Source organism: Drosophila hydei, unplaced genomic scaffold (genome assembly GCF_003285905.1).
Source record: "Drosophila hydei strain 15085-1641.00,03,60 unplaced genomic scaffold, DhydRS2 tig00008119-arrow-pilon, whole genome shotgun sequence".
Taxonomy (NCBI): Eukaryota; Metazoa; Arthropoda; class Insecta; order Diptera; family Drosophilidae; genus Drosophila; species Drosophila hydei.
The window spans coordinates 2,882,395-2,953,952 of NW_022045830.1; the positions used below are offsets into that span (position 1 = coordinate 2,882,395).

Sequence of the window (71,558 nt, forward strand, 5' to 3'; positions counted from 1 at the left end):
GGTGCCAATTACTTCGAAAACCCCAAGCACGCGTCACAGTTAAAAGCTGCTCAGCTGCCTAATCCTTGACTCGGCTTTGGGGGTGGAGCTGGTGGATATTGCTCTGAGACTGGTTTGGCATCCAGCATGGCAGGAGGCATTCAATCAAATCTAACTGTAACGCCATAGCAGTGTCTTCTGCTGCTGCTGCTACTGCTGCTGTTGTTACTCTGTGCTTCGAATACAAATTAGGCAAAGTGATGGCCACCCACGACATGCTTGAGCCAAGCAAATAGACACGCCTCCAATCAATGAGCAGTACAACGACATTCTTGTCGACGCTGCCATTGATGAAATCGACTTAATTTAAATTCAAACTAATTAATTAAATGCAACTGCATCTGCTTGACTGATTCAAATGCCTGCTTGCAGCCGTCTAATGCACTCCATAAAGCCATTTGTCTGCCTTCACCTGAATAAATATATGTATATGCTGTGCTGTGTAGTATGTGGATTGGTATACATAACAACTACCGCTGCTTAAGCTAATTAAACGCACAATTTGTGTGTCCGGGCCAGTCCTCTAACGGTCGTAACATGGGCCAAGTGCTCACATACAACATATGTGTCAATATCTCACTCCAGACAGCATCAACTTTAACCCCTCTCTCTCTCTCTCTCTCTCTCTCTCTCTCGCCCTGTGCTATGGCGGGCGGGCTGGCGGGCTGTCGGGCAGGCATTCTGGGAGCACAGGCAATGGCAGTTTCAATGATTTTGTTTAGCTCAGTGAATCGGAGAATTGAGTTCAACACACATATGCCACGTGTGTCTGTGAGCTCTGCAATGCCACACACGAACGCAACGAGACATTTGAATGTCTGTCATGAATTGATACCAATTTGCAATTGTTAATGAAACGCTTTGTGCTGTGCCGATTGCATTGCAGCAACGCCACGCCTCCAAGGCAAAAGCCCAGCTCACACCCGATAATATGAAACTGAAACGATATCCCATATACATATACATATACAAGCACACACACACACATTTACCCGCCTCCGGGTGCACTTCAATCTTCGGCGTTCATTTCACTTTCCAAGCTTTCTTTGACATTCGAGTTACAATTTGGCCAAGTTTGCGAATGTGTGTATTTCGATGTGTTAATGTGTGTGTTTGTGTGGGTGGCAACATTGAAAGTCTCCCAGGATAGCCACACCTCCTGCTCTCGGCATGTGTGTGTGCGTGTGTGTGTGTGTGTCGAAATGGCCAGCTTGCTCGTGTGCTTTTGCTCATTTCAATTTTGTAATTGAGAATAGCTCTTGGGAATAATGGAGATCAGATCATTTAATTAACTTTGTTTTCGAGCACATCGAATCCTGCAGCTGCTGCTCATCTTCTTCTTCTGCCATAGTGTCAAGTGCCTGCAATTGTCCGTGCGGGCGCCTTTTGTGCTGTCTGTGCGCAACTGATTGAAGCTGCCAGCGTCCAAACGCAATAATTTTACGACTGCTCCTTGGCTGCTGCTTCAGTTTGGCTATTTCGTTGTTGTTGGCGGTGATGGTGGGATTGTTGTTGCCTCGTCCATCTACTTGAGAGATGCCAGTTAATTTTCTGTGGGCCAATTTCATTTGTTAATTTGCATTACGAATATTGCAAGCATTTTGTGGTCAATTTTCAGTATAATTTGCTCAAAGTGCTGCTATTTCAAATACCCTGTAGATGGTCAAGATCATTAGTGATATGATTTCATTGCATAATGGTATGCTATACAGAATGTTAAGAGTATATAAATATAAATTAATATATTGATATAAATTTACTTCTTAAAGATCTATGAAAGAAGTGAGAGCTTCGAGTGCTTTGTCTCCGATGTAGTCCAAGATCTATTTTTTACAGAGATGAAGCTTAGCTTCTCTTATCTCCATCACCTTCATGACCTCTTACAGGGCATTTTGTAGCCACGCTCCTCAAAAGAGCTTCATTGTTCACTTCTTGGGCTTCTTTGAAGCTGGTATGTTAAAAATGTGGTTGCTCGTTGCAGTTGCTAGTTTCAATTTGCTGTTGAAGTGCACGTCAAGCAGCCGTAGAGATATTTCGGGTCCATGCATCTCATTTACATCAGCTAAGTATTGTGTTTTCTCTGGCTCTTTGTTGGCTGCTGTCTCAGTTTTCTCAGCCCTGTCAGCCGCTTTTATTTTGCACAATTCATTTTCTCATTTTCAAATTGCATTCAGCTGTTTGTGCTTAAGCGCTGTCATGGGTATTCAAACTTACTGTTTTTTTGAATAATTTTATTTATATTTTCACTCCAGAGAAGTTTTACAGGCAACCAGTGTTTATGCAGCCATGGAGCTGCCTCGACTTTTGTCATTCATTTGTTTATTTAGATTTTTCCTTCTTTCACTTCAAACGCTTGTCGAAAGTACAGTAAAGCGTCCCTTATACCCTCCGGCCAGACAATTGATGCCTCTGTCTGAGTCTTCTGCATAGTACGACTTGTGTTTTAATTAAAAATATCTGCACACTGCAAGCAGGCGTCTCTGCAACACATGACGGCCCAAAGGTGCGGATATTTGTTTGCTTTCGGGCACAACTTATGCAGCTCTAGACTTTTTCTGCATTGCTCATTAAAAAAGCGGGTCATATGGAATAAAATTAAAGAAAAGAAAGCTCAACATTGTTAACGATAGTTGCGAACAGCATGGATACTATCAAAAAATCCTATATACCTTTAATCTCCGATTTATTTATATCACAGCCAGGCCAAGAGCCATTGACAAGCCAATACATGATGCAGAGTCTATCGAAAAAAACCAATAAATAATCTAAAAATTAGTCAACATTTAGATCGCCTGTCCAACAACAGCGCGTTTTTATTACCATTGAAGGACTCTTGCAGCAAATGCCACAGATTCAATGGCCTTTGTTAAACAGGCTATTTATCTGCAGGCAATTGGTTAGGCCCTGGTGGAGCACAGAGTAGGGGCGCTGGGTGGTTGCGCATGGGTGTGGCGTTTACAGTTGAGTTGTGCAGTCGAATGCATTTGGCAGATCAAACGAAATGCGATTACGCATACGCAGCGTGCGCCGCCTGGCGCTTAGTGGGCATTGGGAGAAGGTTGGTGGGTGGGCTGCAACGGCTGTGACATCTGTGCGGTTAATTAGGCTCTGGAAAATCGTTGCACGCCATTTTGTTGTCAGAATTTGCGTACCTGCAGCGCTGGTTTTTGACAGTTGGCCATTTGGTTGCTCTCAAATTGCACGGCTCATTAAATTTCAATGGAGCGCTAGGCGCTATCTGTGGGCCGCATATGATGTGCGCTACGATTTACCGCTGCATACTTCCAGGCGTCGAGTTGTGTCGGCAACTCGCCCGCCATGCCTACTTTTAGGAGGCAGCGACGCCAGGCCACACCCAGTCCCAAGCGCGACATGCCACTGCTAGAAGGCGCCAAAAAGTTGTCGCAACTTTTTGAATGCCTTTTGCGTTAACTTCTTGGCGCGAAAAGTTTGCTGTAAAATACTTTGCGCAAATATTGTTTTCGCATGCTTTTGTTGCGCTAAGCGCTCTACGAAACTGTGTAGCCCAGTGTAGCTGGCGCCCCCCTCTTGGCCCCCAACTCCAGATGCTGCACAGTAATTCAACTCTCTTGCAACGTAAATTGTATCAATGTGCGCTGTCTTTTCAAGAGTTTGCTGCTACTTTTTGCTGTGTCTTCTCAGCGTTGAGCCTCCCCTCCACGCACTCTTCCTGCTTTTCTTCTCTTTCTCTCTCGTTGAGCTTTTGTTTCCGCCCTACGCTTTGCCATGTATTGGCATTTTCAACGCTTATTTGTATCGTTTTCGCTCACTTTGTTGTTGCTTTTGTCATGGCTCGAGCTGTTGTTGCGGTTGCCAGTGCAACGTGCAACGTGCAACTTGCAACCCTTCTTGTTTGCCTCAGATTTTTGCCATTTTGCCTGCTGCTCTTTTCGACAATTTCCTTAAAACGCAAACTTGAAAAACTTGCACGAAATATTTGCGGTGCTTGTTTTCTTTATTTTCCTTTGCTTTCCTATTCTTGGGTTTTATTTTCACTATTTCTATTTTTTGCCTGAAAGTTTTCAAATCAATTGTGCCATCGAGTTTGTAACAATGACAAAAACCTTTCAAAGCGGATGCCATATGCTATGTGCTTCATATTTAATACAACAATTCGAACAATATAAATTGAACACTGTATTATTAGAGGAGTTTTACTGTACAGCGAGCCCTGGCACTAACGACGACGTGCCACGGGCTGTAGTATGCCCTGAGTAATCGACAGTAGATGTTACCTTAAAAGAATTCTAAATATTTCACTTCTTAAGACATAACTCACACGCGCTCGCTTCAATATGGAATCCTTGTGGACATCGTATGCCTGCTGCTTCGAGGGTATCTCCAGCACAGTGGGCACTGGCAGCAGATGCTTGTCTATGGTGTCACGTATCATATCCGCATATATCTGATTGATCATTATAATGGCAATATCCTCGCGTGCCACAAAGCGCTTGAAGCACTTGTCAATGGCCGCAGCGCTGGTGTCTGCAAATCAACAAGAACAACACAAAGTTTTAAGCTACTTTCAAACTATGAAAGTGGATAATTATGCAGCTGCTGACAGACTACCTTTCTCGACGACCATAAAGTTGGGTTGACGCTCTTCGTTTATTTCGCCAATGCCGCCAAGCAGAAATCCCACGCAGGTGTCCTGCAAGAAGACGAATGAGAGCGAATGTAGAAGGAAAGAGAACGAGAACAGTTAGCCCCCACCTCGTCGCCTATGACAGCCATGAGTTTACCATCTTCGAAGGAACTATTTGACATTTTGATTGTATAGAGAATGCTGCACTTACAACGAGAACTAGCACAAGTAAACGTAATTTATAAATCAAAGAAAATTCAATGATATACTGATGGTTTTTATTAACAGAATTTCGATATATATCAACCAAGAAATTTTGTTTGATAAAGAAACCTCAGCTCAAGAATTTGTCGAAGGTTCGGTTAAAATTCTAAGCCACAATGAAATAAGCATTGTAAATAGTCAATCATTTATAACTCTATAAATAAAAATAAAATTCATTTGAAGTTATGTCATATTTATGTCAACCAATGAGTCGAAATAACTTTGCTTCAAGCGAACATAAAGTTGATATAATTGACATTCAAAAAAAAATATATTTAATAGCTAACAGCCTTCAAAATGCAATAAATCAATTCAATTTAAGCCAGATTATGGAATGAGTTTTATTGAAATTGAATATTTAAATAGGCAAATAATTAAAGCTATTTTTTAATTATATATGGCGGAAATTTGAATTAGAATTTAAGCAAAATTCTTTTTTCCTATACAAAAAAGTTTTTAAGTAGATTAAAAAAGTATTTAACCCTACTTTCTGATACCTTTAAATTTATACGATTTTAATTAGATGTGTTTAAAAGTTAAGCTAATAAGTCCAAATCATTTGATTACCTATCAAAACCGGCTTAAAGTCTAAAAAAATCCGCAAGGCAAATATATAAATTGAAGAATCGTCGAAATTTCGCAGTCATCAAAAATGCTGAAAAATGAGCAGCAGCGATTCAGTGTTGATTTGTGAAATAATTTTCACTGAAATGCGCTATTTCAAAAATAAAATAAAAAAAAAAAGAAAAATAAAAAATAATAAAAAATAAATAAATAGAGAAGAAAAGGCGGGCGTTGCTGCACTTGACAGCTGTGGCGCATTTGATGGCAAATCGTTGGTTGCACTTAGCTGTTGCTGTTGCAGTTTCAGTTGTAGCTGCTTTTTATTTTCGTTTTGTTTTGTTTTGGTAGCTATGTGAAGCGTAAAACAAGTTTTATAATTGTTTAAAATGTTTGCTGCCAACGTCCATTGCAATGCAATTTTATAACGAATTTTGTCAGTTGCTGCTCGAAACTTAATCGAGAGCAACAACAGCAACAAACATCAGCTACAAATTTTGTGCCAAAACATTTGCAGCTGCCCCCCGAGTGGCCCCAACGCCTTGACTTGCTGCCACGCCCATTGTGCTTTTTACGCAATGTTGCGCTCGAAAACTTTAATGCTGCGACAGCTCCTAATTGGATTAGATAACTTCTCAAAAGGGTTTAACACACACGCACACGCACACACACACACACATGCAGCCGTACGCACACGCAGATAGCCGAAAGCGCACATTACGCATACGCCGCATTGTCTCTCTGGCAAAGTGAATCGTTTCAAATCCAAAGCCGGTTATGTGCACCATTATACCTTTACTTTTCCCTGCCGTTGCTGCTGCTGCTGCTGCTGCTGTTGTTATTGTTGTTATCTCATTTGCGTTACGTAGATCCAAAGCAACAACAAGCCCTAAAAACCTTTGCGCTACATTTTGCTAATCGTTGAACAAACTTTCAACAATGGCACTTTGCCCTCTGCTCTGCTCCCGAAAACAAAACGTTTTCGAACTCCAATCGATTTTTCAAATCAGCTCTAATTGTTTACATATCATTGGTTACCTCAGTGTTGTTGTTGTTGTTGTCGTGTGGCATAACTAATTATGATTAATGTATCGCCGTTAGCCCGCGACATTTACAGTTAATTAATAATTGACAGCTGGCTGGCCAAACACACATGTGCTTCATATGCGTGCACAGAGCTGCGAATAGTTATTGCAGCGCCCAGAGGTGCATTGAACCTTTGCACTCTCTAACCAATTCGCGTTGCTGACGCACCAATTGCCATCAATTGGCAAATTCAATACGCCGAACGAGAACCAATTCAAAACTTCCACTTCGTAGCCCCAATCCAAATTCACGCTTGCCGCCTGACCTTTTTTCACTGCTCTCTATAGACAGCAACTCACGTTGGCTTTGCTGTTTGCTGTTAGCCAGTCGTTCAGCTAACTAACCAGCCGTTGCTGCTGTACAAGCAAGGGGGCAGGCGGCATTTTATGCTACCGGTTTTTTTCTTTTTAGTTTATTAACTGGCAACAGCAGACAACAACAACAACAACAACAACAACACAAACAAACTGTGACTTCAGTGGCTTTTGGTTTTTTAAATATGGTCATGGTGGCATCTAATATGGTGCTGCCTAGAAAATTTTCACTTATGCCCGGCACGTTTTGCCTATTTTCCTCTTAAGCACTAAATGCTTTGGGTCAAGCTCTCGAAATTGTTGAAAATTGTGCTTGCATATGCCAGGCGAGACGAGGATTAACCAGAGAAGGCGGGGCGACAACATGTTGTTGCTGCTAACTAGGTGTTTCGATGTTTCGGTGTTTTCTCTTTTTGATTAGAATAAATATGTGCCAAAGGCCCATGTAGAATCTCAACTTGCCTACCACAGCTCACAATGTGGCTTAGAAATGGGTTTATCGATAAACAAGAGCTGCATTTACAGGTTTATAGCTCGGCAAATGGGAGCTACGTTAAAGAGCATGTGTAATGCGTGTAAGACCACAACAGAAGCATTCCAGTTGATAGCCATGAAATTCGAATCGAATTGTAGCTTAGCTACTCAAACAGCTCGCCTCCAAGTGTCAGTGAGTCTCTGATTTCTGATAACAATTCAGCGTGCTTTTGTGCACTTTAAACTGAATCGTCTTTGCTGACTTCCCAATGACCTGTGGCACTATGTGAAATGCTGATGGTAAATGCTTAAGACCCCATCCCAAAACTAAAGACACATAATAAGCATTTGGATGACTCAGATGCTGAATACGTTTTGAATCAGGTGCAGACATTTCAACACTTCAATCAGCCACCTGTCACCCCCACATATAATGCACTGAGTTGCGGGTTCACATTCCGGCACATTGTGGCCATTGCTCTTGTTTATCTATGCCTTTCGCCCTTTCATTTTTCACGTTTTTTTTGTTTTTCGAACTTTAAAGGCACACACGCTTGATATTTATATAGTGCTTGAAAATAGCATAACATTTGCGGGCTTATATAATAGGAGTACGAGTGCGAGTACGATTACAGCTGCCATGCCAACTGGGTTCGTCGTCGGCGTCGTCATCGTAGTAGTCCGTGTTGTTGTCGTATGCACATCACGCAAATCAAGTCACACAAAATTCGCCTTACGCTTTCTTCTTGAACCTTTCAATGCGCGTATCACGCTGTTGCTGATGGTTGCTGCTGCTGCTGCTGCTGCTGCTGATTATTCAACAATTTTTATTGAAAGCTAAAGAGGCGTGCAAAAACATCAACTACAACAACATTAGCAAGAAAGCAATGAGCGAAATGTCAAATGCAGGCAGCAAGCAGAGAATACATAACAGCAAAGCGACATTAGCGACAACAGCAACAACAACAACAACAGCAACAGCCTCATCAATATGAACAGAGATGCCAGCCTGCCATTCACTTGGCAGCCCAGCAAAAGTCTATAAGCGATATACATTTATGTGTATATGTTAGTATGTGGCATTCACAATAGTTCGATTCAATCGAACTGTAAAATTAGCATAATGACATTATAATAAACCAGCGGCGATAAATGCAACATTTGACGGTTTGGGAAAGGTTTGGCAGGCGTCGAGGGCAAAGACCATTTTAAAGCCAATTCTACAACAAAATCTGTTGGTTGGCTGTGCGTGCGTCTGCATTTGCCTGTGTATGTGTGGGTGCGTAGAGTTAACTGTATAAATACTGCATTTGGTAAGGTAGAGTTGTAGCCAGTGGAAATGTGAAAGTCGACTGTAATTGACTAGATAATACTCTGTACTCAGAGAAGTCTATAAGCGTTGCCTGTCTTGCCTGCTACTCTTAAGAGTGAATGACGAGAGTCGGCTCATGCTATATGAATGTGTGTAATTAGCAAAAGAACCTTCTTGATATTGTTCAAACTGACTTTTAAGCTGTGCACTGAGCGCAGTCTTAAATTTATGATAAGTGATTCGAAACATTCGCAACAAACTCTACTTAATTATAAATAAACTGCTCTCAAACTGTCAATCAAACGCATTGACTGTCCAGCTGAGCTTGTAACTGTGGCTCAAGTATGGCAAATAAATTTGTATTTATTTTCACAGGCGTTGGTGTGCTTAAAGATAATATTTTTCACAAATTTTATTTATATTTATTTAGAGTTTTCAACATTTGCAATTAATTTCAATGGAATCATGAAATGGTCAAACTTTGGGCAAAAACCAATAAACTCATTTGCACTTGGCGAACAGTGTATAGAAATTCTGCATACGGCTGGCTGACAGCCAAAAATTGTGTCAAAATGCATTGAACGCAGTTTTATTTTGTTGGGTTGATAACCTCAGCCATGTCCAGCGAGTAGAGCCCCGTCCGCCCATTCATCCGTTTGGTCGCGCATGGCGCGTATTTGTCGATTCCATTGACGAACTGGGTCAGCATGTGGCCAACGGGGCGACAACCGTTAATAGAAAATGCATTAAAGCTAAATCGAGTGAAATATATGCTGAAGCGTTTGTTCCAATTCTGAGAGCATGCCACACATTAGTCTTAAGTAATGGCTCTCTGCCCATCACGTGGCGAATCAAAATTTATCAAAAACGTCACGTAATTACGAAGCAGCCGTCACCAATTGACAAACCCAAACACACACTTGCAGATACACATACACATACACATACACATACACAGCGGCACATAGAGAGTGATACAAAGAGACACATGCTAGAACCAAGCTGTGACTTCTTTTCAAATTCCCAGCCAGCTGCCTGACGAATTCACCAACAGATGCGTTTGATTTGTGTTGCTGCCCCGTGTTGCCGCCTGCCACAGCGTCTTCCACAGACTCAACGCCATTGTTGTCGTCTTGTATTGTATCTTATTTTATATTCCAATCACAAAAGGCGTTGTCAAGCCAGCGACAGCAGCGCCAAAACTTGTTGTTGTTGTTGCTGCCAGCCGAACCCGTCTCTGCCACTGAGCATGTGTGGGAGCAGGAGATTCTCAAGAAGTGATCGCCACGTCAGCTGCTCTTGGGTTTGGCAGCCTGCGGGGGCACGCACTTGGCACTAAGTGTTCCGCTGGAGCGTTGACATCATTTGAGATATTCAATACTTGACGCATTTCACGAAACGAAAAAAAGTTTTTATTTCGCCAGAAGATTTCAGTAAAAAAACAATTAAAACTAATCGATAGATGAGTTCAGTTTACAAACGATAAAAAGTGGGTATTTTTAAGTTATATAATCCATGGCTTCCCTAGCGTTTTTGCACAAAGTTCTTTATGAAAACACACTTTGCCAGCAGGCAATTGTGGGTATGGCTGCTAATTCCAAGCCTCGTCTTGAAAGCTCTTTAATAATAATTAAAAATATATATTATTGTTTACAAGCAATAAGAAACCAGTTTCCCATATCTTAGCTTAAAATTGATTTATCTAAAAATATCATCAATATTTGCAACGCTCTTGGCGATTGGCTTCGCCTGCTAGCCAAGCCCTGCAGACTTATAATATATATGTTTTTGTTCAATGCCTCAATTGGTTTGACTTTCGATTGGATGACACAGCAGAGTCAGCTCTGTGGTTAACATTTTATAGCCCATCACATGGCTGCTGTTGTTGTTGTTGCTGCTGCTGCTGGCTGGCTGAGGCGCAGCTTACGCTAAACATTTTTCAAATGGCTGCCGCTTAATTGCCCATTTAAATTAATATAAATTTCAATTTGTGTGCACGCACATACAGACACCCACACACGCGCAGTGTTTTTGTCGAATGGCTGGCTGGATTGGCAATATGCTAAGCACAATGTGCATACCACATGTTGCCAGCACCGCCTGTCACCTCAACGCCTCAGCGCCACTCCAGCCTCCTTTCATCCGCGCGACACGCGAGCTGTAAAAGAAATGTGAATATCAGCGCTTATAATACGCATGAAAATGAAATAAAATCGCATTTTTGTGATTGATTGAAGCATGAGTAATGAAAAATTGAACGCGCAGCAGGCGAAAGGTGCTGCTTGGCGGGCAGCTGTGGGTGGGGAGGTACGTGTTATGTATATGTCTGCATGACTCTGATTTTATGCACTACATTACCTTTGGATTTCAATTTGAAGCAAATCAGGCAGCAATTTACCTAAATAAAAAGAAAATATGATGAAAAACTGCAAGCACATGGGATCAACAGCAAGAAGAAGAAAAAAAGAGAAAGAGCTTTTCTTTAATATTTTTTTCTTCTCTTAATAAAATTGTATACAATTGAATTGAATTGAATTGAATCGAATTAACTGTGTGTGTGCAGCTGCAGGACATATCCTTATCTGTTATCTATATATAAATATCTCAATCTAAATACAAATCGCTGGCTGCTGCCTGATGACACGCACGTAAGCTGACGCTGAAGACAACAAAACTTCCCACTAGGCAAACAGCAATGACAACATCAATACAAAAGGCGCTGCCGGGGCTGAGGGGGAGGAAGTACAGCTGGGCGAGGGCTAGTGGAGGGGGGCGATGCGTCTAAGCTAAACAAAAGTTACGAGCCATATTAAAATGTCATCGTGTCAATGGTGCAGACGCTTGACCAGCACAACAGAGAGCTCTCGGAGCGACCAGCAACTAACGACGACATGATGAAGCGTAAACAAACATGTTCAACTAGCAGACAGACGGCGGACTCCATAGGGGTGTCTGTATGTGTGTGGTGCGGTGTGTGTGTGTGTGTAAAGTAAAACAAAATGAAATTTTACTTTGCATTTGAAATGATTTCCAGCAGCTGCAGCAGTAGCTACGTCTCTCGTTCACACACATGCTGCAGATTTTTATTTGTATTTCAAATGTTTTGTGAAAGTGCCAGCAGCATTTGAGGCCAGAGTCCATTTGCTAAACGTACTACGAATCCGCCTCTCCATCTCCATACCCCTAGCAGTATTTTTTATTTGTGTGATTTTTGCAGGCTCGTAACTTCGACTCCGAAACTCAGCTTGTGCAGAGGCTGAGAAGTTGGCGACTCCCCAAACAAAAAAAAAAAAACAAAAAATATTTAGAAAAAAAAAGCTCCACAAACTAACGTTTCGGCAGGGTACGGGCAGAGGACATGGGCGGCACATGACTTTCAAATGCTGCAAGTTGTAGCAGGAACTGTAGCTGGAACTGTAGCTGGGAGTAGATGACCCGCATGAAAATGCTGGCCCTGGCATATTTTTATGCCGCAAGCATCCAGGACAAATGGCTGAAATTTTTGCTGCTGCGTCGCTGTTGATGATGATGATGATGATGCCAACGACCAGCAGCAGAGGAGCAACAATGCCACTGGGCAATGGGCAATGGGCAACGTGGCTGCCTGCAGTTAGTTCCCGACATGTGTACGTGGCTGGCCTGCATCAGTTCAGCTTGACGCCAGAAGAGAGAGAGAGAGAGCAAAAAAATCTAGTGACTGCTCCTTAGCTAGCTCGGACATATTTTCTTGCAGCAACCTTGATGTGGGCTGGGGCACAGTTTAGGCAGTGCCCGGCAAAAATATAGAGAAATTGAACAAGTCGTTTGTCGGTGGCCCTAGAATTTATGTGAGTGCAGCGCGCTGCCGCTCGAGTTGAAAATTAAACATTGCGTATACGCCTAGGTGCATAATAATTCATGCCTGGTCCAGGCAGGCACGCTGGCTGGCAGGCCGGCAGGCAGGCAACTGCAACGAAATTGTGTGTAAAATGTTTTAATATGAGCTCATAATATACGAGCCAAAGACAAAGAGCAAGAGACAGGCGGCCGCAGCACAGGGCAGGCGAGGCTCAATTTCTGATTTATTGGCAGCCGAAGAAAACAAAAATCAAAAAAACATATATATATGTACACCACATGCTGCTCGTTGGGCAGAAAGTGCTGTAAGTGTGTGTTTGTTGTCGGCTCGAAAAAATGTTATTGTTTAGTTTTTGGCTGTTTTGCTGCTGCCACTGCTGCTGGTCAAGGCCTTCGATATATATGCCTAAAATGGCTGCCATCCGGATATCCTGTGCCACACAGCCTGCATGCATACGATGTCCAATTGAATTTGCATTTGGTTTCTACTACCAAACGCAAACAACAAAAATACCAGCAAAAAAAAAGATGAGTCTATGCATTGCATGCAAACAAACGCAAAGCATCGTGTAGTATTCCATGTAGCTTTTGGCATTTACTTCTTTTTTGTTTTAAATTGCCATAAGACTTTTCAGTTGCTTTTTTTTGTAAAGTTTTATTCGAGGGAACAACAATGAAATTCTATGATGTTGACTTTATGCTTTTGCCCATTTTACAAAAGTTAAACAAGGTTAACAAGCTGTAACTCTAAGCAAGTTAAAGTTCGATTTTTTAATTGTGATTTTAAAGCGTTTCAAAATTTTCCCGCTAATCTAGATTTTTAATTGCTTAAGACTTATTATACATTTATTTTAAATTAGTATAAAAAATTCAAATTTTTCTCAAAAACATTTTTATTTGAATTTAAATCTCAGTGCTGTGCCTTGCTGCGCTTTGCATGCGAGTTTCTTTTTTCATTTTAAACAATAAAATTGAATATTTTCAATATATGTTTGAGAAAAAATGCATTTGTGAAGCGTATTGCAAATATGTTTCAACCGTTAAATAAATACTAGACCAGGTAGTGGCAGGTGGGTGGTGTCTATGCCCCACAGCAGTTTGTTCAATTTATGGCATCAAAGTTTGAAACGATAACTGAAAATGTTGACCCTTGAAAAGAGTCGCAGGCTGATGGCCGCCCCATAAAATGCTCTGTGCCCAACGAGGAGACATTTTACATATTCATATATTTTCCAAACATTTTTATGTGGATTTCTTTTTGTTTTTGGGTTTTATTGTTAGTTGCGTGGCTAAAAGCAGTGGCTGCCAACTGCTTCGTGGCACAAGGGGCTCAAACTGAGCATGCAAAATGTAATTGTTGCTGAAATAGAGAAAGATCCGACGAAGCAGACATTGCAACAATCAAAATAAATTGAATACATTTATTTAATACAATTAAATAAATTCATAAAACACTTAAACCACACACACGCTTATGTTATTGAACATTAAAATAGATTAGATCAAAAGCCATAAATTTTATTTGCCTGGCTGGCTCATTTATAAACCTTTCACCGACTACGTCTCTGAGCTTGGGTTTAAGAACCGCGAGACACCAATGTCAGCTGCAACGTGAATTCCCTCAGGAGTTGCGCCGTTTTAGCTGCTGTTGTTGGAGCTGGCAATTTGTGGATTTTGTGCACCGCCTGCCGTTAATTACACAAATACAAAAGTCCGCTGGGCTGAGCCAAATTGGTTGGTAATAAATAAATTCAATTGAATAATTTATTTAATTTATTTGCGGCTCTGCTGCCGTGACAAAAAAAAATATAAACAAACTGTTTTTGTTGTTATTGTCATTGCTGCTGCTGTGTGGCAGGTAAAAATGGCAGCGAGTGCCCAAAACAGGCCAACGTTTATTTTTTCATTGCGGAAGTGTGCAGCAAATGGCCGGCGAGGTGTTAGAATTTGCAGCAGCTAAAAAAATACAAAAATAAAAAAACAAAACGCCACACATATTTCAGCGTTCACGTGTGTGTGTTTGAGGCAGCGACCAAGTAAATTTGTGGCACAAAAACAAATCGTTTAATTGGCTCAAACAAAACGTAACCACTATGTACTAAAGCCACCGACGTCGCCGCCGATTATATAACACCAGGCCAAAACCAACCAACGCGCGGCCCAAACAATGCCGTTGACAGCAGATTCGCTGCCGCAGTCGACGTCGACATCACAGTCGCTGTCGCAGTCGTCGCCGTGGCCCAAACCCAAACCAGTTTGCTACACTTACCCGTTTTTTTTTTTCTGTTTTCTTAAGAGCAAAACTGACGCAAGGGTACCAACGGAGCAGCAAAAGCAGCAACTCCACCTCCACCTTCACCACCGCCGCACCACTTGCACCACTATTGGACAATCCCCATCCAGTCCGACAACGGGTTTAGCATGTTATTCACTTTGGCGTCTTGGCTTTGGTTTATTATCTAGCCACAGCCGATTGGCCACACACAAATTATGAACAGAAATCTCGGCTCGCTTGGCACATTCGCACACAGGCCCTGCCAGAAGTCGGTCCAGTTCCAGTCGCAGTCGCAATCGCAATCGCAATCGCAATCGTAATAGTCTCAGTGTAGAAATGAAAGTCAACGCTTTATTGATCAGCATTGCAGTTGTGTTGGCAGCAGTTGCCGTTGGCCAGGTAACTGGACTTGCCCTTGGCTAGGTCGACTGAGCCTTCATATTCACAACTTCCTTTCAGGTCAGCGCCAAGTTTCAGATACGCACGCACGAGGATGCGGTGCAGGCGCATGAGGAATGCCAGGAGAAGTTTAATGTGCCCGAAGACATTTACGAGAAGTACCAGAATTATGAGTTCCCAGAGCATCGTCGCACCGCCTGCTATGTGAAGTGCTTCGTGGAGAAGATGGGCCTCTTCAATGAGAAAAGTGGCTTCAATGAGAAGGCAATTATAGCGCAGTTCACGTCGAACAACTTCAAGGATCTGGAGCCAGTGCGTCACGGCCTTGAGAAGTGTATTGATCACAACGAAGCAGAGTCCGATGTCTGCACCTGGGCCAATCGCGTCTTCTCCTGCTGGCTGCCCATCAATCGCCATGTCGTGCGCAAGATTTATGCTTAAGCTACAACTAATTAAGTATGTGATAAATCCAAAATAAAAAATTGTTGTTCAAATAAAAGAAATAACAAAAGTTGACCCACTACAAGCTGCTTTGGGTGCTTTGGGCTCAAGTGGTGCTCAGCAGCTGCCTCAACTGCTGGGATACATTGAACCCGTGTGCGCTGGCTTAATCTGAGCTGCCTGATAAGTAGTTGCTGTATGTTGACAAGCTGCGACACGAGCTCAGCGCTTGTAGACGGGCAGTAGTTGAGATTGTGCACTCCGAGTGTTGAGATGCGTCTGGCTGTCGGCTTATTGACCTTGTGGTGCGCTGCGGTGCGTCTACACAGCAGCAGTTAGTGCCGCATCTTTTAAAACCAACAATCCCCACGTTTTGCAGGCTTTTGCCGATCTCACGGGCGATGCGCAGATTTTGGACAAATGCCTGAAAAGCATCAGCAGCCCGGAGCGCATCGAAAGTGATCTGCGCAAGCTGGCGAACTATACAAGCTGGACCAGCGAGGAGGTGCCCTGCCTGATGCGCTGCCTGGCCAGCGAGAAGGGCTGGTTTGACAGTGATACCAACAGATGGAACAAGCAGCGCGTGGCCCAGGAGCTGGGCGCCGATATCTACAACTATTGCGACTACGAGCTGCTGCGCAAGTCGCGTGACGCCTGCAGCTTTGCGCATCGTGGCTTGCGCTGCCTGAAGCAAGCTGAGCTGTACGCGGGCAACAGCATCTCGACAGTGATGCAGTGCAGCGTCCAGTTGAATGCCACCATTGGGCAGATGGTGCAGTACAGCGAACTGAAGCCCAAGGAGTCCATACCGTGCCTGTTCCAGTGTTTCGCCGATGCAATGAGCTTTTACGACGAGGCGGGCAACTGGCGTCTGCTCAACTGGCAGCAGGCCTTCGGCCCGACCCATGTAGAGCACCAGCCGGACTACAGTCCGTGCCGCACCACCGATGAGCAGCGTCGCTTGGCGAGTAGCAAATGCGCCTGGATGTACGATGAATTTCTGTGCTGGGAGCGAGTCAATGGAAATCATAATGGAACGAATCTGGTTTAAGCACACTTTCGATTCCGAACTAAACTTGTTTCAGACCTTGCACCTCGAGTGCTAATTGAATTTCATAAACATTTGCGTTATCTTTGTCAGTTGCGTATTATATTTAGCCCGTAAGCTGAGATTATTGAGATATTCTCTTTTATTATTAGCATCTAAACGGCTACCACATAGCAGTTGAACTGCTGGTAAATGGTGGCACAGGGATTGCGCGCGCGACGTTGGGCACAGCCGGCTGTATGGGCGCCCACGAGGGGCACGCCCAGCGACTGACGCATGGCGGGTAGACGCCAGCGGCGGGTGCGTTCGTCGAATAGCTGCATCTGCGAGATGAAGCAGCGCGTAAAGCACGGTATCGGCTCTGTCAGCGGAAACTGGGCGTAGTCACCAATGCGACTCCATTCGACCTGGTCCACCTGCTGCAGGCACTTCTTCATCGCCGACTTAGCGCTTCGTGTGACATTGGGCATCTTTTCGATCAGTATGAACGGATCGTTTTCCAGCTGCAAAAAAAAAGACAACATATATAGTAGAAGCGACGCAAGCAGCTGTTATCAGCTGCGGGTTCAGTGGCCCACAGTCTGGCTTATCGCACTCACGCTGACAATGCAGTGGAAGCCCGCATAGGCATGCTCGCAGCTGCTCTCCTTCTGATCGGCGCCCAGCTTGAGCCGCTCTTTGCACGCCTCGAAGACGGCGTCGCCGAAATGCTGCCTGATGCGACGCTCGTCGAAGCCCGCTTGATCGTGATAGAACTCGAACAGGTCATTCAGATAGCACTGCGTGAAGCAGGGCAGCTCCTCAGAGCTATCCGACCATTGGGTATATCGCTCCAGACGTCCCGCATTTTCCTCATTGAGTCCTCCATAGCTGCGCAGACACTTCTCGATGGTGCGCTGCTCGCCGCTCAGCAGCGTCCAGCTCGGCAGCTGCAAAGACGCTGGCTGATTAGGAAAGCTTTATATTATTACTTTGCATAGGCTAATATAATTACGAAACAAGTAATTCCACCTAACAACAGATAATAAAAGCAGACGAGGCTAAGCACCTTTCAGTGCCATTGACATTGCCTACAATTTCCGCAAACATATCAGGTAAATAAAAAATTGAAACAAAAATTATAAAATAATCCTAATTGAAATTTACTGATAAATAATATACACAATATTAATAGTTGCTCTATTTTTGTAAGTAAAATGTATAAAGTAAACGCAATCACTCGGTGGATCGGCTATGGTAGACTTAATCATTTAGATTAAATCAACTATGTTGACAGTTGAAAAAGTTAGTTTATAGTTATGTAAAATCATAATCATCTTCTTCTTCTTTCACTCCCGATTAAACACTGAAAATCTTTCAAGTTATTCCCTTGTCAGCTGATCCTTTCACAGTTCTTACCACAGTCAGACACAAACAGGTTGCAAGCAGCAGCAGACGCATGATTCCACTATTGATTTCCAACGCGTTCTAAGCACGAGCAAATACTGAAAAGCTGCCAAAATCTGAGCAACATTATTCACAAATTTTAGCTGCCTCTATTCTGCCAGGGCAGAATAATTGATAATCCAAATTGGGCTACATAGGGTTCACTGGAATGGGATGATAAGACGAGGCGATTATCAGCAGCGCGTTAAATAGTTCAAGTTTAGAGCTTGCTTGTGCAAGAGTTAAAAGTTGTGCCATCTGAGAGATTCTCAATGGGATTGCCAAAGAGCACTGCGGGCTGGGGGAACACACCTCAAACGGCTTACGCAATTGGCCCGACCCAGACCCGGCCCAAGCTAGTTGCATTTTTATTGATCAACACCTGCCAATGAGGTCACATACAAATCAACAACTTGGACTCTTTTTTTCCATTCGGCGTGTGTGTGTGTGTGTGTGTGTGAGTGTCTTCGTCTGTTAATTGTTTTGATGTTTATTTGTTGTGTTTTGGCATTTTGCCCGGCCAGTTTTCAGGCATTTAATAATATTACAGAGCGTTGCTGTTGTTGTGACTGTTTGTAAAGGAGCGACATCGTCCCACTTTACGCATATTTGAGCAACCGGATTTCTCGAGCTGTTGATGTTTCGCCAAAACATGTTTAACACGTCGCTCAGTCACTTCTGCCCAACAGCGCACGAAAATCTTCATCTTCATCTTCATCTTCATCTTCATCTTCAACACCTTCATCATTACGCTCATCATCATTATCATAATGCTTGTCATGATCATCTGCTTTATGTGCTACCGCGTCTCAAGTAATTGCAATCGAAAAGTGGTTCTGCCATGGCGCAAAAGCCAAAATAAAATAAAATGAAACCACAAGTGCCTCTGCCACAATCCTGAATGGTAGATCGCCGAGGCACGTTTATTTGCACACTGTGAGAAAATCATTTGAGTGTTTGCCAGTGATTGCATTGGATGAGCTTTGCAGATTTGCTTCTTCCCCTTAAAACTCTAGCTCTTTCGATGTGTTTCAGTGTTTCAAGACAAGCCGAAGACGAAGCTAGCTCCATAAGCTATTCTATATCAAAAAGTTATGATCGGAAATACCATAAAAAGTGAATCGTATTTAACTGCTATGCAAATGAGTTTTGCATCCAGCTGCTAATACATTCCGGATTCTAATAGTATATTTTCAAATTTTAATTTGTTTAATAATATTTTTATATATGTTTTCAGTGTAAGAACTCAATTTAAAATTTCATTTTATTTCGCTTTCCATGTGCAGGCTCTGTTTCTAGCAGCTGCCATATGGAGCTTAGCTTGGACTTTGTTTTGCTCTCGGTTCGCAATTAGAGCACTGTTAATTGGCTTTTCGTTGATTCATGATTCTGCTCAGTGTATTGTTATTCCACATGATTCCACAATTTCTTTCGCAGCTCTCGGCTGCCTCGCAATGACCTTGGCTTGTTTTTTCTTGCGTGTTTTTAGCCATTAAAAATCCAGTTTATTTTGTTTTGTTTTTTATTTTCATTTTCATTTATTTCTCTTATTTTCGCTCTTGTATCTTTCTTGGCTCGTTTCCTCTCTTCTTTCACTCTGGCTTTGTCAATTTGTACAAATTTTCGTTATATGGTTAATTGTTATACGGTTCGTTTTCGTTGTTGTTGGTGTTGTTGTTGCCAAACAGCTTTTATGCTGAATGCAGCCTATGTAGCAATGCTCATAATGATGATAGTCATGATAATGGTAATGCTGATGATGACACAGCCGCAGAGTGGGACACTGGCTGGGATGCGCCGGCTGCAACAGCGTCTGCTGCGTCTTCTTGGCCTGACCTTTGGCAATTTGAAATGCAGGTTTACAGCTGTTGCCCGACCCGTTGGAATATTTTTGTCTGTTTCTGATGGGATTGCGAAACGCTCTTTGACTGTTTAGCATTTTAATGGAACTTAGCATGGATTTGAATATAGATTTATGTTGTTTTTTTTTCTGTTTCTGTTTTTGTTTGTTTTGTGTTTTTTTTTTGTGGCTTTCTTTTGATGCACTGCCTGGCTTTGTGTCGCAGCGTCATGAATTTATTGATAAGTTTGAAGTTTTCAGCGTGTCTTTTGTGGGATTTCAAGGTTATAACCTAGTTTTTGGCAAAGGCGCGTTCAGCAAAAAAAATCAAAAAATCAAAAAAAAAAAACAATGCATATTTTATGGGTGAGAAATCGATTCGAGTTCGATTCGTGCATGTTTAATCCATTAAATGAAACTGCAAGCGCGTTGATAAAAAGCCACGCGGTACACAGATAACAGAGAAACGAAATACGAAAACAGCCGTCCTTGGTTTACTTTGTGTCATCTGAACTTGGCCAAAATAAACGCTGCAGGATGTTGTACAAATATATATAGCCAACCACGTGAACCTTTCTTTCTTTATTTCGACACTAATTGAGAGCTGGCGAAACCAAAGGAAGTCGCAGCATAATTAAAAAGACATCAGCTCATTGAGCAAGCTGTGCGCGATTTGCGTTTGGAAAATGGAAAATGAAAGCCGATTAGTTTTTGGCCAAAAATATCAAGTGCTCGCAATGGCCATAATTAAAAGTACATCTGTGTGTGTTGGCAAGTGAATTGGCTATGGCACCGCCCGATGTGACAGCTGCGACCAATTGCATGGACAATGGAAGCAGCCGAAAACTGTAGCTGAAACCGAAAGTGGGCCCCAGACGCAGACAAAGAAGTCAACAACCTGCGCGTGTTTGTTGCCTTCAATTTTGGCGCTAAGCGAACAACGAGCCACACTCATTAACTCTCGACAACATCTTCGTTAGTGGGAATTAATTATGCAGATGTATTCATTGTATTGCGATTTCAAGTGTGGTAAAATGCAGCGCTCCATTGTCGTGATTGGATTGGGAACGGGGGCTGGGTCTGCGGCTAATGGCCACAAGGTGTGGGCAAGCAGCTGCTGCTCATTACGATGATGCTGATGATGATGACGATAATTATAATAGTTATGACAAGCAGCGACAGGCGGCAGGGCGTTGGCTGTGCCCTATTTGAGCATAATACACATGTCCCACAAGCCCCAACCGCATTACAAAAGCTTTTGTTGGCTTTGCAGTTCGAAGTTGCCCAAACGGCGCGGCGTCTCAAGAAACGTTTGGGCTTCCGCTGGAGCTATTTGCCGATCGCTTTTCAGTCAACAGAAAAGCTGATTTTTTCTTTTTGTTTTTGAAAGTAAATTTCACTGATCATTGACCTCGACTCTCTGTGCGGCGGTTGCGTGTAAACGCCGTCGCTGAGGCCTGAACGCTTTTGGGATTACGTAAATCCGAAATTAGTTAATAAATGAAAACTGTGAACTGTGAAATGAGAAATGAGAAATACTGTTATTGTACAATAAATACACAAATGTCTAGCTATATATACATATAGAAATCGGCCCGTTACGTTTGAATAAAACGCTGCAATGCTGCACTTTTTAAGCTGCACTTTTCTATTGGCCCAAAGGTGGTTTTTTTACCTGGCCCAAGGGGCTGTTCGCTAAATGAATCTTACGTAAAGTGTTGTAAACAATATTGTTGTCAATGTGTCAATACGACCATTAGGCTTCGAGTCTAATAAACATTGGCCAAGTCTTGGAAAGGTTGCGCAGTGTTTGTCATAGGTTTATAAATCAAATTTATCAAGATTTTGAAATTCACTGGACTCTATAAAATTCATGCTCCGAACAACGATCCAAATCATCAGACATCCGATTCTTTAAAATGAAATAAAACAAGGTTATTTCGCGAACAGTTCTCATCGAAAAGATGTGCACATAAAGATTACAGCCCAGACCTGAAGTCGAGTGGAGTAGACCAATCCAAGTGGACCAATCTGAGTGGAGCTATTAAAATTCTGCACCGGAAATCTTGTTATGTTTGAGTATAGCATAAATCTTTATAATGCTCAGCAACGGCCACATAGCAAGCAATTAAAACTATTTTTGGCATAAATGTATAGCACGTACTGGACAAGGAGCGCTATCTCAGCTGCTCATCGAAGACCTTCTGCGGCGCAGAAGTCGAAAACAAATTAGTTCTGTAGGCACATGAATTAAGTTTCAGCTGCTTCCTTAACAAAGCATTTGTTTACATTCTGTTCAGAAAGTACAAATTAAGATTCCTCAGGCTAAAGACTTCACTCAAAAGTTTCTGCTCAGAGAGAAAAGAAAAACAATGAAGATTCGTCCGGCTGGAGACTGCGTAGATAAAGCGTATAGAGACTGTTTGTTTGCTAATACTTATGCCAAGCCACACATTGCAAATGCAAATATTATGTATAATACCAACTAACACTGGCTGTGACCTTTTGGTTAGATAATATGACGTCTCAGCCCTAGTTGAGCTGCTCTAACAACTCGGTCACTTACTAACAAGGTCGTTGGTTAATTAAACAATTTGCAATTCAGCCTCAATTTATTCAGTTATTAATGAGAAAATGTCAACTGAGCTAAGGTTAAGCTTAGCCAATTTCCGACAGACCAATACAAAAATGGGACAGAAATAGTTGTATAACGCTAGCTAACACCTTCGCTGTGCACAAACACGTTCTAACGGGTTTTTTATTTCTGTAGTTTTATATTTTCTGAGCATATGACAAACGAAAGATTCAACTCACGAACACGCGGCAGCAACAGTTAACGACAAATTACCGTTTCGAAATGCACTTGCTAAATACGCATTAAGAACTTGCACAGCCAAATCGGACGGGCCCCAACTACCGGCCGGGTCTTCAGCGATTTGGCTTAATTGAACACAGGCACACACGCACACACATGGTATTTACTGCATGGGTGTGCGACGAATCAGATAGCATACAAATGGCATGCATTGTGAGGCGAGGCGAGAGCGGGCTAAGGCAGAGAGTAGGCCAGGCCAAGTCAAGCCAAACCGAGCCACGCCGAGGCAAGCCAAGCCAAGCCAGCACTGGTAACTTTTCTTCCGCGTTGCATATGCGACGTCAACGTGGCGGCAAACGCCGCACCCACCCACAAGCAGCCCAGCTAAAGTCAACAATTAAAAGAAAAAACCACTGCTCACAATCTGAGCCAAGAGCTGATGCAATTTTTGCATTTTTCAAATGCTTTACAACTGCTTGTCCACAAATTATACTGTGCGCGAGTGCGCTTGGTGTGCTGTTGGCCAATAAGCATTTAGTTAGCTAGAGTCTTTCTGCCAGTATTCTCAGCGACTTGGCATTCAATTTAGAGCGGAGCTCGCCCTGGGCAGCACACTCCCCGAAATGCCAGGCTCAACCCGATCTATAACAGGCCAGACGTCGTCTGACAGCTGCATGGCAAACGGGTTTCGACTGGTTTTTTGGTTCTCTTTTTCTTCTTTTTTTTGGGGCTAGCCAAACAAACCCTAAAAATCGGGTGCAACATATAAAACAAGCTAGATAGGTATGCGATCGAGAGCAGGGCGAAGGCTCAATACGCTTTGCTATCGAATGAAAAGAGATGATAAAAAAGCTGTCAGATGTTGATTAGATTTTGATTATATATCATGAATAAAAATTAAACTTAATTTTGCAGATATTTATAGAGAAAATAATAATAATATAGAGAAAATAAATATACAATAGCTGACCTGTACCGAAGATTATATACCCTTGTAGGCATCTGTAGACTAGCAGAGATTCTACAATAATTTCAGTGATGTTCTTTATGTCAATATAGAACATGTTGAAAGCTTAGAGTTGAGATTGAAATATATTGTTCTTGAATAGATTACATATATATATATTCATAATATATATTCATATTTTTATATATATATATATTTGTTATTCATTTTAAAAATTTTCATTTTGAGTAGCTTGTTTTTATTATACAAAATTCTCAACAAAATATTCAAGTAGCCTGTGCATAATGCATACTAAAAATTTGGATATTTTTTGGCTGCTGTGCCGCTAAAAACCGTTTTTAGTTATAGCTAAATAAAAAGGCTAAAGGCAGTGGCCTTTTGTATGCGCTGAGTTAATGCTTATAACTGGTAACTATGCAGCAGCAGCAGCAATGCAGTTAGCTGCAGCAGCAACGGCAGCAGCTATTGAAAGCGAAAGCATAACTCTGGCAAGGTAGCTTAGTTTGTGTTTATTTTTGTTGTCGTTGTTTTTTTTTTTTTTTTTGCACTACTGAAACTGGTTCGCTGTCTGGGACTGTGGGCAGCCGCAGGTTTTCTAGAGACCACTTCAATAACACACTGAGCCAGGCCCGGGGTCGGGCTTCAGACCACTCTCAACTACAACAAATTCGTCGTCTCGAGTCGTTGGCAGCTGTAATTGTTCTGCCAGTTGACTCTTGTTGTTGCTGTTGGCTGTGACTGTGGCTGTGGCTGTAATTCCATATTCTTCCTGCATTCCGAAACCTTGAATCACATTTCTTGCATTTAATTGCACACATTTTCAACAATTTGCTGTTTGTTATTGTTGTCGTTGCGGCGCCGCTGAGTGTCCGTCGTTGACCGCCGCGCTGGGTCAGCATTAATAGTCGCTGGCGCGGCTGCTGCAGCAGCCACTGCAACTACAATTGGAGCTGTGACTGTGACTGCCACTGCGACTGGCTGGCCTACCTTTTACTTGCACGCATCGACAGTTGACGGCCCGTTTTTAATGCCAAGCCGCAGCCAGCGAGTGCGTATTTGTTTATGTGCGAGTGCAGCGGCATATCGATTGCGATTGCAATTGCCATTGCATTGCCGGCCACCGGTTGACCATCACATTGCTTTTACATTAAGAAATCATGTTAATTGCGTCGATTAACATTTAATATGACGCTGAGTCGAATGACGCACAAACATGAATAGTTCGCTTCGGCTTGTCAAAGACTAATAAACTCCATAGAATAGAATGAAACAGAAAAACAACTAGAAAAAACTTCGACCTTATCCGTGAATTTATATAACAGGTATCTGACATGGACAACAAATAAGATAGATAGAAAATAAAGGCAAAATAAAGCAAAGAAATCTTAATAAAAACTTTTTAATCTTGTGACTAAAGTAATTTAAAGAATTGAGAATTAGTTCCTAAGAATGAAGTCTTTAAGCATTCCGTTTGAAGTTTACTCTGCAAGGGTCTACGAGATACAGTCTACACAGACAACGTGGCGTATACGCAACGCGCCTAGAGCTGTTGCTGGAAATGCCAGGCGCATGACTCAGGCACAAGGCAGGCAACACACATACCAAGCCACAAACTATGCACACACACACACACAGAAATACATGTGTGGCTTCAACCAATTAGGTGAAGTTCAACTATAGATTTAGTTTTTTGTTGTTATTTTGGGTCGGTAAGTAGAAGCCGTGCCCTGGGGCCGGCAATCGCACAAAAAGCCAATCCATAATTAGCTACAAGCATCAACAACACACCGAAATGGATGCTAGTTACCTACACAAGTACAAGTACACACACACACTCACACACAGCTAGACGCGCTGAACTTTCAGGCAAATAAATTCCATTTGCAACCCCCGCCTCAAAATGCAAAACGTAACGCCGCAGATCAATTGGAGGAATGGTTCGCTTTGGGGGCAACCGAAAAACAACAATGCTGGCTGACGCTGGCAGCGCAGTCAACGCCGCTGCCGGCAACAGTGCGCCGCGTGCATACAAAACAAGCTAACTTACAGTTAAAAACGACGCGTCGCTGACAATTACAATTAAACGTGTACACGAAGGAGAGAGACAGAGAGAGAGAGGGAGTCCAAGTAAGAGAGCGTAGCAGCGCCGCACGAGCGAAAAGTAGAGAGATGGCCGACTCACATGAGTGCGACAAGGCCAGGTAGCTGCTGTAAGTAACACTAAAGCTGACTGCTACGAGCCCCGACCGCCAGGCAGTGCTTTGTACCGTTGCAATCGTTTGCTAGTGAACGTCGCCGTCGTCGCGTCGACGCCGCTGCGCAGCCAGCGCGAGCGTCGCTGCCGCCGCCAACGTTCGTCTGGATTGTTCGCGGCTGGCGCGCATGCGCAGCGGTATAAAAAGCTCCCGCACCAGCCACAGCCACACACAGTTTCAAGTCGTCGGTCCAAGTGGTGCGCTATCAAAGTTTTGTTCAAGTGCTACGAGCCGCCTCCCCCCCTACTCTCTCAGATTCGGTTACGTATCGGCGAGCAACGGTCAAAAGCGTTATTACCAAATACACAACAGCACTAAGCTAAACCGCACAATGAAGAAATTTTTAGTTGTGTTTGTGGCATTATTCGGAGCCGGTATGTATTATTTGTTAGCTACATACACACCTACATATATGTCGATCAGGGAAAAGAGAAAGAGCTCAAGGAGCCAAGCTGAGCTTATGCTGATGCTGATGCTGATGCCGTAGCTGTTGCTGACGCTTATGCAATCAGCCAACCGCTGAAGGACACTTGACAAACGTTCAGCCGTACAGTGTTAAAAAAAGAAGTGTTTTTTTCAATCGAGTGTGTTATAAAAGCGCCTGCTTGTGCAACAAGTGATCAGCTCTGATCAACTATCGCCCAGCTTGGCCCACTTTTACCAACTTCGAAATCGAAAAGGCGGAAAATACAAAATGAAAATCACAAAAAGTACAAAAAAAAGTAAAAAAAAAAAATGAATTAGCGAAGGCGCAAAATCCAAATGCAAACCATAAGCGTAATCGAGCCAAAGAGCCAATTGGAGTTGGCCATGTTGCAGCAACCCAACACGTTTACTTGCATTTTCGTTACCCCAGCACACGATCACATTCGCTGTAGATGTATCTATAGCTGTTGTATCTGTATCTATTGGCTCGAATCGATTTCATTACCTCATCGCGTGGCGACGCCTTTAAGAGTGCAAGAAATTACAACAGCGGCGCTGTCTGGTTCGGCTTGAGTGCACCAAGCGCTTACATCACCAGCATCATTATCATCATTCGATGATCTTTAGTCTTAAGTCAATTTATGAGCACATTTGCATGACATTGACATTGAAATGCCTCCTTTCTTCTGCCTCTTCTCCTTTCCAATATTTGCACAAAGCAGAAAAACAATTTACATATTTTTAAGACACGTTTGCAGTCGGCTAATTGAAGAGACAACTGCGTGATATTTTGCTTTTAATTTTCGGCACAGGAATTCAAAATACGCAGCTGCCACGCCCAGTCGGCCCATTAGCAAAACTTGTTTCATCTGGGCCATCAAAGTGATTTTAGCCGCAACAATGTTGACGCTTTGAATTTGTTTTTGTTGTTGTTGCTGTTGGTTATTCAACTTGAAAGCAACAAAAAATAAAATCGAAAATAAGTAAAATCTCCTCAGGCCAATTGCGTGCCATGCATTTTGCTGTTGTTGTAATTTCTTAGCCACTTTACTTTTAATTGGCAACAATTTTCAAAGTTATTAAACTTAACAGCAGCAAAACAACATTTAATGGGCCTGAACAAGGCGCATGCAGCGCATTGTCAAGTTCAAGTTGCTTGTTGTCGTAGCTGCTGCTGGCCAATAAATTATGCAACATCAAATGCTGTTGGCCAAATACACAAACACTTGGCCCAAATGTTGCCACAGGCATGCTAATCACGGCGATAAACAATTTGAGCTGTTCAAAAGATTTCCGAAAAACACAATAAATTTCCGCATTCGGTTGCGCGACTCATTTTTATTTTTCTTGCTGTCTAGATTTTTGCATTGGCTGCTGCTGCTGCTGCGGTTTAGTATCAGCAGCAGCAAAAAGCGTAACAAATGCAAACAATATATGTGTGTTGCCATTTTGTTATTGCCACACCACAGCAGCAGCAGCGGCAGCAAGTCACGCTTGAAAAGTTTTTATTTTGTGGCAACAAAATCAAATGAAATGGCCAAAACACACACACACACTGACACACAGCTGCGCGAGCTATGGCTTGCATTAGTGGCACAACAAACACACTCACACACTCTCACGCACACACACATTAGCTGGGTATCTGCGCTGATTTATGGGGCCAGAGGCAAGTGTAAAAAAAAAGTCAACAACAAATGCCGAAAAAAACGAAACAAAAACAAAATACAACTCTTAAATGCGCTGACGCCACTCGAAAGTCAATTTGCGTGCCACATTTTTGCCATTTGCTGCCACTCGCTCTCTCTGTCTCTCTCTCTCTCTCTCTCGCTCACTCTTTCTCCTGCCATTTTTGTGGTGCCGCAGCTCAGGCTGTCGTCGATGCGTTAAATTTGAAAAATAAATCTATAACTTTTCGGCATAGGCTAAGGCGGATTTATGGCTCAATATGACGCGTCAGAAACTATTTGAGAATATGGCATGAATGACGCACAAGCTCGACAGCAACAGCAGCAACAACAAACACTAGGCAAACAATTGAAAAGCAGATTAACCCACATACGTTGCATGCCGGCAGCTATGTGAGTAAATATTTAAATATCATTATGGCAGAAAGAAAAATAAAAACGGCTTCTTGGCTTAAAGAACCAAAGCGAAGAACGGCAGCAACATTTAGCGGAAATGCTGCTACGAGCCAAAATTGTTGCTGCTGCTGCTGTTGTTGTTGCTGTGCAAATATCGTAGCCCCCAATTGCTGTTAGTCAAAGTAGCAGCCACGAAACGAAATGAAATGAAACGTGCTTAAATGTCAGCAATTTTCTTGATTTATATGGCCGGCAATGTCTTGGCGCCAGACAACAATGGCAACAACAATAACAGCAACAACAGGCACATAGAATTTGCCAGTAGCCCAAATGATAGATAGTTGCAAGTGCCACAAAACACCTATTGTAAGTTGGTGGCTAGAAAAAAGAACAACAACATAAAACTGAAGCTCTGATTGCAGCCCTCTTGCGGCTAACGATTATGAGTCGAAATACAAATAAACACACCACACACTTTGGCAGCGGTCTGGCAGGGAAACTTTCAGCACAGTTGACTTCAAGTGTTTTTCGCTGGAATTTGTTGCCTTTCAAGTGGGTGTGCGTCTCTCTGTGTGTGTGTGTGTGTGTGTGTGTGTGTATACACTTCTAGCTTGAGCAGTTCAATGCACTGGGCCCTGTTGATATTCATATTTATGAGTCACTGCGGCGCAGGCTCAATGCCTGACACGAAATGCAAATTTGTCATTATTTGTCATGATATTTGCAGGACACGTAGCCATAAGAATTGTGATATGCATCTAGAAAGGAATGTCATAGATGACAGCATTGATGAATGGCTTGTAACTGATATTGCAGCGCTGCTTAAAGGCTGAGCTGTAAGCCATAAAAGAATATATATAGATGGGAGAGTGTAAGAACAAGAGTTCAATATATATTAGATCTTTATATATACGGCCTAGAGATATAGAAATTAAAACTTTTTTTTATTTAATAGTATAAAGCTATATATGAAACTAAGCACTTTAAGATTATGGCAATGCACTCATTAAAATTTGAAGTATTTCCTTGAACTGAAGCTGAGCTGAAGCAGAGTTAGTAAACTTCAAGCTGATTTGTTGGCTTGGCTATTTATTTACCTAGACTTCAACCTAACTGAATGTTATTCAACTCTACGATCTGATATATTTATTCAAATAAACGCTATTCGAGCTGTGCAATTAAAACTCTCACTCGACGAGTCGGCCCCATTTGGCAATTGATTGCCTTGGGGGCTGTAATAATAATAATAATAGTTAATGCTCTGCCATGTGCATATCACATATCAATTGGCATTGTTGTGAATAAATAATGTAGTTGCCAATTGCGAATGTATTCATTGTTCAAATTGAATTATTCATTTATTTGTATTATTTGCATCTTGACAATGTCTGTCATTTAGGTGCAACATAAATTAATATAACTCACTTTTTTCACTTTTTTTCATTATTAATTTGTGCGCTGTGAAGCGCTTTATCAGCTGTGTTTGTGTGTGTGTAAAGTTTTGGTTAATTAAATGATTATGTTAATGGACGACCGGATGAGCAGACGTAGATATGAGAGTAGTTGACTGCAGCAGCTGGAACGATATGCATTCAACCGACAAGACCAATACAATTGGCGGTTTTGCTGTTAAAATGTCAATAAAAATTTATTATTTAAGCACACACACACACATATTGATGTTGTTGGAAAAAAAGTACGTAATTAAGCGCTCACAATTGATAGATAAAACAATTATTGCAAACAACATGCAACATGCGGCAACAATCAGTCTAACTAAGTAAAGCCCGCTAATTTGCGAGATTGGCCAATCGAGGCATTTAAGCCATGTGCTACAGAAGAATGTGCAGGGCGTGCCGGCCGGAACTGTCAGCTACCCAAGCGCTTTAGCTGCGAGTGGGTTAGTAGTAGTAGCAACTGGTAGCAGACCCGTTGCCAGCATCACGTTTAACCGGTTTAGCCGCAACTCAAATGCGGCCTAGAATTGCTTGGCTTTTGCTTTCGATTTCGTTTTCGTTTTCATTTAGCAGATCAGCATCTAGAATGAATTCATAATTAGCGCTCAAAATATTCCGCAAATGACATCAGTAGTTCCTCGCAACTTACTCACAAAATCAATCAAGCGAATACCAAGAAATAAAAATGTGCTCAAAATAATAATAGCTAAAGCAAAAGGCATTAAAGACGAGACGAAAATTTCAAAAATTTATTTGAATTTTATTTATAGATTTTTTTATTTACAAATTAAACAAATATAAAAAGTTGGCTAATGATTATTCAATCAATATTTATTGCTAGGGGAAGCAGTAGAGAGTAGATAACATTATTGATTTATACAATTTATGAAAATAGAAAATGAATCAAATGTGAAGTTCATATCAGACAAGTTTAGCCTGAAACCTAGGCACCTTATGTAGTTCAGCTACCTTGAGAGGAGTTAATAAACTTTTAATTTTATTCTAGCTGCTCTTTGCTCAATTTGAGCTCAGCTTTCATTAGAACATTCCACTGCCCCACAGTCTTTCACTGCCTTTTCAACTTGGCAGAAACACTACAAATTTATTGCGCATACGCCACTTTGGCCAGCAGCAAGCCCCAGCAGCAGCAGCAGCAGCTGCTCAAAGGTAATTGTTTAGTTAACATGTGGTATTTACGCTACGCGACAAATGTACACACACACACACACACACACACACACAATGAGTGAGACATACATATGTACATAACTCAATGTAATCATCAGTGTGGGCAGCGCAGCACACTATGCACATATGTAAGCGCATTAGTGCTGCGGTCTGCCGCTGCGGCTGCCACAGGCTATGCCCCATGCCACATGGCACATGCTACATGGCCCATTCCACATGCAACTGCATGGCCATTCCCGCTGCCTGTTTGCCTTCGAGGCGGGCTGGGGTTTTTGGGTCTGTTGCACTTGCATTGGAATGCGCTTTTTGTGCACTGCTTCGGTTGCTGCAACAACAAACTAAATTATTATAACTGTTGGCTGAGCACACTCTCTCTCTCTCTCTCTCTCTCTCTGAGAGTGTTTAGCTTTTGTTTGTTAGTTGTTAAATGTTATGTGTGCATGTCTCTGTGTGTGCGTGTGTTGAGCTGCTAAGTGCTTGAAAGTTCCTTTTTTTTCGACAAAGCATTCCAGTTGCTGGCGCACCTGAGCTACTGCTGCTGCTACTACCAAATAGTGAGATATTTGTATGACTCCAAGAGTTATACAAATAAATAAATAAGTAAATATGAAAGATTTTGTGTGTTTATATTTTAAAGCTTGGCTTGGCCAGTTGCTTAAGGCCCCATTAGAGTCACATAAACAAATTCTTTTCAGTGTGAAAATTGCAAATATTTTACGCTTATTCCGCAGTCAACAAAGTCGTGCATTTTACTATTATAATTACTTTTGGGCAATATTTTTGGCACTCTTAATTTGATATGTAAATTGCAATTCGAATTTTATTTAGAATTCAAAATTTCTTTGCAAAACTGAAAGCCTAATATCTCTCTAATTAACGGTATTTGAGTAAACAACAAGTAAAGTGAATATATGAAAATGTTTTTATATTATTTTATAATGCAATTGGCTAACAGCTCCCGCCTGACCTGCTGACCAAAAAGTGCGCATAATAAATATGAGCGCAGCATCAGAATAGTATGTGTGTGTGTGCCGTTGATGAGTGTGTTTACACACACGCATAGCAGATATAACGAGCGCGCGTGTAAATAAATGCCATAGGAAAACAAAGTTTTTAATTAAATTCTGCAAATAATTTGATAATCGCCAACAATTTTGATTTCTGCAAGCCTTTTGTAGCAATCACTATATATAGAATATATATATTTATATGTATCTGAAGTTTATATACACAAAAAAACTTTTGATATTTGATTAGTTTACACAACATGAAAATTGCATGTTGTTTGGTTTATCAAGAGTTGTTTTAGCTGGCGGCTTTTCGATCTAAATATTTTTTAGTTTCAATTATTTTTATTTTGATTCATTTGATGAGGCAGAGGCGGCAGGTGCGGCAGGCGAGTCAGGTGAGTCCAGCGAGCCACTTCTGATTGGGCATTTGTAGCCATGACCGCAGTTTTGCGGCTTTGCAATTAGATTATCACACAAGGGCTGGCGCCGAGTGTGGCTCAGGACTCGGCCATTTGTTCATTTGCTGCGAATTTACTGGCGAATGTTAAAAACGTTGAATAATTATTTATTGGTAGCTGCAGCTGCCATTTGATTTGAAACGAAATTAAACGAAATGAAATCAAATGCATTGCGCGGCAGGCTAGCAAAAAAATACCACATTAGTTAGGGTATATAAATGCAATTTACGTTCGTTACGCTTTGCGGTCGCACTGAGCTCCCAGCAGCGTGGGAGCCGTGAGGGCTGGAGCGAGAGCTGCCACGATAAGTCCTTGGTGGCGCGTTTCAGGTGCTTCAACTCCGGCGCACCAGGGCTCGGTGTAGATGTCGAAGCTGTAATTTCATCGCCAAAAAAAAAAACACAGAAGACAACAGAAACAACAAAAATCACAAGCGCTAAAAGTAAATGCAGTTGGCCCTGAGCTGTCAACGCGTGCGAGTGTGCGTGTAGCTTAAATATATATATCTCAGATCTCTAGAGCTGTCGGTTGAAAGTTGCCAGCCAAAAGATTTATTGGCAGCCATCGTCAGAGACGACTTTTTAAAGTGAATGCCTTTTGCACAAGATGACAAATTGTTGTGCACAACAACAGCAACAGCTACGGCAACGAGTGTGCTTGTGTGTGCCTCGTGTAAGTGCACGCTGATGTATAACAATTAAACGCCCATTGGCATTGGCCATGCAATTTGAATAGGCTCTGGGGCCTATTAGCCTCGCCTCGCCTCACCTCGCCTCACTGAGAGCTTGTAAAATAATACAATATTCAGGGGAACAAATTGGTTTCGATTAGTTTGCTCGGCGCGCTGCATTTGAAATTTATACTAATTGCTTTTATACACTTTCTCTGGTAATTGCAGCTGTGGCCCAACAGAGCTTCAAGTGCCCCGATGACTTTGGCTTCTATCCACATGAGACATCCTGCGACAAATACTGGAAGTGCGACAATGGCGTCTCCGAGCTGAAGACCTGCGGCAATGGTCTGGCCTTCGATGCCTCAGACTCCAAGTTCCTCACCGAGAACTGCGACTATCTGCACAATGTGGAGTGCGGTGACCGTTCAGAGCTGGGTAGGCTTTGGCCACAAACTATATCAATGTGAATTGGCTTAACTTATGTGCTTCCATTTGCAGAGCCCCCAATCACCACGCCTCACTGTTCGCGTCTGTACGGCATCTTCCCCGATGAGAACAAGTGCGATGTCTTCTGGAACTGCTGGAACGGCGAGCCATCCAGATATCAGTGCTCACCCGGCCTGGCCTACGATCGTGATGCACGCGTCTGCATGTGGGCCGATCAGGTGCCCGAATGCAAGAACGAAGGTGAGTTTCGCATAGACAGCTGAGCTCTTGAAGTGCGGGCACTAAATATCTTATCCCCTGCAGAGGTTGCCAATGGCTTTGCCTGCCCAGCCGCCGGTGAGCTGGCCAATGCTGGTTCCTTCTCCCGTCACGCACATCCCGAGGACTGCCGCAAGTACTACATTTGCTTGGAGGGCGTGGCACGCGAATACGGCTGCCCCATTGGCACAGTGTTCAAGATTGGTGACAGCGATGGCACTGGCAACTGTGAGGATCCCGAGGACGTTCCCGGCTGGTAAGTTGTAAAATTTAAGCTTGGATACACAATATGATTAGCACCTGGTTTGCTTTGGTTTTGCTTGGAGTTGTTGATTTTGAGTTTTGAGTTTATTTCGCTACGCTTGCACCACAGACCACCACACCACTGAACCACCGAACCACCGAACCACAGACAACAGTTGTTAGTCGCTCAGCAGACTCGCGGTCTATTCTTCTACACTAATACTCTTATATCTATTCACGCATCGACACACAGTCTCTCTCTCTCTCGCACACATACAGTCACACTCACTTACATACATATCTCTTGGCCTATTCTCACATTTGTCTTTACCTCGTCCCTTTACAATTGCAGCGAAGACTACTATGGTGATCTGGACTTGAAGAGCATCCGCAAAAGCGAGCTTCTAGCTGGATTGAACACTGAAGGTCGCACTAAGAGCGCGCTCAAAACCAAAGCTGCCACCTCATAAACATAACAACAACAACTATAATAACTAAAAAAAAACAACAGCAACAACAGCAACAATACTATAACAACAAAAAAGAAACAACTACAACAATATCAACTCGAATCCTTTGCCCAACTACTTTCCTACTCTCACATCACAAAGTCACCTCTAACAAAAATGAAAAAGTGAAAAAATAATACTCAACCAGCCTCAAGCTCAATCTATTACTATTTCGACTCTACTTCATTATCAATTCAATGCACTATCCTCAACGTTTTTATTTATCTATTACCTATCCATGAGTCCAACTGTTGATACGTCTCTTCCAAATTTCAAAGAACTTTGAGAACTTACGAAATTTAGGTCCAACAGGCTAAAAAGACAAATTTGTAATCAAATGTGCGAAGCAAACAAACAAAATGAGTGTAAACAACATCGAGGAGAGAGAAAAATCTTTCAAATTGCAGAGTAAAATTGAGAGATTTGTACATTTAAGTGATCTTTGTTTATAAGCTTATAATTTTATTTTATACATAAAAAAAATACACAAAAACTAAAAAAAAAACAACTTATTGGATAGTTCTTATTTATGAGATTGCTTTACCAAAAATTGAGGGAAACTGAAAATAAATAAATTATTTAAAGCTGTATAAAATATATCTTAAGGTTAGCTCAGCTCACACAACTTGATTTGATATGATATAAAATTTTTTTTTAATTTAACCAATTAAAAAAATAATTTTTTTTTCCTCGACTTTAGTAACCATCATATCGAAACAAAAATTTCGAAATATTTCCACTGTAAAGTAGTCGATATTTAGTGAAAGTAAAGCCTAGACAAAGTTCAGCTGCGCGAGACACGATTTAAAGCTCTATTTGAGCAACTAAAAGTCGAATAATTTTTGGGTGGCTTCACGGCTAGGAAAAGTACGAACAAAACTCGTAAACACTCGTAAATTATTTATAATTTTGCCATTGGGCTGTGGGAATATGTGCTGGGTGGTACGGGCGGGAGGCGCCAGGCGGTGGGCGGCAGCCGACTAGAAGCATAAGAAGTAAGAGGCATGTGCTTTTTTATTTCCGTATTTTGTTTGGCTGCGTTTGGCTGCCATCTGAAGTCGCAGAGTCTGTAAATAATAAGTAAACAGAAAACTTTGCGACGCCAGCCATATTTGTCGCAAATGAAAAGTTGGCAGCCTTTTCGAACGTCCAACGTCTTTGCTAACGATGCCAGCGTCGGCGTCGGCGTCGGCGTCGGCGTCGACGTGGACTTCAACGCCAGCGTCAGCGTCAACGTCGTTGACATCTTTTGAAATGCACAAGAACTTTGTTAATTATTCATTAGATTCTATAAACAAAAACGCGATACAAAAACTTTAAATGAATTTTCAAATTATCAACACAATTGCAGGCAGAACCAACACACAGACAGACAGACGCACACTCACACACACACACACGAGTGGCGCTCACACTAGCACGTGGGCAATGGTACCTCGATAAGGGCGCCAGCCACGAGAGCGGCAAGCGGTTCGCCTCCACTAAATCATAAAAGGGGGCAAAAACTTTACACTGCCTTGTCGTTGACTTTTGTGTATATGTATGTGTGTGTGTGTGTGTGTGTGTGTGTTTGCGGTATGTGTATATGTGCATAGACACGCATACACTTGCCACATTTTTGAAAGAGTTTTAAAACTAATTAAATAAAAATTATAAAACTCGACAAACTCAAGGCGCAGTCAAGGCAAAAGGACATTTTACGTTTATGCGTGTGTTTGTGTGTGTCCTGGCGAGTGGTTGAAAGCGCGCAAAGGACTGCAACATTTTGGAAAATTAGTACAAAGTGGCCAAAATGCACATAATTCGCTTTAGGTCCTGCTTAAGAGTGCGGTAACAGTTATAGCCACAAAGAGAGATAAAGAAATAGGGAGTAGAGAGGGGAGAGTAGAGAGAGATGGGAGATAGTGAGTGAGTGAGTGAGTGAGTGGGCACACAAATCCGAGCAACAACAGCACAGCTCTTGTTATCATATTTTGCTTTCACCTGCTTTACACAGCTGCAAGTAGTTGTTGCAATCTCCAATTAAAAGTTGTTGCAAGCATCAGCGGTGAGTCCTTTGGCCCGTGCTGGCTGCGGCCAGGAGCGACAGGAATAACGGCAAACGCCAAGCACATAAAAGTGTTTTATAAACATAAATGATTAAACAAAGTTGGATGAAACCGCTCGCCACACAGCAGCAACTGTTGCTGCCAAAGAAACTGTGTGGCAGTTAGAAACAGAGCCATGTCCAAGCCATGCAGCAGGACAACTGCAGCAGATACTGCTTCAACTGATGCTGCTGTTGATGGATAATAGCCTTGCTTTGGCATTCGTCTGTCCCTCTGTCTGTCTGTGTTGGCTATGAAAATCCTTTTAACGTTTTGACTCTAATTAATTTTAATGATCTTATAAACGCACAGCAAGCACATAAAACTCAGTGGCAGCAGTAGCAGCAGCAGCAGCAGCGATGCCTGCCTGCCAATACGGAGCAGCAAGGAACACATAAATATATTATTATATGGTAGCATGTATTTCCAGAACAACTATCTAAACGAGAGCGCATTATCTAAAAAAACTGTTATAGAGAGCTGAAATGTTGAAGCTGCAATGCTCTATCAGAGCTGTAGATAGATTTGAATGGCCTCGTACAATGCATTGATTAACCTATATAAGCATATGTAATTAAATAACGTGGAAACAGAATAGTTGATTTATTCTGTGAGCCTGAATAAATCTTACTCTGAACCACAATGCTGCTTGAAATTAGAACAAGAATTCCATTTACTGAATTCTAATACGAAAGAAGTGCAGAATAGTAAAGACAATTAATTATTTAGATTGTCAAGTTAGTTAGAAGTTAAACTGTCTGACCCTAATAAAAGCTTGTGCTTATATAGAAAGTTTGGTAATGTTTCTTGGAGCTAAGTTATGTTTAGATATCTTAAGCAAAATAAGCTTGTCACCAGCTTTGGGGTTACTACTTACTTTCGGGTGAGCCTTCATAAATAATCAGAATCAGATTTAAAATCGTATCTCTGCAATACTTATAACATATCTATCTAGTTATACATTCAATTTCTTTATTATATGAAATGAAATTTTTAAGCTGAATACTGAGCTTAGCTATCTATAGGAAAATATGTTTATACAAATTCAAATTAGGTTGCCCATCAAAGAAGTTTATGCTGGGCATTACACATTGCTTAGCACTATTAATATGCCACATTGTTAGTGTATAATAAATAAATATTATCACGAGAAATAAGAAATAAAGGAATAAAGGCGAAGCAAACAACGATTTCTGTCCATATTTTGTAGCTTAGAATGCCATGTCGCAGGGTTTTGGCCAATTCCATTTAATTTAATTTAATAGCTTTGCGCTTTTTGTCATTTGCTGGCGCAGACCACAGCGCGCATTTTGTATGAGGCGCTGCGTACATGTCCTTCTAGCAGCTGCCGTTCGTCCTTGCGTGCGGCGGGCTTTAAAGCCAATTGGCTGCCTTCCGTATGGTCGCTCTATCTTGTCTCTGTCTCTCTCTAGTTTTGTGTATATGTGGCTGTGGTCATAGCTGTTGATATTGTTGTTATTGCAGGCAACAAGCGAGCATCTTCTTTTAATCCTTGATGTCCTGTTGCTGCGCCCTTGCCAACTGCCATCCCATTTAGCTGACTGTGACGCAAATCCTTGTGCAACAGCGGTCGCCTTTTCATCAGTCCGCCACTCGCTCTTAACAAGTTTTTAACAATATTATTTTTTTTAATTATGGTTTTCATAAAAAATTCTTTTGTTGATTTATTAGACAAAGGGCGGCACTCTTGGGGCGCACACAGCTTTATTAAAGTAGCAATCAAAATGTGGCAGCATACCGAAGGCTAAAAAAAGCAAGTTTAAGTGTTCTAGTTGGAGAGATACCCTGTCTGCTGCTAACATGCTAGAAAGATTTTGTTGGCTTCGCTGTGGAGTAATTCTACAAAAATATAGTGTTCATGCTCATCAAATATATATATATATATATATTTATATAAATATATACATATATATATATATATATATATATATATATATATATATATATATTTATATATATAATATCGATCTTCTGAAAGTCTTACACTCCTTTCTGATATAAAAAGATGTATGCCAAAAGGTTCCCTCTGTCACTAAATATAATAACCATATGCAATGCGAGCATTCCAAGCACACACACATACACATACGCAGTTAGACGTGTCAAGCAAAAAAATTTAATTAAACAAATCAACGCAAAGCCAAACCGAAAAATTAGTGTGCCCTTTAAATATTACGTATACGCAGCGTTGAAATGTGGGAAAAAAAAACTGAACATACAAATTTTTATTAATGCATGCATTTCTTTCTTTTTATAGCGAGGATTACTATGGCGATGTAGACCTCAAAGCTTTAAAGAAATTGGGCTTTTAAATAAAACAAAACAAAAAATATATAAAGCACACAAAAGCCAAGGCAAATATCCTGAAATCGTGGCGTAATGAGCAAGAAGCCAGCAGCCAGGAGCCAGGAGCGAGTAACCAGAAGAAGCCGCCATAATAGCGGGTTGAAAAGGCTTGCCACACAGCGTTAAGTATGCATAAAGAATATTAAGAAATACACACACACACACACACACAGCCACACACACACACGTATTGTTAAACAGTTGACTTTAAAGACTGAACAAAAGTAGAGACAGCGAAGCCTTAAAAAACAATAACAAACGCAATGAAAGAGCCCAGAAACCCGCATAATGAAAGCAAATTGAATAACTACAAAGTATTTAGTAACCAAGACAATAGATTAAAGACAAAAACCCAAAACCTAAATCTGTAGAATATATTGTTAAAGGCATATATTTGGCTTCGCGAGCATGCGGAAACCACAGCAAAGTCCTAGTTATTACAAGAGCCAAAAGTTAAAGCAGTAAATGGAAGCAAAGTCAAATGAAAACTTAACTTATTAACCAAATGTCAAAGAAATAAACATAAACAAATACACAGCCGAAGCACATGCATTGTATATATAGCTGCGAAATTATATCATTAAGTTTTATTGCAAATAAAAATAAAAATATACTGAAAATGAAAACATGAGTATTTTTTTAAAGAGAAAAGGCTTTCATATGTGAAAATGTATTTAAGTTGAAAAATATATAACTATATGTATAAATATTGATAAATAAATAAATTAAAAAATGTATGAAGTTCTCTACAGGAAACACATTAATATGCCATAAATTAATACAGTTAAAATAATTTAACTTAATTATAATGTAAATATTTATGAAACTCTCAAGTTTTGAGATTTTCTGTATCTCTCTTTAATCTCACCTCTCCAATTACATGCCTTGAAAATCAATGGCAGCAGAGTTCATATCTTTTTAGGAGATAAAAAACTTTAAATAAAATGCAGCATAGATCGCTGAAGCTCATCTGAATCTACAGCTTCACACCAGCAGCTGCCTCAATAAGTGTCATAGCCCCAAATGAATATCTTCCACAGTTTTCTAAAAAATATCACATATATATATCCAAATCTTACTCTTACTGCTTTTCACGTTGCAACTTGAAAACTAATGGTCAGAGCCTTTGCAATGGCATAATCAAAAGTAAATATTTCCACTCTATATAGCTGCATATCGATTAAAGGCTTAGCTGCTGCAGCTATGAATTATTTGCCTTGTAGTTGGGCTGAGCCTCTTGTTTGCAGCACAGATGCAGCGTAAAGCAAATAATTTAATCAGTCGAACAAGCTGCCAGCCCTGACTGTCTGAGGCTAGGCTCACAATTTATAGCAGAACTTTAATGCAAAATTTACTGGGCAGTAAGAGCAAACAACCGCAAGAGAGTAAAAGACAACACGCATACGCACTGTTTGCCGAACAAATGCCTTAAACCAAAAAACAAGTAAATAAACAAAACATGCTAGATAGCACACACACACGCACACAAATTGATAATTATTGAAAGAAGAGCCAAAGCAGCAGCAGTGACCTCTGCCACACACACACACAGACAGGGAGATACTGTAACGATGCACTGGTGTAACATTAGCCAACGAAAAGATTGAATAGCAGCAGCAGCGGCAGCAGCAAGAGACGACAACGACTGCATGTTGCATGCAGCAGGCGTGTGTGCAACAATGCAGCCAGCTGGAGAGTGCATGTGTGTGTGTCTATTTATACACAAAAGAGACATGCTGTTGCATGTTAATTGAAATCAATAAGTGCAGCACACACATGCACAGCGTTCGATATGTGTGACACTGGCTTTAATGGCAGCCAGGAGCAACAGCAACAGCAGCAGCAGCAGCAGCAGGAGCAACATCACAATGGTTAGTTATCGAAGTGAATGTGGTAAAGTAAATTATTTGCACAACGGCTAATGACAACAGCAACAACAACAACAACAACAACATGTTGTGGAAAAACCAACAGCAACAACTGGGACTACGTCCTTTGGCCAGCATTCGCATATCCTTTTGTATTTATTATTTAGACAGGCGGCAGTTACTTTGCCCATTGCCAGCTGCTACAGTTGGCAACATTGGCCAGACGTAAATTATGCATTGTTATATTTAGAAATTTTTACCTAAAACTGACTTTTACTTGCTGCCATTCGAGGCTCCACTGCTGATGTTGCTGTTGCTGTTGCAATGGCAATTACCGAGCCGCCAACGGAGGCACACAACTGCCGCAATGCAGTCGCATGTAGTTGCTGCTGCAAATGGCTCGTATAACGTGCAAAAACTGCAACTGCAACAACAGCAACAGCAACAACAACAACGAGGGGCACAACACACACTCGAGCAGCGAAAGGAAATTATGCTTGCAATAACATTTACATGCTTGTACGAGTATGCGAGTGTGTCTGTATGTGTGTGTGTGTGCCAAATTTATACGCCAATTGCTGCTTGCCACAGTCAAAGCAGAGGTCAAATTTTCATTTCAGCACAACAACAGCATCAACTTGCCACAATTTTGTTACTAGTTAGAGAGTTTTAGGTTATTCAAAACTCGACTTCAATCCTAACAATAAGCAATTAAGTTAACTTAAAAATTAAAATAAAGTTTGTCAAAAAATATATAAGAATATTGGATTATAAGTCAGCATGGGGAACGATCTACGGATAAGGTAAGTTGGGCAAGTGCTAATCGAAAAGGCATTGCGTATACGCCCCATGGCTGCAACTGCTGAGTATTTAAGTCATTTGGTATTATTTTTCAAGCAGTAGCTGCAAGCTGAGCACAAGCTGCAAGCTGTGCTTATCAATGACACAACAGGCCAGGTTGAGGTCCTGGCTCCGATGCTGAAGCGTAAGCCGTCATTCAAAGTGGGACACTTGAGTCTGATGACGCCTCAGATTCAATAAAAATTGGCCTCCGCCGGTCATTGTTAAAGTGGGCACTAATGCGCTGCAGCCGGCAAGTGCCCTGCGTACTACTTATACACACAAGTGCCAGAAGCCACAAAAAGTGCCAAGAAATGAGCCAAATAAAAAAATTATATTCAGCTTGCAGCGTTGCTGGGCTGCTGCTGCTGCTGCGTAATGCAATGACAATGTGCTCAGTGCTCAGTGCTCAGTGCTTGGTGCTTGGTGTTCAATGTGCTTCGTGATGATGGCAACAACAACAAGCAGAACTACTTTAGTTCAGTTAGGCAGACTAGGAGATACCCTAAGCTAAGATTTTGATCAGCTTATGGAAGCAGTTGTTATAATTAGAGAAAGACTTTTAGCAATTTGGAACTTAACTTAAATAAAACTGAGGCAAAGACAACACAGTCTTTCAGCTCATATCTAAGTATTTGTTAGCTGTATTTTCTTTTAGAAGTGCATGCATAGGATATACCCCAGCTTCCTGTTCAATAGTGGCAGGGCAGCACGTTGACAAAGCGCGACCAGGCATTGCTTATTTTTATTTGCCTGGCCAGGACTAATGCCCAACACCAACAGCAGCAGCAACAGCAACAGCAGCAGCAGCAGCAGCTGCAACAACAAGCAATGCGCTCTAACGCCCTTATCCCTTATCCTGGTAACGACTTTCCCGCTGCTTCGTCTGCTGCGCTTTTGCGGTTGACCGCATTTGCTGTGCAAAAAAAAATCTGTTGCTGCCAAAGTATGGCCAATGTAGAAGCTGTTGGCTATTGGCTAGCAGCTCGCAGCTCGCAGCTCTCAGCTACCAAGCCGTGAGCTGCTCTTGACCGAGTGGAGCTATAAATATCTGCGATAGCGAAATGCAATTACGTGGCAACAATGAATACAGCAGCAGCGATTGCTCGCTTGGCCGCTGTTGTTAGCCCCATTCCCATTCCCATTCCCATTTTCATTTCCTTTCGCTGTCCCTCTTACCCCTTGGCCATTCGCATTGCTCGATACCAATGGCCAGATGGCTTGAGTGAGGGAGGGGGTCTGGGCCCACATCCGGCAATTGACAATGATGATGTGTACGTAGTTTTTTGTCTTCGCTGCTGCTCTTTATGCGAAGTACGAAGGACCCTTTGCTGCGGCATGGGGCAATAGCGCAACTGTATATGGCATTTGTGCTACAACATTTTGCTGCATTGTCCGAGCCGCAACTCAAATGCCAAGCATTGGTCCAGTCTCAGTCGCCGTCTTCAGTTTCAGTTTCAGTTTCATTCTCAGTTCTAGTTTCTGCTCCCGTTTCGGGGGCAGCTACGTTTTGTGAATTTATGTGCGCTTTATAGAGAGTTCAATGGCAGCTATCATAAAATATTGAAAATGACACGCAGCAGCTGGGCGAAGATATTTGACAGCAGAGAGTGAAACGAGCGCGTGGGGGCAGCATTCCAATCTACTAGATTGTGCAAATATGTGATATAAGAACTGTGAATGTCCACTGCTAGCAACAGAGCCAGCATAAGGAGCTAATCTCAGCTGGCGTATCAAATCGCTTGCTATACTATCTGTACACATATTATGAGAGCTGGCGAACCAGTGTTGCAAAACTGTTTGCAAAGCAATCGATAGTGTTGATGTGGCTCAAGCTCTTCTAAGTCTTATTTAATCTTGTCTTGGCCCTTTCTTCACTTTAGTGAATAAGACATTAAAGAGATTACGTTTCTCTATTTCCGATAATTGTTTTATAATAATTCATACTGCCAGCTCGAGTCCTGGGTGCCCTTCTCAGCTGCAAACACTATCATTATCGAAGTTCTCTCCTCGCGCATCATACCCCTTGCCTTGTGGACTGTAAGTATCGTATACTTTATCTACAATTTGTGTAAAGTAAAGCTCACGGCGAACAATGGCGCACAAAGTAATTGCTAAGGACTCTCGTCCCCAACCGCTGCGCTGACCCCCGCACTCCCTGCTGACATCCTTGCCTTTTTTTGCTTTAGTCCGGGCAAATAACAAAAGTCGCTTGGCATTTTATACGCTTTGCTATTAACTCAACGCATACCGAAAAACAGTCGCAGACAAGCTCCGATTGTCGCGACCGTCGGACACATTCCACGTAGGGTGTATCCTCTCCCTCTTCCTCTGCCTCTGCTCGCTCTCGCTCTCTCTTCTCTTGCCTATTTCAGCGCCAAACTATGTACCATAAAAAGGCAATTTTTCTAGTTGTCAACGGCAATAGCGTGGCTTAAATTACGGGCCCGGCCAGCGGATGCCGATTGGCTGACAGTTAACACCCCAGCCGCATAATTACATACTACGTACTGCACTACGAACTGGCCTGAGGGGCCATGGCAGAGTGGCCAGTGGTGGGAGGGCGGCGGGTTTTGGAGCAATTGTAAGTCATTTGAAAACAATTTTGATTATATTTTTTCCAAGCGATTTCACAAATCCGTTTTATGCTAAGGCGTACAGCAAAATGTGCGTTTGCTTATGGGTAGTTAACAACATGCCCCATAATAATAACATACATTTGCTTGAAGACCCCAGCACCCACTCACACACACACGCACACACATTCTCCGACGAAATGTTTGCTGTAAACGACCTTAAAAAAACCGAAGGCAGAAAAACAAACAAAATTGCCTGCGCATAGTATAAAAAAGAGAAAGATGAAAAAATCAGAGGCTGTTGCCAGTTGCTGTTGTTGTTGAAGCAAATTGCAAATAACAAGCAAAAGTTCACAGGATCGAGCAAAAAATGTGCGTAGCATTAGCCGTAGTCGACTTGATTTTGATCGCTTCAATGAACATTAATACACTGGCAGAATGCCAAGGCAGAAAAGGGGCGGGCGGGCCTTTCTTTTTTTTTTTTGGCTGCCAGGCAGGTGGGAGGGTAGTTGGGATGGGGCGTGGCAAGCTGCTTAAGTATATGCCTGTTTACATGCATACTTGTATTTAGCTTTGGCAGCAACGACAACAACAGCAACAGCAACAACTAGTACCACGCAATCTAATGTAGTTAGTCATGGCCCAAATGCCCTGTAAGCAAGTACGAAGAATGGGCTAGGTTCGACAATATTTCAAGCGGATTATGTGAGAGTAGAGCTAATAAAAATTATTAATTTATTAATATTTTTATAGTATTTTATAAAATTTTAACTATTTTATATTTGATGTTTTTTATAATGACTGCAAAGGCAGAAAAATTAGAGCTTTAAATTACAAATAAACTTTGAGTAAATAAATACATAAATATATATATACTTATATCTAAAATAAAATATATAAAAATATGTATATTGCCTTCGACACACAAATTTGAAATGTTTAAGAAAATTTGAAAAAATTTCATGTAAACATGATATATTGCAAGCTTTTTTATAGTTTTACTTTCAACTTGTAAAAAAAATAAAATAAAAAATTTTAGTTGAAGTGGCAATAAAACGAGCTTTATTAGATAGAAAATTGTGTGACATTAATGTTGTGGTAAGCCAATAGCAGTGATTTGGCCATTCTATTCACATTGATATCGTGGCATGGTTAACAATGTCATACCGAGCCTGAACAGAACTGTCGATAAGGAAGTCGAGAGCTAGATACAAAAAGCAGAGGCAAGTGGACTAGAGAGTTCTTTGGAGTAAGAAAGCAGCTCAGAACAATTGAATGTGATATGTATAATATTTATATAATATATACGACATATAAATACAGGAAAAAAAGCTTACAAAATAAAATAGAAAACCGTTTTCAATACACAAAGCAAAAGTTTTTAAAAATATTTCATTTAATGTACAGATAATTATGAAAATAGTTTGAAAATGTTGATGATGGTTGACAGCTGTTGCTTATATAAATATATATAAATATGTATAAATAAATATGAATAAATTTTTTTTGGTAAAATTTATCGTATTTAAATTTAGATGCAAAATTCCATGTTTCTAGCTATAATATTAATTTATATATTAGCATATTTATAGGAAATAAAGTTGAGTATCCAAATTAATATATATACATATATAGAGAGCTATATAACTATTCCAAACTGTGGTTATCTATCTTTCTATCATTGTATTTCTACTTTCATGTGAACAGTCGAACGGATGAACACTAAACAAATCTACAAATAAGTTAAAACGACTAATTAGTTAATATGGCAACAGGCGAGGTTCATATTATTTTTGTCTGATTTCTGCTTCTCAAAGTATTGACAATGATGTCTACAAATTTATCTTTAACTAGTCAAACTTTAAGCTAGACTGAAAAATAAATTAATGTCATAACGCACAGTTTGGAATATATCATAAAGTGCCCTAAAATATCTATTAAATCTATTTCAGAAAATTGCTTACGAATAACTTTAGCAAAAACATGTTTCAAGCTGTCTTTACTTTTAGTTAAGCATTTAGCTGGTATGCTTAGACGCAATGGGTATCTACTAGTCATGCACTTGCATAGCTGCCGCACTGAAGCGTGTCATGATGTTTTCTCTCTCCCTCTCCCTTTCTCTTAAACTTGTTTGTTGCTCTCGTTTGCCTGGTAAATGAAGCCTGCTTATAGGGGATCTTGAATTGGCGGCATGTAAACACACAGCACACACGTACATGTGTGTGTGTGTGTGTGTGCGTGAGGCTGCTGTAGTGTGCGTAAGTATTTTTGGGCTACTATATGCGGCGCTTATTTCCGGCGTGGCATATCTCGTTTTAGATGCGTGCCACGGCAATCTCTTTGTTGGGGCCAGCGCCTGGGTTTCGCGTTTTCCTGTCATAAATGTTGCTGAACCTTTGTTATGTTTCCGTTTCACTTTTATTTTAATAATTCATATAGCATTTATGGCATGCACACAGATACTTTTATTTATACGTATTTCTATATGGGATGGGTGCTGCCCCTGCTGCCCGGAATGGTTCCGGCATCAGCACCTGTATTGCCCCTGCCCTGTTCTGCCCCGCATCGCCCATTTGCTCAGCCATTGTGCACATCATAAATCTCGTTTTTCCGCTTCCGTTAAACATCCATTGGCCATTGCCTTCTGGCCCGCAACAACTTTTTCATAATAAAATATTTTAATTAAATAGCTGCTTAAATATCCGACTTTATTGCATTAGCTCCGCATGGTTGTCCTATTGGCTGGCATTTTACCAGGCAACAAGTGAAATTTGACATTTATCTGCTGTTTGGCCGTTAGCAAACGAGTTTTGAACTGCGAGCCACAAAATGTGTACAGCATGAATTTCCCTAGGCATTGAGTGTCTGCACTCTTATACGCCTTCCATTCAGCAGTGCTAAGAGTAAATTGCCTTTTATCTGAGCCATTTAGCAATAATTTGAATACCGAGCTTACAAAATGTACCACAGCGAATTTCACATGAAAGAGAAAAACTCCCCTTGCTCAAACACGAGCAGCCAATAGTTTAGCCGTTACGGTTACAATTTGAATTATGAACAGCAAAAAGTACCCTTAGCATTTCCCTGCGCGCTCTTATAAACATGCTTCCAGTGAGAGTGGGACAAAGAGTAAATTTACCCAAATTTGAGCTTGGCTCAGGTACTTTTGCTCTTCGCTTGGCTTCGTTGTTGTTGCCTTCGGCCACTGGCATCGTTTGTGGGCCACAATTGTTTGAGATTTTGACTTTCTAGTGAGTGGGAATTTCACACCCCCTGCCACCCGCTTATCAAATAGGTCGCGGCTAGCTGCAAGGCAGGTGAGGCACATGGCCACCCGCCTAGGGATTTTAAAATATCTTGACGCTCATTACGCGGCACACATATACACGCACACACATACACACACACACAGAACTGGCCGCAAAGCTGGCAGCTAAACGATGCCATTTCCGCTGCCTGTTCAATGGAATCCGCACGGGGCGGCAAATGGAAATAGAAGGCAAAAAGAATTGCCAAAAAAAACAGGAAAAAAATTATTAATTGTTCGACAGCCGAAATGTCAGCAATGCAAATTTTATTGTTCGCCGTTGAGTATGATTAAATTAAGTGTTTCACTTATGAAATTTTCATTTGTGGCTCAAAGCGAAATGCATACAGATTAGGCATTAAACCCGCTGAGTGCCTGAGCAATTAACAAATGCATTTATATTCGAGCAAAGCAAATTTAAAGACATATAAATAAAGTTAATTATTTAACAGTGGAAATTTAAATTCTTGAGTGAAATTAATTTTATGAGCATTCATAAAGGAAAGTTGATTAAATTCTTGTGTAAATGTAAATATGAGGAATGCAAACCAAAAACATAGCCATCATGCACGTTACTGATATAAAATCATTGAAATTAATTTAAATATTTATCGAACTCCACAGCTCACTTCTAATTCACCTGCAACACCTGCCGATGCTGGCTCTTTAACTCAGGTGTATGCTCGTAGTATTTGTGTTAGCCTAAGTAGTCTCTAGTCTCAAATAAAACTCAAATGCCGTATGTTAGGGGCAAGTGCCTCACCTTCAACAGACAGACAGACTCTGCACAAAACTAATATGCCTTTTCTGTCTACTGAGCGAGCATAAGCATGCGCTGTGAAGCAGCTTAAACTAGACTTTTTTACGCTTCATCGACTTTTATACTTTCTATTGACCTAAGCAAATTTCAATTTTTATTAAAACAAATTAAATTTCTTTTTTTTTTCTCCGGCTGCAATAAATATTTAAAATATTTCTGGCTAATTCAGTATTTTATTGCCTGCAATTATCCAAATTATTTGACTTGACTCATTGTTATGCACATACATTAAACTTGTTTGCGTATCGAAAGTTAATTTTTAATTTAAATTCTGTTTTTTGCAAGCATTGAAATTAATAAAATATATTAATTTATTATATTTGAGACATGAAAGGAAGCTAAATGAAACTATAAGTATAAACACTTTTTTTATTTAATTGCATAGTAAAAATAACAATAACGTACAATAGATATATATATAAATTTCTTTTTTTTAGATATTATTTAATATAAATAGAAAATATAAAAAATTAAATTTACAGTTCTTTTCACACTAACAACATTTTTTTAGCTCATTTATTAGTTGAAAAGTGTTCAAAATTATGCTCACTTTGATACGTAGATACCTTATAATGGCATTGTTCAAATATAGGGTATTTGTTAGTAATCGCTACACTTCAACTGTAAAGACTTGAATTATTTTAAATAAAATTTTCTGCTTACAGGGTATCTACAAGTCACGCCTGTAACTATTTTCTTTTTTAAAACTAATTTTATATAAATTTCAAGCTTAAAAAACTAATTTTTATGTAAGAAAATCCCTTAAATAAACATTAAATAAAAGTTACAGAGTATCTCCGAGTCTCATACAAATAACTTTTTTTAGCTGCATTTACTCTCCTATTTCAGCTGTATTTGCATTTATTAATTGGCCTTATTTGCTTTTAAGCATGAGCGATGCGTTATAAAGGTTATATTTTCGGATTTGATTTTCGCTTTTCGCACTTAGCGGCCATTGGGCATAGCGTGGGCGGAAGGAGGCCGCTGCCACGCCCAAGGGAATAAGTGGTGGCTGGGGGCAGAGCATGACAAGTGGACAGGCCATTTTTAGCGCAACAAAAGAGCAATACAATAAATGATAGACGCAGTGGCAGGCAGGCAGCATGAACAACGACAGTGGCACAAAAAAGTTATGACACACCTACAGCATTTAATCCGTGGGCGATGTCAACTGATCCACAGAATAGAGGAGGTGTCCAGGGGGAGGGCAATGAGTGATAACCATCAATCAAGCTGCTGCTGCTGCTGCTGGCTGAAAGGGAGGCGTAACACACTGGACTGGAAGCTGAAAGCTGGACGCTGGACGCTGGCTTTCGCCTAAGACCAGACATGACATGGAGTTCATTTCAATCATTAGCGTGCCGAGTCGACTCGAGTCGAGCCGCATGGAGTGGAGTGAAGTGGCCTTACCTCCTGTTGATGCTGTCAAATTAATAAAGAGCCCGCGGCCGCACGAGCTGCTAGCGTCTATGACAGCAGAGAGAGAGAGAGAGAAAGCGAGAGAGGGGGAGAGAGAGAAAGGAGACGAGTTGCGACCAGCCCATGCACTTTGAAGCAGCGCAATGTTTCTGCTCATAACGCCCATAAAAAATTTGTCATCATTAGCTGGCGACGGGCATAGTCGAGGGCATCGTGTATCATTCAACAAAGGAGCAAGCTTATCTATCAATGTGTGTGTGTGTTGGTGTGTGTGTGTGTGTATTGTTGTTGGGGACTCTTTAAAAGGTTGTGCGGCTGTTGCCTTTGTCGTCAGCGAGTATTTGTCAAAAGCTTAAAGCGCTAAATGGATTGATTGTGCAAGCGTGCATGTGTGTGAGTGTGAGTGTGTGTGTGTGTGTGTGTGTGTTGTGGCCAGTTAGCCGTTGGTCAAGCCGCCTTTAAGGCTTAAAGCTGCCCATTAAGGTTATTAAAAACTGCCCTTGCGCTGAAGTGTTTGTGTGTGTGTGTGTCTATGTGTGTATGCGTGTGTGTGTGTTCTCATGGAGTGTTATTAGAGACGTAATGGATTGCGAATATTAATTTCTTTGCATGACGAAAGGCATCAACAAAGAACAATGCGCTTAATCTTTATTGACACGCAGCACAATCGAAAGGGGCTGCTGCGTGGGATGAAAGGAGATAGCGATAGCGAAGCGGGTTGCGCCAAAAAATGATAACCGGAAGCCATTAAAGGAAGTTTCAATACAATGGCAAGACACACACACTCAGACACGCACAAGCACACGCACACAAAGCTCTTTACAATGGCGAACAGGCGGCAGCCTGTGGCAAGGAGCTTCTCGCTTCAGCGGGCTTCCTTCCTCTTGTGTGTGCCTCAGTCTCCCTCTCTCTGTCTCTCTGTCTCTGCATCGCTCTCTCATGTGCGTGCATGTGTTGCAGCGTCAATATTGTAATTTTTATTTCTCTTTCATCGCAGAAGCAACAACAGCAGGCAGCCAGGCAGGCAGGCAGGCAACGTCTGGGCCAAAGCCGAGTCAAGTCAAGCCGAACGATAGATTCGCATTGAATAGAGTTAGGCGGCAGTAGGGGGTGGGGCCAGGCACAAGGCGTAGGCAATGCCGACAAAGTCAAAGCGGCACACGCACATTGGAATCCTGATTATGTTTTATCCTAAGCATCTTAAGATTGCCGCACTATAGGCTGCAGTTTGTCCTGGGCAAACAGTCGCCACATACGGAAGTCAAGGAGCAGGAACTCTGGCTCGGAGGCCAAACAATCGACTTGATGCGCCTGAGTGTGTACACACATACACACATACTTGTACAGTGCCATTTTCAATTGATTAAACATCAAATGCACTGACATACACCTCATTGTTACACACACACAGACGCACACACGCACACCTCGCTTGTGGCTGCAAAGTTTTTGGCTTGCATTTTTTACGTGCCGCAGCGCAAAAATGTTTAAGCACATTATACAAAACATAATGCCCCCGATACATATAGTATACATGCATGTACATAAGTGCCAGCATATAGAATGGCGTTATATGAAATTCCATTGCATTTTATGGCCATAGCAAAGCACAGCGAGTGGGAGAGGGAGAGGGAGCGAGGCACTGAGTGAGGCAAAAGACAATGGCGAGCACTAAAAACCTGCGGCAGAGCCATTGTGTGGCATAAACAAAAGATGCAGCATGTTGGCTAAAAGTACGAGCAGGAGTCCTCAAATCGGTCAGAATATAATAAAAGCAACATCTCTGAAGACGAAGGCTAAATACCCTTACTTAACTCAGAGACAGACTAAAAAAGAATTATTTAAATTCAGCTCGTGCCATGGAAACTATATGCTATTAGGGCAAATAAGACGTATCAATTGCCATTATAAAGACATCATCAAAATAGCTTTAAGGCTAGCACAGACAGACGAACCTGTATCAACTATCCGTTGGCATTGATATGCTGCCAACATTGACCTCACACACTTCATAAGTAGCTCTACCCTCGGCAAGGGTATACCGAAACATATCGCAGACGAAAAAGAAAAGAATCCAAAGCTATTCGAGCGTGCAAAAAGGTGAATCTCTGGGCACCGAGCGGGGCACGGTCAGGGGTCTGGGGGAGGACTGGGAGGGAATGGCCTTTAGGAATGTGGCAAAGTGAAATTTATAGCTTGGAAATTAATAATGATGAGCACACAATGAACTAGCTGTAGAAATCAACTGATGTGTACGTACGTGTGTGTGGGAGTATGTGTGGGCGTGTATGTGTGACGGCAAATGGCAAATGGCAAATGGCCTAAAGGCTCGACTAAATAACAAAGCGCATTCAACCTGCCCTGCCGGGCAAGCGGTGCGTATACGCATCGAACAATGGCAGCACATTTGATGTCATGCGTACCACAAAATTACATTTTTATAAATTGCCAAAGCCAACTAATTTAGTGTTTGGCAAAAGTTTATAAACCTGCCTCAAGGCGAGACTATCAAATCGACCACGAAGAGAATATTATTAGATATTTTCATACAAAAACTAAATCGAATTTTGCAACCAATTCAATGACCCAAACTGAACGCAAAAATAGGGTTAAACATTAAGAAATGTGTAAATAAAATTCATAAATGTAATGAGTGAGTGTAATGAAAGCCTAGACGATATCTTATATTATATATTCATAAATATAAAAAGATATATTATTAAAGTGTCGGTTGAGTATAGCAGTGTGTCTAGAGTTGGGTGTAGAGTGGCTGTTGTTGTGAGATGTAAAGTGAATTTCGTACATCTTTAATTCAGGGAGGCTGGAGTAAAATTCTTTGATTTATTGCAGGTTGTGGTCAGTTGATCATTTCCACACTGAGTGCAACGAAGCCAATTAAGGCAGTATGTCTTAGAGTGGCCAAACCATGGAGGTTCAATATCTTTGATTTGATTGCACATTTGAGAAGTTCATTATTGAAATTTTGTCTAACTAATCTAAGTAATCTCTTCTACAAACAAGTAAGAAAGCTCTAGTCAGTGTGCCCAAATGGGATAAACCCTGAACGAGCATTAAAAAAACATATAATGACCGACAATGAAGCACCGAGATTCGAGCAAACATCGAATACAGAAAGCGCATCAACTCTACCTAATATATAAATGATTCACGAAAGGCATTAAATATAGCTACGAATATATATTATATAGGCATATAATAAATATAGGCATAAATGTTAACATATTATTATTTTTTTTCTCACTATTTATTATTTTTTATTTATTTTAGATTTTTTCTATTTTTAAAGACAGGAAATTTTAATAAGTATTCATTTTGTAATACATAAGTCAATCATATTATTATTGTTATTTAATATATTAAATATATTAAAAATATTTAATATATTATATATATTTTTATATATATAAAAAACTTTCATATATAATACATTTATATAATAGGCTTATATATTCTTGTTTTGAAATATTCTTTAAATATAAATATATATACATGTATGTGATTTCTGTAAATATATAATATATATGTGCAAAATAATAATGCTATAAAATTAAAATTAAGAGAAGAGATTCTCTGTCTATGACAAACAGTTAGCAAATAACTATATTACAAGAAGGTAAATATATAATATTATATATGTAATATATAATATAAGTATATAAATTATTTATTTTATTAAATATATAATACTATTAAATAAACAATTTTAAAGAGAACAACATGGATAGAGCAACATGGGTATTTTTATGGTTAAGTTACCAAGAGCATTACAAAAATGATCATGAAAATATTATATTGCTAATGATCGTTATCATTAATGATCATTACCAGTAATAATCATGAACATAAATTATCATTATTGCGAATGATCATTATTGCGAATGATCATTATCGTTAATGAAGATTACGACGAACTTCATCATTATAATAACAACAAGTGCTTATTAATAACAATTGAAAGTTACTAAAATACTAAATATTATATATTTTGAACATTTCAACAATTAAATATTAAATATTTATTAAACAAATATACAATAATCAAAAACAAGAAAAACTTAAATATATATTTAAATACAATATTTATTAAACAAATACAAATTATTTAAACATAAACAATTTAACAAAAAAAACTTAAAATTATTCACCATTTGCACTGAACTGCACTGCGACTGACCTAGTCCAGGTCACGAACTTGACTGATCGTCAACAGCCGCTGCTGCGCCCTTTTATACCCAAAAGTCACTCAAGAGGCAGCTCCAGCAGAGCTGTTGAGTCTCTTTTGAGTGAGAATTTGCGCTTAGTTTGATCTAAGTTGGAAGCAGAGGTAAAGGCGAACAGACAGTGCTCAACTTGTGATACTGATCGGGAATATAAATGCTATACATATATACTTCATATATATGGAAATCAAATGTGTTTTTTTTTTTCTGCTGTTGAGCGCCTTTCTTACTTTTTTATTCATTTTAAAATATATAGAAGACAGACAAATATATGCAACTATTTAAACAGCTTCTGATCATGCTATATATATATATATATAAATATATATATATATATATATATATATATTATATATATATATATATATATATATATATATATATATATATATATCCCATTTTCAATGGGATTAGCGTAAAACGAAAATTTAGCATGACGTGTAAAGTAGACTCGGTTAAGGCAAACCTTCCACTTAAATGAGAACCCATGGCTACTCGAATTTCTGAACTCCTTGACTGACAGAACGCTATTAAAAGCACACTTCCAGGCATCAACAGTTGTTACTATATACATTTTCAAAATATTGCATTCAGGCTATACACATATTACTATCTAATAACATTTTTGTATACACCCAAGTCAATGTATTCACTTTAAGCCCTAACTCTGTTTGTATACAAGCAAGAGTGTGTTTAGCAAACCGGAAGAATGCCCCAGGCGCTGGCCAACAATTTGATGTTTGCAGCTTGGCAGGCACTGTGCTGGCATTTAAAGAGCTGCATATGCAGTGCATATCGTTGGGTAATTAAACGGATATAAAAGTGCAATAAATGCGCTGATCTCTATAAAGCGCACATTAATTGCGCCACTCGTTAAAAGAGTTTTGTGCGATGTCTCGTGGCGCATTTCTTCTGGCCAAAGCATTAAATTTATCGCATATGCCCATAAAATTTTAATTTATATTTGAAATTTTACACCCCAAACCTCAAACTTTATGAGGTAGGTGTTATTTTTTTGTCGTTGTTGTTGTTTGTAGCCAACATTAATAGCCAAGCGAGCGAAGTCATATTTTAATGCGTATTTTATAAATGTGGCTGAGTTGGCGTTCGGCTCGGGTTGGTTCGGTTTGGTTTGGTTTCGTTTGGTTAATGCAATAATAACCATTGTAACGTTATAATGCAGTTGTAATTAAGTGCATTGTTGTTGTTGCCCAATAAACATGAGCAAATATTTTAATAAAATCAACAGTCGCAATGAACCGAACCACAAGCGCAACAGTTTGGCAGTCACTGGTCAGCGACTTGCCCGTGCTAAAAGCTTTCAATTTATGACCATTTCACAGTTTACATGTGCATAAATAATTTATACTTTTAATTATGCCAAATTACATATTGGCTCTCTCATTTCTCGTAATGAATGTGGTAATAGTACTAGACTTAAAGGTTAAAGGTTAATGTTGCTATAGAGCATTAGATGCAGTTGCTAAGTGAGCACCTGAATTTGTAGTTTATATATAATTTAGGTAGCTGTTTAGGCAGAGATTAGATTTATTATAGAGAAGGAAGCTATCCATTAATGGATTTTTAATATTGTAATTTGTTTTTTTTTTTATTTTGTCAATAAGTTCACTGAGCACTTGGGAAATCTGTATCGAATCATTCTTTATCATATCTATTATTTATGATGAAATTGCATTTAGAGATCTACACCCAGAAATTAAAATGTCAGTCAGATACATCTAAGGCCAGTGAATTTTTGAATATAGTATTTTGTCAACACACTCTTCGTATGCTGTTGGAACTAGAGACTTAAATGAAGACCATATTCCCACATAGATATCTACTCTGTATAGGTTCATATTAGCTGCAGTTTTACAGCTGAGAACTTGAATTAGGTAAGTGACTAGCTGTTGACCTATTCGATAAACCAATAAGCCAACCTGGAACCAATCTGATTTGTCACAATTAACTAGTTACTTCGGCCACAATTTGATTGCTAGAATTGACTTGTATTTGCAGCTAATTTGCCATAATCTAGCATAAATCTGGAAATTATATGATGCGAAAGTTGTATTTGAATGAATTTAGCTGTTTTTTTGACTGTGCAGAATCATTTCCTATGTTAACTGTGAAATTTGTCTGCATTTCCATTCCCAGATACTAAGTGTTGAGTGTCGCTATTAGTCAGCATTCCCATTTTCTGGTAGATATCTCGATTGTCAAGCATTTTGAATTGAATTTCAATCTTTAATCAGTGCAGTTTAAAGCACACTCAATGAAATTACCTTTGAAATTTGTTGAAGAAGCTTATCAACTGTAGGCAACAAAGCATTGCTTTTGATCTGGTCAAACCAGTCTTAAGTCTTAGTCTTAAGACAAACTTAACATAATAATTATAATGCAAATTCAAAATATTATTCCAATATAATAGCACAGGCAGTCCACACAGTCAACTTGAATTGATATTTTCATACGATTATTAACCAGATCATGGCTAACGAATTTCTATTTCAAGCAGATAAGAATGGCATGCTTGAGCCAAGGCAATGCGATTATGTGTCTGAAAATGCAGCAGTAACTGCATTGGATGCAGCCGCAGGTAACTTGTGCAGAGGGTTTGCCTGCAGGGCTGGCTGCTGCTCGCTCTAACATCATAAAACACGACATTTTGCAGTCCTGTTTGAGTGTGTGTTGGACCGGGCTAACGCCCAATGGACTAACACAATTTGCTTGCAGATAACAAAACTCATTTACAGCCTGTCCATGAAGATGATGCGAAAACGCAGCCAGGTGGGACTAGGTACTAGGGGGTCGGTACAACGGCTCGGCTCTTGATATCAAAGCACTTTATATCAAGTGCAGCAGGCAGAGTCGAGTCCTCTGTGCAATACATTTTATAATGCTTGTTTTGAATCATATTTAGAGACAGGCTGAGCAGAGCTGGAGGCAGAGGATGTTCGCGTCTGCGTCGCCTGCTTGCAAATAAAATAAATTAGTTGCAGTTGAAAGGTGGCTCAGACGCAAAAGTCAACACGCGATGTCGTCGGCACCGCAAACAAACGCCAGCTGTTGGGCACAGATAAAATGGCAGGCAAACAATCGGGCGGCCAAAATGGAAGAGACCTGCTGCCAAGGTGAGGAGGCGGGCACAAAACCGAACGGGGTCTTCTGGCTGGGCAAATCAGCTGCCAACGCTGCGCTGCGCAGCTTACTGGCAAATATTAAAATGCGAATTTTTATGCGCGCTGACATTTGCGCCTCGCTCTGCCACACCCGCTAACCAGGTCGGGCGCCCACTTTGCAAGCATAATTCTCACTATGAAAGCAGCGAGTGGCTGCTGCCGCCAGCCTTCAGCCTTGGCTAGCATTTTCTTTGCGGCATGCGCACATAAATTAGCTGCCAAGCTAAGAAATGGTTGCGGGCAGCAAAGGTTCACACGCCCCGGCGCCCCATTGTTGCCAGTTGGCGTGTCGTTGATATGGCCAACAGCAGCAGCAGCAGCAGCAGCCGGAGCAGTAGCAGCAGCAAAAGGGCATTACAGGAGCAGCGGGGAGGCAGTGTCAGCTACCGCGTCCAACTGCGGTTTGTTGCGGCATGTTTATGCGGGTGGCAAGGTGCCTGCTGCATGCTGCCAACAGCCAACTGCGTCGGGTGCATTAAACCAATAAATCAGCGAGCGCCACTGAAAAACATAGTGTTGTCAGGCGTTGCTTTTTGAGGCAGCAGCAGCGTCGCCAGCGGCAGCAGCGACAGCAGCCGAGGCAGCTTTGTCAGCACCCTCTGTCGAGCAGGCTCGAGCATTGCATATTTAATCAATAGCCCAGCCACAAGACATAAATTAATCTTGCCCCTTTAAAGCGTTTCTCATTTTTTTGTATACCCTCTGTGCTTAGAAAGTAGTTCAAGTGGGCATGCTAAAATTGAGAAGGGAAGGAACCATCAAGTCTTTGGAAAGTTTCCTATACAATTTTTTGAAGCTAAGAAATCTATACGTGAAGACCTTTAGCTGCATGTTAACCAAAATTTAAAGCTGTGGTTAAATTAATCTGAGAAAGACAATAGTTTTTAAAAGACTTAATTTACTTTGTATTAGTATAGCTGGGAAACCATCCAGAGACTTGTGGCCTGGTGCTTAACTTAAAGGGAAATCTAGTTTCTTTACTACAGAGCTTTAAATATAAATGCATCTACTTAAGTATGTATGAAATATGTATATATGTATATCAACATATGTGGATGCAACTTCTTTAAGTCATTCTATATTCTCTACATCTGCCATACAGCTGCCACGAGCTAAGCACTTCCTTGGCTGAGCGAGGCTTACACCTCACTGCACGAGCTTTTTCTTGCATGCTGACAGTTTCGTGTCACAATTCTACAGATCGTGTACAAACTCACCTTCCAACTGCCAGGTAATTCTTTCAGTACATCGCTCCCTCACTTTAATGCATGGCCCTGCCTAGGCAACGAATTCTATCACGTTCTTAGCAATGCAAGTCACAGAGCCAAAGAATATAACTCAATGAAATGGTACATAAAAGTCGATGATATCGTGATGAAATACATATATGATTTTCTATCTTTCTAATTGTTCATACCATTAACAATTCCTAATTCTAGACAACACTACAAATAGATGAATTGTGAATATGAGATCCTTCCTTGCAAATAGCTTCATCATACTTGAAATCTAACAGCCTTTTCAGCCCTAGATGTATGGACATTATATTAACCAGCTATCGTCTATTGACTCTACAAATCTATCTCTTAGTCCAACAAGCCTTTATCCACATTACAGCTGCGAACAGGGTAGTTAAGAGTCGTGCTGCCTTAGTCGCCTTACTTTCCTCTTTGAGCATAGGCATTTTTTAATTTCAAGCATTTTTTGCCTGGCCATAAAAGCTTTGCCGGTCAAATCAATTAAATTTAAATTGTATCCCATTAGAGGCGCATTAAATGAGTTAAGTCATTTGGGGGGGCACAGCAAATGCCCAGCCTACGCGACTTACAAAGCGTCGCTCGTTACCATTATTTTTTTATGCCGCTTTGAAAAGGGTACAAGTGAATTCATTTTCATTTAATTTTTTAACGCAGACAATTTGGCCACACTGGCCACTGGCACGAAAAGGGATTGGAGTCGGATGGGGTTTTGACCAGCGTCAAAGTCGTCGCATTACAAACACAATTAAAATGCCCACGAGCTACTAATTCGCCATGAAGCAACGCGGTCGACCCCCCTCCTCCCACACAAAAAAAAGAAAAACAAGAAAAACTGCACAAGGAAATGCTCAGAAAGTTGTAGGGCCTAAAAGCCTGCCCAGTCGAAGGCAATTATTTCGTATTATAAATGTTTCTCTTGGTCCCATAACAAATTTCATGTAAACCATGCAAAATGTGCTTAATGACTTCCCTCAAATAGAAATGTATATACGAATATATTAGGCCGCACTCACCAGATAAACTAATTGGACGCATTTTTCTAAAACATATTAATTAATTCTGAACAAATTAAAACCCAAATTGTTACCTATTGCTGGGTGCAATGATAGAAGTGTTTATTTTCTGTATTTATCATGAGCACTAAAAAGTTTTGGCTGTTGAAATAGTTATGACGATTGTAAAATATATTAAAGTTTAAAAATTTAATAATTAATCATAATTTATAGTTTGCAATAGTAAAAAATTATTTGCAATAAATTTTCACAAATTTTAATGGTACAAAAATAAAGTATAGGCATTCAATAAACTAATAGTTGGCTGCTCTAACTGAAGCTTTAGATGCATTATTTAATGTTCCAAGTAGAATTCAATGCATAAAATAATTAAATATTATTTAACAAATCTCAAAAAATTCATGACTATTAATTTATTTAATTTATTACTAGCAAAGTATTGTTTTGTATTTTTGCTATTTAATTACAATTTTGTTTCTATGAATTTGACTTGATGATAATATGCAAGTAAAAGTAGACTTGTTTGTTTTCATTGGAAGAGATTGTTTCAAGGTTATTTCAAAGTAAATCTGTTAAGTGTGATGAGCATATTCTCTGGAATTTTTGGCTTTTTATTCTGTGGTGTAGTTTCTGGCAAATAGGTCAGGGTGATAGAACTGTTTGTAGTAATAATTTAATGATTGCTTAAATATTTTTAATTACTTTGCTAGTTCTGAGTTTGTTATGGTGGAACGTGGCCCGTACGGAACTTATTTTGTTGAGGTCACCTTTAGATCGGATTCAATATGAACCTTCGTATATTTTTGTGTAGTTAGTATTAGTTAATAAATTGGTATTTTGTATTTAATTGAAACAAACATTTTTTTCAGCTTATTCCCACGGCAATGGAGTTCCGAGACTTCTGTTTTGAGTATTGTTACTTCCAAATTAGGCTAAGCTACTTAGCCCTAGATCTCAAGCAACTTTCAGATAAATCTGTCTAGCATGCCATTAATAGCTTCCATTTAAATTAAAAAAATCTTAGCTGATATCTAGATTTCAGTACAAGCTCCTTGATTTTTTTTCCCTACAAAATATATTTGCAAGCAACTAATCAAAGGTCATGTTAAATGCTTCCTGGCATTTGCTTACTGTGACAAAGATCAACATTTGCCCAAGCTGAAATGGTACAAGCTCAACGTACACAGCAATTGCCGGCCTATATTTATAACTGCGCATGTTTTGGCCATAAATAAATTAGACCAATCTCGTGTTTGTCAATGGGCGTGTCCGCTGACATCGTTTATAAGCAACGCCCATGCTCTGATCCCGCCGTTGGTCAAAGCTGTCACACGAGATTTGTGGCCCCGACATTTTGGCTAAAATCTTTTTGCTCTCGCCTGCGATTGTTCTATGTCCAATGTCGTTTCTCGCTCGCTATGGCTTTAACTAGTGGCAGCCAATTTCTGCTGATGGCGCACTGGCCAAGTAATTATCGCCATCTTTGTGCAGAGTGGGGCACCAACTGATGACTGCACTCACATTCGGAGACGCTCTTGGAATTGAGACTTGGGAATACTTGGGCCAACCCCTAAGTAAAGTCGAAGCGTTAATGCTGCGTGTCGAGCGCAAACTTTGATGGCTTAATCACTTTGATAGGTGCCGAAAGCCGAGCCAATAGCAAAGTTTCATTTGCGAGACAGCAGTCGGTTTAAAGTGCACGTGTTTACCGAGCTGCGAGTTTACAGCGCTCGCAGGCGACCCACAAAACCAAAAATAAAAATAAAAAATGTGTCGCAGTAGCGTGGCGGCAACTGAAAAGCTGCTTAAGGAGCTGCTGCTACTGCTGCGCAGGCTTTGCTGTGCAGTCAAAGTCATAAAACCATTTAATTATATTAAACTTTTAATTGCATAGACAGCCAAGAAATACGCACACACATAAACCCAAGCACACACACGCACTCACACCTAGAGGCAACTCCTGGCATATGCAACGGCAAGCCAGAGCCCGCACACACACAGACACAGCAGAGCACTTAAGCAGGCAAGTTGCTTGTTGTTTGGCGCAGCAACAGCAGCAGCAGCAGCAGCAGGCGCTTTGCTGTGGGCGTGTCTTGCATGCCCTGCTACTATGTAAATGCAATAATAAAGTTATTAAAAGTGTCATAACAACTCAAGTTGAAATAGCATAAAGTTAGCGCCAGCTTCTTGTTTTATAGACCCAACTGCTACTGTTGCTGTTGTTGCTGCAACTGTTGCCACTTGCAACACAACCCAGCTAGAGCGCATCAGATGTTAAGTGCGCTGCTGCAGATGAGGGCCAAAGCAAAAAGCACACCCGCAGCTCGGCCAGCCAAGCAATTGATGCTTAATTGATCAATTAGTTGGCCTACACAAAAGCCCAATGCACACACACACACACACAAATGCCCGTATAAATGTCTGACTGTATGTCTGTCTGCCTGTGTGTTTGTGTGTTTGCGATTTCTGGAATTGCCCACATCAAAGCGGCATATAAGTATATTGACGCTCATCAATCAAATTGATTTATGCCAACAAATCATTCATGAGCAATTTCCCAAAGTGATTATCTCTCGACGAGCCGAACTCTGTCCGATGCGATAGAGAGAGAGAGAGGCAGGCGAATAGGCATAGCGAGCAAAAGAGAGAGTGAGAGCTATGTGCTATAGCAAACGCAAGAGGCATGTTAACTGACAGGCAGAGCAGGACAGTTGGGCAGAGCAGGACATGCAGACAGCATGTGAGACATAGACAGCATTCAAGCCAGCTGCAGAGTCGGAGCCAGTGACTGACTGATTGACGCTTGGCTGTCTTCATCACAAGCAATTTGGCCAGCAAATATAGCTGAGAGCAGCGAACAGCAGCAACAGCAGCCGGAGCAGCAGCAATGCCGAGATTGCGTGTCCCTGTCGCAATAGCTGTGCATCAGCCTTAGAGTAACTTCACAGACAGTTCATAAAATCAAACCAGCAGCAGCATCGGTATATGTGCTGAGCTAGCCCCTTGATACGCCCACACCTACACAATCACACACAGTTGGCATTAGTCACTGAAGTGTAGCTCGCAGCCTCGTCTGTGCAAACAGACAGGCGACAGGGCAAACAGGAGACAGGGCCCCAGCTTGTGTCATATTAGCAGTTGCTTATTGCCTGCAATCAAATAAATTTTCACGGCAAACGGTCAAAGGCAGCAAGGCGACTTCTTGGCCTCAATTTGAAAACATTTTTCACACATGCAAAGGGCACTCGGCAGCAACCAGCAGCGGCAGCCACGCTTAAGTCTTTTGATTGATTTGGTGATAAATTGACGAGGCGGCAACCGAAGCGCCAAAACAGATTGCTGGCATTCCGATGGATGTGAACAGTGAAAAAGTAGCTGCTTGCGCCTAATTGCTTGCTGGGCGTGGTCCCAGCCGCTAATAACAACGGACTAATCATTATAGTGGGCGTGGCTCGCAGCAGCAGCAACTATTTGTAAAGTTAAACAAGGAATTCACGAGCGCACAAAAGTATGCTACGAAAAATAGATGGACATAGATGACTTGCAGCAGCAGGAGACTAAAAACTAATCTATGTATTACTTGGAATACCTTGCTTTAGCGTGGCTGCATCTATGGCTTTATCACTGTGTTATATGAGATATTAAGAAACAGTTTAAAGTGAGCAGAAAAAGATGACAAAAGAAAAGATAAAAAACAACTGCTAAATAACGAGATAAAAACAAATAATTTACTTAAAAGATTTGATTAACTGATATTTGAAACTAAAGCAAACTGCTTAAAGCAAGCCTAGTGCAAGAGCAAAACTCAATTCATTTTATTTAAGAGCTGGAATTTATAAGGAAAAAGCAAAAGCGCGCAAAAGTATGCAACAAAATATTATAAGAATGTCCGCGACATGACGCAAACTAGATGCCTGAAATGGGTTGAATAATCAGACAGGCCGAAGAGTGAGCAATCACCAGAGCCAGAGAAGGTGAGAGAAAGAGCAAACGAAAAGAATGAGATGGCGGAAGTCGAACACATATGCTTGCCATGGCAGCTGTTCGGCCATGATTAATGTTCGCAATTATCCAACTCCAAGTGTCAAAAATATTTAAATCAATGGCAACGCGAGGCAAATGCCGAAGAATGCTTTCCCTTTCCCCAAAATAGAGCACACAAAAAAATGAAGCAAGACAACGAGCAACAGACAACTGACAACAGACTACAGACAACTGAACAAGGGACAGACAGCAGGCACGGGGCTCGGGCGCGGGCGCAGGCGTGGGCGCGGGAGCTGAGCAGCCAGGCCGAGCAAGCGAGAGATGAAACAAGACAAGACAACACAATTCGCGCAAATTGAGCATGATGAAGAGCACAAGCTTTTCTTGTAGCTGCTACGTGTTGTTGTCGTTGCTGTCTTTGTTGTTCTTAGTAGTCAGCAGTGTCAATGCCAAAGATGTCTTTCTCTATATAACCCGCGAATCGAGACGACGACGGCACTGAGAAACTTAAAGCGCCGCGACAAAATGACGCAAGGATCTAAAATTGAATGGGGCGCAATGACAGCGGCAACGTGTCAAAAACATATCATTCATTATTTTCTATTATAGCCACACCAACACACACACGGACAAACAGACAGAGAAACACACACACACGAACACACCCATACACAACCCTCCGCTGGCAGCCTTGTGCCTGTCAGCAGTTGCATTATGTAAGACCATCATTTATCATTGCAAGTAAAGTGAACTCTGTTGACTCCAGTGCAGGCTACCCTTTCCTCCCCTCTTAACTCCAACCTCAAGTAGAGTCCATAAAGTGTTGAAAATGATGCTCGCATGTGACTTTAAGTCGTTGCGGCCTAGGAAATTGGTAAATAAAAACAAAGTGGGCTTGAAAGCAAACACTCATATTTTGCCAAGCCAAACACTACGCCAGCAACAACAAGAACAACATGGCTGGCGCTCAATTATGATATGAGCGCCAACAACAACAACAGCAACAACATTCGAAAGCCTCAATTTGTATGCGGCGCACACGGCGTATGTGTAACAATGGACCAAAAGTTGCGTGAAACGTTTTAACAAAGATTAATGCCAGCGACGACTGATGATTTTTTTGAAGATTAATTATGCGATGATGAGGCACAAGAACGCAAGACAATGACACCATCAGGGCGGGCAGGCGGGCAGGCAGGCCGCCTGTGGAGTCGTGCGCAAGAGGCAAAAGCAAAAGCCGGAAGTTGCTCGCATCGTTAAAGGATTACAAAATTTGTAAGCGTGCGCCTGCTGTGCGTTTCCCTCTCTCTCTCTCTCGGTGTCTGTGTGTGTTGTCTGCTTATGAGATTGTATTATGCCCAGACATACTCATGCACATACATATGTGAATATATGTAGTTGGCTTATCTCGAAATTATCAAGGCATGGCACACACACTTCCACAGACAAGTAGACATTGCTATTCATAATAGCATTGGAATGGTTTGTGGAAATTCAACGAAAATCGTTTACAGTTACAAAAAGTTAAGTCGGCTTTAGCATGGCTTTAAATATTCATTAAAATTACAAGCACAACAATAGCTGAACTTAAGCTCAATTTACAGCAGTTTCAAGTGGAAATTTGTTGAGCTTTTTAGAAATTTAAAACTATTTATGGAAATTGGTACAATTGTTAAAAATATAGAAATAACTATGAGATTCGGTTTACATTCAGATTAGGTACAAAGCATTTTGAGCAACAATAGCTGGAAAACATGTTGCCATGCAAAACAATATGTTTTATAAATAGCTTACCTTAACAACAATTTAATGTGCTACAATGCCAAATTTAAGACAATTCTTGAGATAATTTTATTGTGCTCTCTTGGCAGGGCTTTATTCAAATTCTTACAAATGTATAATCATTTAAGTTGAATCCCAAGACTTGCTTTAAATTTCCAGTGAACTTGCTTCGCTGTGCGAACTTCACGCTAATTGAATACTTCGATAGACCCCTGGTATTCAATGGAAAACATGTTGTCCGCAGGGCTTACCTTTCAGTGGCGTTACCTTTTGGCCTTTTACTTTGCAGTGCTCACAGATTTGTGCTGTCTTTACCGTTTACTCTTCGTTAAAGTTTCGCACGATGTATGCGTCCATTTTAATTGCAAGCGCCATAACTTTTCATATTAAACGCGCGGGCAATTTATCTATGAATGGCAGGCAGGCAGCGTGGCGTATGCTTAATATTGAATAGGCCACTCACACGACTCTGACGCTGGCAGCTGGCCAGGTGGGCGTGGCCCATATGTGTGCGTACATACATATTTATATATCGCAATGCCATGTGCGTGGTTTATGGCCTGCAAAGAAGTGCAATGTTTAACTGCTCGTGGATTGGCCGGGGGTTGCGTCTACTGTAGTGCGTGGAGTGTGTGTGTGTGTGTGTGTTGTTTAATTTATCAGGCAGCAAAACTGTTGCACATGGCGCACTACTGACCGTCATATGAAAATGTGAAATGCTAGCGAGCAGCTCGAATATGGAAACTGAGAGTCTGGGCACTGAGAAATGGGTGCTGGGGATTTGAGCTGTTGGGACAGTTGTGATTGTGTGCGCATTTTAATGCATTAATGTTGCCTGAATGCGAGGTGTGCGCAGTGGAAGGGAGAGCGAGGGGAGAGGCAGCGAAGAGGCGAACCAAATGCAGTCAGCGTGTCGTGGCCATTTTTAGCAAAAAAGCTTTTAACAATTAAAATTAAAAAGTTCAGCATTTATACTACATGAAAAACAAAAAAAGCAAACACTTAAACGACAAGCCGAACTCTCAATACTCTACACTAAGAACAGTTCACTGATGTTGCCAAAGTAAGTTGTGAAGATTTTAGGGAAAAGTAAGCTGAGCCAACGCAGTAACTTAAGGTCGTAGCTAGTAACCAATGTATATATATATGCATATATACTGCATGGAATCATTATTCTGTTCTAATGCCTTGAAAGGGTATAAGAGCGACAGCAAATGCCAAGCATGCCATAATCAAATGTGTGCGTGCATAAAAGTTGCAGCGCCCCAACTGAAAGAGACACAGGGAACGAGAGCGAGTGTGCGAGAGAGAGAGAGAGGGAGATGACTGTGCAGACTCCCCTGGCTGTCTGACTGCAGCATTGTGCACACTCATTTGTGGTCATAAAGCATAAAACGCATAAAGTGGTGTTACAATTTTATGGCGCACTAACGTCATATTCGGGCCTAACCAAAAAACCAACCACTAACTTGAAACAAATTAGAAACTTTTGACTTTCAGATACCCTATGCGAAATAGAGGGCAATAAACATAGCTTGATGTGATATGTGAAATCAACAGAAAAGATCTTGAGATGAAAGATATGGAATCTTTATTAATTTAATATTTTTATATTTATACATTTTAGTCTATAGATTTTTATAGATTTTTATATAGATTTTATAGCTTCAGTCTTTTTACACAATTTATCATAAATTATCTAACGATGTAAAGCAGTTGAATGGACAGTTTTTAGTAACATAAGAACTGCTGCTCACCTGAAACTGATTTCACTTTGGGGCGTAAGGCGTAAGTTGACTACTTTATTGTTGACTCTTCTTAGAGCTAAATCTGTCAAGACTGGGCGACTGGGAGAAGCCTTTCTGGCTGAAGCCTTTCTCAAGCACAACTTCTTAGCACTTACTTGCTATGCTCCTCTACCTTTACCTACACACCTGTAATTTACGCACTTTCTCGTGCTTGATACTGTTTTCATTTAGATTTTAGCATATATACCCGTTTTGTAATTTTGGCTTAACGGAAGCTGCGATGGGAACTGCCGTGGCCAGCCAACTCTTTGGCCGGCTTAAAGCCGATGATGATGATGACGACTGTGTCCGTCCGTCTCTCTCTCTCTGCTGGACAGGGAAGTTTTTGGCCACCAGGAACCATCAAGCGACAATGTAAATTTTGTGTTGAGCTTTTTAATTGTGAATGCTGCACAGACGCCGGCAGAGGGAGATGCGACGTTCGCTCATACGCGAAATGAACGCAGACCGCAACAAAATTACAGCGACTAACTGTAAAGAGCCGGGGACGGCGAAGGGCTTGAATTCATAAAAAATAAAGTCCAATAGGAGAAGGACAACTCGTAGAGCGCAGGCGGAGTGTAAAGTAGTTGGCAAATAAATTGCATGACAGTGCCAAAGCGAAGTAGCCAACTGTAGTTATTTTTGCTTCTTCTTCTTCTTTTTTATATATATTTTTGGGTGACATTGTTGCTGCTGGCGTTGTTGTTGTTGGCGCGAACGCTTTTAATGCAAATGCAGCAGAAATGCCGCTTGCTCTCTGGCCAAAAGTGCAAAATTGTGCATTTTAATTAAGGTGACCGTTCCATGCCACGCACAAGTGGCATGACCAGGCTGCACCCTCACACACTCTTAGCAGCTATTTAAGGTTTTTGCATTTGCATTTAGCTGGCTCACATCGCGCGTAATTTACAGCTCTTTTAATTAGCTGCATGCCAAGTTCTTCGCCTTTTTTATGAATATTTACGCGTGCAGCTCTTTAAGCGGCATATTGTTTAATATAAAATGCAAGAAAGCAAAACGCTTGAGGCACGCAGCACCACACACACGCACACCCACACACCCACACACACAAATGCTTAAGCACAAAGAAGGATATAACAATTGCAAATGGAAATGTGCTAAAGTGCCAGGCAAAAAAAAAAAGCAAAAGCGAAAGACAGAGCAGCGTAAAAGGATCAGAGCTGTCCAAAAGCGGGCAACGAGCGTGGGCGAGGCCAACAGCTGCAGCAGCAGCAGCAGCAGCAGCAGCAGCAGTCAAAAGTGCAAGTGACTGAAATGCAAATATTCTGTGTGTCCGATTGTCTGTGTCTGTGCCTGTGTCTGTGCGAATGCAACTGTTAAAATGCAAAGCGTGCAAAAAAAAAACAAACAAACGCACACATAACACTTCAGCATGAGGGGCGAGGCGCAGTGCATAGAGCGGAAGAGTGCCATCACATGCAATAAAATGTTTTACACCCTGTTTATTTTAGTTAAATACTCGAAATTATGTGTTTGCCTAAGTGTATTTGTTAACACAACGCCAGTGCTTCACGCTGCACATGTGTCCGACTGTCCGTCCGTTGGCATTAGAGTGCTTTGAGTTCTGGCAACGTCAGAGCGTTTAGTGCTCGACAAAATGGGCAATTCGCAATGGCCAAAAATCTCTTTGCATTTTAATGATCTGATTTAACCAGCTTGTGCCACTGATATCTCCATGCTGTACAGCAAAGCCATGAAATCGACTCGATAATTAGTATATTCAAAATTCATTCATTCATATGATTCCAATGAATTTTTAGCTATATCTCTCAGAAGCATCCACTCACATTCCAATCAAAATAATAATGAATTATCAACTATCCCTAAGGCAGCTTAATGTTTTAATTGCTTACTTTTGCTCTTTATAGTTTTACTCTGATCTGTTAAAAAGGCTCAGAGTTAAATTCTAGATTACTAAGTAAATTGATAAATTTTTAAATGAACTCTGCTCAGCATCAAATGTGAGCAATATAAAAGAAATTGTTCAGGTCTTATATAAATATACCTTAAGAACTGTTTCAATCAATCTCAATCATTCAAATGAATTAAATATTTTAATATATTTAGTTTTCTACAGCAGCTGTCTAATGTTGGCTAAAACTTACAGATCGTTTTGTTTTTCTACAAATTTGATTTGGCCAACACGCACTTTACCTTTGTCTGGAACACTTAGTGCAAGTTGGACAAGAGAACAGGGCCATTTCTCTGTTTTGGACATGTGCAAAACGGGCATTTAATGTCTTCTGTGTGCGCGTAGCTGCTTGAAAGGCCTTTGTCAGCGCTCGTCAAAGGCACGCATTAAAGCCATGAAGGCAGGTTGGGGGTGTGGGGGGGTCAGACGGGGTCGCCCAGGTTGCTGCTGCTGTTGTCTGCGCTCTAACCCATTTGTTAAATGTAGTGTAATGGTTTGTTTCGAGCTAAGTTTTCGCAGTTTCATAGTTTTTGAGTTTTAGGCAACATTTGCACTAATGACTGCACACGCTCTCTGCTCGAATGTACCAAAAAATAGAGGAAAATAAAAGAATATCCAAATAATATACACTTGTAGCTAAAAATTTAATCACACACACACACACACACTCACACAAGAACAAAGTCAAGATTTCTGCGCGCGTGTTGAATGCGCTGGCAGCACATAAAAAGTACATTTTTTATTTACTTTTTTCCATTTCTTACCATTTTTTGCAGAACTAAACGCAATTTCAATGCCCCAAGTGTGTGAATGAGTGTGCGTGCATGTGTGTGTGTGTGTGCGTGTTGGTGTGATGTTGTAAAATGTATATAAAGAAATAAAAAGAGATTCGCACGCAACTGTCAATGGCTGCGTACTTATTTGCAAGCGCCAACATCTTGTGACCACCCCTCGAGAATTTGGGTTCGGGGTCCAACCGTCCCCAAATCCCATTCAACTCGCCCTCCTCTTTTACCCTCCCCAGTGACAACGTCTGCTTGACTGTTGGGTCTTGGGTAATATTTTATGCAAATTGCAAGTTAAGTGTGAAAATAGTAGTGATTGGTTTAATTCAGCAATGCCAACCAAAATACTCAGGGATGTGGACGACAGCGGCAGCGGCGGCGCCACTCGAGAGTAAAGGAAGCTAGAAAACTGCAGAAACAGCAGAAAATCAGCAGAGCTGGGAATTCGAAATACTAAAATGACAATTTCTAAACGAAGCACCGAAGCGGCAGCAAAGAAAAACACTCAAATCCGTTGAGCAACTGCAGCAAATATTGAATGCTCTAACGTGGATCGAAAATTTAGTTAGAGTAATACACTAATGATGTAAAATATATAAATAATATAAGCTTTTACCTTAGAGTTATGTTACCAATTTTGCAGATAAGCCAATACATTTAGGTACTAGCTCAATCTATTGCTGGATATGGCTGAAAAAATGTTTATATCTTTTTCATATCACTATAAAAAGGAATAAATATTATTTAAAATTTGTTTATATGCCTTTATTTATACACTTTGAAGTCAATTAAAAAATAAAAATAATGGTTTAAAATCTCTTTCCTTTTCTGTGACATTTTTAGTATTAAAATATGAGCCCTTAAATTATTTTATAATATTTATTTTATAAATATAATATATTATATATATAATATTTTATATATTATATATTTTATATATATTTTAAATATATATATTTTTTTATTTTATTTTATTTTTGGCCTTATTTTATAAAGTCAGCTTTAATACTTTAAAATATTCATTTTCAAAGCTGCTATAAATCAGTTAAAAACTTAATCAATCAAAGAAAATTTGTATTTAATTAAATCTAGGTATGCTATCATTTCATATATATAAACATATATTTATATATATATACATATATTATCATACAAGTCCGATACAGCTATGCTCTATAAGTTGACATCATAATTAAAGTCAATACAATTATCTATTGAAGCAGCTCTCGCTGAAGCCAAACACAAGGGCATCAAATACACTGCAGACTTTCATTGTCATGTAGCAAAGTCACAGAGAAATGGGCTAAAGCAAGAGCGGGCGGCAGAGTGAAAGAGAGACAGTAAGAAAGAGTCAGAGAAAGCAACACGCAATGCTAGTTACATCAACGTTCAGAGAGCTGTCGTCGCACAGTTTTTTGTTTTCCATTCTGTTTTAAATTTGTAGACTTCGTTCTTTTTTTTGGTAGTCAGACTAGTGCGCTTAAGCATTTAGCTGATGTAACATCCCAGGCGAGCCAAGCGTCATGGCATGCCTAGTCACCCAACGCCCACTGCTCACCGCCCAACGCCCACCGCCCGTCGCCCGTCGCCCGTC

General features: G+C 40.7%; 4 protein-coding genes across 6 annotated transcripts; 2 read left to right on the plus strand and 2 right to left on the minus strand.

Annotated features, from left to right (window-relative positions):
- Positions 1 to 2,950: 2,950 nt before the first annotated feature.
- LOC111594533 (V-type proton ATPase subunit F) lies at positions 2,951 to 4,932 on the minus strand. The gene is made up of 4 exons (XM_023307870.2): positions 4,774 to 4,932; positions 4,630 to 4,711; positions 4,340 to 4,545; positions 2,951 to 4,270 (listed from the first exon to the last, which is right to left on the minus strand). Exons 1-4 carry the CDS (start codon positions 4,825 to 4,827, stop codon positions 4,238 to 4,240), a joined length of 375 nt encoding a protein of 124 aa, XP_023163638.2. The 5' UTR covers positions 4,828 to 4,932; the 3' UTR covers positions 2,951 to 4,237.
- Positions 4,933 to 14,456: 9,524 nt separating this feature from the next.
- LOC111594419 lies at positions 14,457 to 16,789 on the plus strand. Of its 2 annotated transcripts, XM_023307707.2 has the most exons (3): positions 14,457 to 15,167; positions 15,228 to 15,602; positions 15,988 to 16,789. In XM_023307707.2, the coding sequence occupies exons 1-3, from the start codon at positions 15,105 to 15,107 to the stop codon at positions 16,657 to 16,659; spliced, it is 1,110 nt and encodes a 369-aa protein (XP_023163475.2). In that variant the 5' UTR covers positions 14,457 to 15,104; the 3' UTR covers positions 16,660 to 16,789. The 2 variants fall into 2 exon arrangements, with proteins under 2 accessions (XP_023163475.2, XP_023163474.2); XM_023307706.2 differs by lacking the exons at positions 14,457 to 15,167; positions 15,228 to 15,602 and adding an exon at positions 15,842 to 15,923.
- A 14-nt stretch (positions 16,790 to 16,803) lies between these two features.
- On the minus strand, positions 16,804 to 18,123 carry LOC111594418. The gene is made up of 3 exons (XM_023307705.2): positions 18,055 to 18,123; positions 17,256 to 17,600; positions 16,804 to 17,159 (listed from the first exon to the last, which is right to left on the minus strand). Exons 1-3 carry the CDS (start codon positions 18,094 to 18,096, stop codon positions 16,812 to 16,814), a joined length of 735 nt encoding a protein of 244 aa, XP_023163473.1. The 5' UTR covers positions 18,097 to 18,123; the 3' UTR covers positions 16,804 to 16,811.
- An 8,022-nt stretch (positions 18,124 to 26,145) lies between these two features.
- LOC111594417 (protein obstructor-E) lies at positions 26,146 to 39,737 on the plus strand. Of its 2 annotated transcripts, none has more exons than XM_023307703.2 (5): positions 26,146 to 26,332; positions 33,480 to 33,689; positions 33,753 to 33,941; positions 34,005 to 34,215; positions 39,077 to 39,737. In XM_023307703.2, the coding sequence occupies exons 1-5, from the start codon at positions 26,290 to 26,292 to the stop codon at positions 39,129 to 39,131; spliced, it is 708 nt and encodes a 235-aa protein (XP_023163471.1). In that variant the 5' UTR covers positions 26,146 to 26,289; the 3' UTR covers positions 39,132 to 39,737. The 2 variants fall into 2 exon arrangements, with proteins under 2 accessions (XP_023163471.1, XP_023163470.2); XM_023307702.2 differs by lacking the exon at positions 39,077 to 39,737 and adding an exon at positions 34,555 to 34,838.
- The last annotated feature ends 31,821 nt before the right edge of the window (positions 39,738 to 71,558 follow it).

What these genes read in the sequence shown, in the direction of transcription:
- LOC111594533 (XM_023307870.2), bottom strand. Translation starts at nt 4,827, where the DNA reads ATGTCAAATAGTTCCTTCGAAGATGGTAAACTCATGGCTGTCATAGGC. An exon ending in TGGCTGTCATAGGCGACGAG is followed by an intron (nt 4,712 to 4,773) that starts GTGGGGGCTAAC and finishes GTCTTCTTGCAG; the next exon opens with GACACCTGCGTGGGATTTCT. An exon ending in CCATATTGAAGCGAGCGCGT is followed by an intron (nt 4,271 to 4,339) that starts GTGAGTTATGTC and finishes TCGATTACTCAG; the next exon opens with GGCATACTACAGCCCGTGGC.
- LOC111594419 (XM_023307707.2), top strand. Translation starts at nt 15,105, where the DNA reads ATGAAAGTCAACGCTTTATTGATCAGCATTGCAGTTGTGTTGGCAGCA. An exon ending in CAGCAGTTGCCGTTGGCCAG is followed by an intron (nt 15,168 to 15,227) that starts GTAACTGGACTT and finishes ACTTCCTTTCAG; the next exon opens with GTCAGCGCCAAGTTTCAGAT. An exon ending in ATGTCGTGCGCAAGATTTAT is followed by an intron (nt 15,603 to 15,987) that starts GCTTAAGCTACA and finishes CACGTTTTGCAG; the next exon opens with GCTTTTGCCGATCTCACGGG.
- LOC111594418 (XM_023307705.2), bottom strand. Translation starts at nt 18,096, where the DNA reads ATGCGTCTGCTGCTGCTTGCAACCTGTTTGTGTCTGACTGTG. An exon ending in CCTGTTTGTGTCTGACTGTG is followed by an intron (nt 17,601 to 18,054) that starts GTAAGAACTGTG and finishes TTTCCTAATCAG; the next exon opens with CCAGCGTCTTTGCAGCTGCC. An exon ending in GCTTCCACTGCATTGTCAGC is followed by an intron (nt 17,160 to 17,255) that starts GTGAGTGCGATA and finishes TTTTTTTTGCAG; the next exon opens with CTGGAAAACGATCCGTTCAT.
- LOC111594417 (XM_023307702.2), top strand. Translation starts at nt 26,290, where the DNA reads ATGAAGAAATTTTTAGTTGTGTTTGTGGCATTATTCGGAGCCG. An exon ending in CGGTGACCGTTCAGAGCTGG is followed by an intron (nt 33,690 to 33,752) that starts GTAGGCTTTGGC and finishes TTCCATTTGCAG; the next exon opens with AGCCCCCAATCACCACGCCT. An exon ending in GCCCGAATGCAAGAACGAAG is followed by an intron (nt 33,942 to 34,004) that starts GTGAGTTTCGCA and finishes TATCCCCTGCAG; the next exon opens with AGGTTGCCAATGGCTTTGCC.